Source organism: Myzus persicae, unplaced genomic scaffold, assembly GCF_001856785.1.
Source record: "Myzus persicae strain clone G006 unplaced genomic scaffold, MPER_G0061.0, whole genome shotgun sequence".
Classification (NCBI taxonomy): Eukaryota; Metazoa; Arthropoda; class Insecta; order Hemiptera; family Aphididae; genus Myzus; species Myzus persicae.
The window spans coordinates 1-62,206 of NW_019104397.1; the positions used below are offsets into that span (position 1 = coordinate 1).

Here is a 62,206-nt window from a genome sequence, read left to right on the forward strand (position 1 = left end):
GTTTATAATATTTTCTATATTTTCTTCTATAGCCATAGTGCCATACTCGTAGAAAAATAATACTCAGAGTTGGCTACTCATAAAGTATAAATAGAATTAACAGTTTGTTTATTCGTACTCAGTGGTTTGTATACTTCAATGACGTCAGTGCGTTATCTTCTCCCACTCCCAAAATTTCAAAATTTCTATATGAGGCAACCTGTATTATCTATAAACCTTGACTAAATACGACGTTGACAACAACAATCGATAAATGATAAATGATACAAATAACGGATATGATACATTTGACCTAATACGTCTTGGTCCAATCTGATGGCGGTGTAGTTGTCCCGTGCGACTTGTAAGTCAACACGAATTTTACCCACGCGTTATACGGCAGACGACTTCGACGACATTACCAAAACTCAGAGGAGCCACAACGGGTGTCCAATGACGCGTATGCCAATTCGCCGAGCATATAACAATAATAAGTACAATGCGGCGAAGGTAATATGACGGAGCGCAACAAACGATGGCGACACCACAAGCGTACGGTACCGGTACGCCAAATTTGCCGAGCATGTGAGAATATACAACAATGCGGCGGAAGATGACGCGGACTAATACGCCGATCACGATCACCGGGAGCGAAAAAACATCGAACGACTATGGCAATACATAGGAAGAAAAAACACCCGTGACATTGACACACACACGGTTCTTCCAAGTAAAAACGATATAATGATACGCAGACGGCTCGCCGGTCGGTATCTCACCAAAAGAAAACGACACCGATGGACAGACATGAAAAATGGCCATCGATACAACGCAACGGTGATTTGCTAATAGCACACAACAGCGGCCCATGTGTGTTGTTTCGGATTTAATCCTAGTTAAATTATTTGGCACCCTTTATCTATTATGATTTATGGTTCGAACAATAATCAATCAATAACTTTAGATTTAAAATAAAATGAAAAAGTTACAAAACTTTATTACTAATCACCAATTCCAGTTCCAGGACACATCGTAAAATCAACTGTTTTTAGTATTTTCGTTACATCTTCAATAAATGTAATTAGGGTATATATGGTAAATTGATTAACTTAATTTTAATAAACACCTAAAATAAAATGTAATAAATTATTAATGACATTAATTTTAGTCAAAATGTTAAAAAACCATGCCTTAAGATTTAAACCATTGTTTGATATTATAATTTTTTTATTAATTCATAATTTTATTCTAAATTACCTAATACCAATGACCTTTGCAAACAAGTAAAAATCCATTCATCAGATAACGCCATATTTAAATGACTTAAATGATTAAAATGTTCAGAGGCATTTCTTCATCATTGAGAAATATTTTTTTCTGTAATGGTTTTTTCTACTTAAATACTGTGGCAAATCTGGGAAAATAGGTGGAATCGAATTTTTTTTAAATATAATTCTATTTTTTGCTATTTGATGGTTCCATCAGGCAACTTGGCTTCAAAATATCTATCAAGATAGGTTTCTTCTAAATGTATTTTCCATACACTGTCAATGCTAGGACACAATTCTCTATCAGCTCATTGTATAGATTTGGCCCATTTAGTCCTATATTAAATTGGTACCGACGTACCGTATGAATAGGATTATAGGAATGTCCCCATATGAAACAACTCTACTAGGATGTACACTACTAAATAATAATTGCAAATTGACGTATGTTACCTAACTATCATAAGACAATATTATTATTGGCAAAATTTAGTTGGTTGATCAAATTTATGAGTTTTCAATCAAATACTCATGTATTGTATTTGTAAAAAAAGTATGATTATTTCTAGAAAAAAAAACTGAAAAAAATAAGCATGTCTTATTATTAAATGTAGATAGGTATTTTGTCTAATTAACACTTTTAAAGTTCAATACTATTGTATTTATATAAAAATTAATAGGTACCTAGTAATTTTACAAGTACATTAAAATTATTGTGTATTATAATGAGTTTATAAATAAACCAATATAATACAATTAGATTTAAAATATAAAAACAATATTTTGGTACTTATACTAGCTCATAAAATGTTAGTGTATGTTTGTATACCTACTTTGAATCTGCCCTAAAAATTATATTAATTTTAATCATATTATGAATTTGTTAAAGGAACACTTCCATTAATCACAATGCCCAATGAGAAATTAATTGATCTTGAAAACTCTGTATCTCAGAGACTTCATAGAAAACCAGTTAGTATTGATTTATTAAACCACTTACTATTTACTTTTGTGATATAACGTTTAAATTTCAATTGGTTTTTTGTTATTACAGAGAGTAAAATTAGTACTTGATCCAACTGATGTTATACCAGATAAGAAAAAAAAATATTCACAAACATATGAAAAACCCACAGAAGAAAAAATTATTAAAAAAAAATCTGAGACTGTACAAAGAGTAAATCCGGTATCTAAGATAACTGAACTAATGGACTGTTGGTCAACTGAAAATGTTACTATATCTTCAATGTATTTTCCGGGAACATCAGGAATGTGTTATCTATGTTCAACAGATATAGAAATGGCAGAACTAGTTGATTGTCCAATATGTTATATCAAAGGTATAGTAATAATTGTAATTGATAAATTCCTTTTTTTTTGTTTTTATTACAATTGTTTTATAATTTTTTACAGTTCACAAACAATGTTTAGTAATCAATGAGCCCTTGTGGACTTACAAACTAGATTCAAGTCCTTGGCTCTGTACAAAATGCAGAAAACGAAATTGTGCCAAATGTCTCGAAGATGAATCCCAGTCGGTGAGCTCAGTTAAAAATAATAGTTAAAAATAATAAAATGTATTCATGACTAAATAATTAATTATTAAATGTCATCAGTATATAGCCTTTCGCTGCGTAAGTTGTGAAGTTGGTTTACATACCGATTGTTATGAATCATATGCTACTGAACAAATGCATAAAATAGATGACAATTTGTATGTATGTGTTCCTTGCGCGGATTTGGCTACACAAATACACCCAGTAGAAAAAAGTGATGATGATGATCGTGAAGGTAAAACTGGACAGTTCAAATATATTATACATAATATTACTAACTATAAATATAAATTGTATTAAATATTTATTTAGATGATGTTGAGCCAAAGCCAGGCACCTCGGGAACTGTGCATGCGCGATCTAGCGGGGATGACAGTGGCTCAAAAATTGATAGTTCGTGCTAAATGCTTCATGATGAATTAAGATATCCAAGTAATAATATTCCAAACATAATAAAATGGACTAAAGCTCAAGTGTTGGAATATTTATCAGAGCGATTACCTCGAGAAATAACTGATCAAATAGCTAAACATGTAATATATTATTAATTAATTTATAAAAAATAATAGTTGCATACAGTTGTACTGTGTCTAGTTTATAATTTATAATAAAAAATTGATTCAGTTCAGAATCGAAAATAGGTAACATCGTACAAAGAAATATTCTATAATTTTAGGATCTCGATGGCAGAGCTATACTATTGCTGAACCGATCTGATATCGTATCAACTCTAATGTGTTTGAAACTAGGAAGTTCCTTGAAATTCTACAAAGAAGTGCGGATTTTACAATCACAATCGACACACCACGGAGTATATTGGGAATAATTATCATTACTTCTACTTAATGCCATTAAATTATATAAAATTGTGTTCATGTTTTTTTTTTTTAATGAGTTTTAAACCTGTAATTTAAAAAATGTTTGAAATATTAATGCAATTAGATATTATACAAAATACTCTGCGTTTTTCAATAGGGAAATGATCAACTTGTTTAACAAATTTTATAAAAAAATACATGGTTATCAATATTGTAATTTTGGCTTGATTGCATATAAAGACTTCCAATTAAATGTATATCCTGTGTGATATAATTATTACAGTTGCAAGTAATAAAATCCCTTGAAATATCTGAAATGCATGTATATCATGTCTTGTAACAAAAAAAATTATGAAATAGTTCACAATAATATTTTATAGTTATAAAATGTGTATGTATTTAATATTTATATATCTACATAAACATTTTTTAAATTAACTATCAGTTCAGATCATGTTAGTTCTATATTTAATCAAAAGTATACCAATATTATTGATCAACCAAGATTTATAAAGCCCACAAAAATGTATTTTGCCAGGATCGATTAAAATGTGAACACACATCTATATTGTTTTGTTAAAATTTTTTAAAATGTTTTTGTTTGAATTTTCATTTAAAAAAACGAATAGAAAATTGAAAAATTGAAAACAATTGTAAAAATTGTGTAGTTATTCGATGTATTCACCTACCTACATATAGTTCAATTGGTTTCAATTTTCAATTTTAGTTTAAGGTTCACAATGGGATATCTTATGTTGGAGAAAAAAGATGTATGTAAATCAAAATTCTGACGAGTAGTAAATAAGTTATATAACTTTGTATACTTATAGTGTCTAAGTATAATATCTATGTTGAATAAGTAGATATTATGAAACAAAAACAAATAACAAAAACATATAAGAAATTTAAAAAATATTGTCTCTGGATCCAAACTACAAATATTGTCCCAACTTAAGAGTTTAAATTTTTAAGTAAAATGTTTGTGTTAAAATATTGACAATATTGAAGTGATACCTCTAAGAAATTAGCTTCATTTGAATATCAAGTATTTAGTATATCATTAAATAGGATTATAATAGGTAGTTTAGGGAGTGAAGCAAAACCGAATGCACATTTTTTATAAATAATTATTTTTTACCTAAGTACATAAATAGTAGGAAGATGGCACCTACGTTGGAAAATAACATATATAGTTATCTATTAAGTTATTTCTCTGAATGATATTGCAATGGTGTAGAACACCATTACAGTTTTTATATTCTTATAATTATTATATTACGTATAGTACTATAATATACTATACATATATCATAGACGCACGAGTCATATCTTTCATTCATTCTGTAATATCACGGATTAAAGCTATGTTTATGTATAACTATTTTGTGTAGTAAACAAAATGTATAATAATCGTTCGGCCTGCTAGAAATTCGTCAGCCGAACTAGTCTCGTCTCACCACTTGCTCCGTTTATTGTAGCTGCCAGGTCATTGGTAAAGTAAAATAATTTATATTACATTTTGTTTTAAATTTTAAATAAACGTTAAATTATACTCGATATAACTACTTGTCTTGTCGAACATCCAAATCCTCTCACATTCCCCCGTTTGGTACAGATCTATCACTATACGGATACACAATTACACACCGTATACCAGTTGTAGTGATAGAGAATAATTTAATATAAATCAAATCAAATCAAAACATACCCAGGCAGTCCAAAGTGCCGCAGATGACCGATTCCCACACACCCGCAGCCAATGCTGAACAAGAATTAAAAACTAGTGAAACTATAATGAAATAAAAAACGTAACTGCACAAATAAATCAAAAGTTAAAATTTGAAGAAGAAGTACTACAAAAATTCCGGTAAAAAATAGTAAATTCCAATACAAATTTGATGGACCTCAAAAAATCATAAAAAAAATATCACAAAGCACCTATTCAATACAATTCACAAAAAATAGAAAATAAACAATTGATTTTAAAGGTTTAAACAAATAACCTAAATAAAAAATTCCATCAAAGAACACCAAATATCGACGGTGAAAAGGCATAGAAATTCTTTATTGGTATTGATCCTAACGATCTCCTCAGAAAATGCTTTTTCTTGAGCTCGTTTTATCATTGATAAAGATGCGTTCTTCAATTCTAGGACAGAAAGAAATTTGGAGCTGTCTATTACCTTAGATTCCTTGTACCTTATGAAACGTAAGATCCAGGCAACGGACCTTACTAAGGTGTTCCAGTTGGAATGGGCGTTAAACAGGTTGTTGATAGTGTCACAAGCAACTAATGCAATATTTAACTGTCGTTGCTCTGGTATTTGATCATCTTCAATTAATTGGGCAGTGGGGTGAGACCATTTTTCTTCTTCGATTGACATCCATTTAGGTCCTTGCCACCATTCCTCGGCTACTATCAACTCTGATGAGGTTATTCCTCGTGATATTATGTCCGCTGGGTTTTTATCTGAGCGTACGTGATGCCATTGTGATATATCTGTTAATTCCAGGATTTGACACACACGATTTAGCACGAAGGTTTTTCGGCGCACTCCTTGACTGTTTAGCCAACTCAGCACTATCATAGAATCAGTCCATAAGTGAAAAGTGTGAACACTGACCATCCAAGATTCAGCTACCTTATTTACTAGCTCGGCTAGCAGCAGTGCACCGTTCAATTCCAGTCTTGGAATTCTAGCTCCTTTCAACGGTGCCACCCGAGTTTTAGCACACAGTAGCCTTGAGTGCCATTTTCCATTGGCATCTTTTGAGCGGACATATACGCAGGCGCCATATGCTTGTTCTGACGCATCGCAGAAACCGTGCAGAGTTATAGTAATTAAATTGTAATTAAATATTAAAATATAATATATACTTAAAGATTTGAAATATAAATTAAGGAGATTTTGTAAAACACTTGAATATAACTGTTTTATTACAATATATTCAAGAATGAAATCTATTATCTTTTATTCCTTTTATTTTATTGTCTTTTGTGTTAAGTATAATTAATAAAAAAAATACAAAGTGATTAATTACAAATAATTTATGTTAACATATTAAACTGCATAAAAAATTAAGTGTGGGTGAATTTTTGTTGTTTCCGGATTCAAACACTTTTTAAATTTCTTTTCCAAATCGTTGTGTATTTCCCATATTCCATTGAACCTTCGTATATGAGATACATTGTGTCTAGCGCTATAACCAACGGTCCCAAATAGCTTATATCTGTGAACAATTAGAACATTTTTAAAATTATTCATTTTTATTGTCATTCCTGACTATTCATTTTTTTTATCTTCAAAATTAATATAAATTGAAAGTTACTAAAATCAGGGTTTTCTGTCCTATCAATGCAACAAATTTATGCTTTTGATTATGATTGAAAAATATACATTTTCATATTTTATACCCATCATCATAAAACAGTATTATCAAAGCTTATAATTAAACTATACTCACATATTGCCTTCAACGTTGACTTCAGTGGGAAACTCTGTCAAAATAAATGTTCGATTTTCTGAGTAGGAATCAGTTTCGATGTTGGCCTAATCTCGCTTACTTATTGCCTTAACATCATTGCATTTTAAACACTCTTTAACTTTTTCTTTTGTTTAATTTTTCAAATCATTTTCTAGATCTTTAAATCTATTACTGAACTTTAAAATGATTGTTGGGCATGCATATTTTGTTGATGCACATTTCAGGTTAGGACAATTAATAAATTCAGTAGCCGATTCAGTACTCTTTTAGTAAGGACGAAGAATATTACACTCTGTATTTATCAAAGCAACATCAGTGACTCCTTGGTCTTCTGTTAATAATTCCTTAAGAATATTTATTCTTTCTTTATATATATCAAGACGTGGACCACCTGAAGCCAATTCCTTGCAAAAACGTAAAACTGTATTTGTTTGTTCTTCAACAAATTCCTTGTATACATTTCTGTCTGTGTATGCTATTATTATAACAAATGCAACTGAATCGAACGGACATGTGTTATTAATTAAATTTTGTTTTTTATTCATCCGCAGAGGGGTTTTTAAATTACCATTTAATAAAATAATTTTGATAAATTTTTATGCTTGGACCTTATGTTTCGATCACATAAAACTCGTTTAACCTCAGGTGTTGGTTGCATATACTTTGTGGGTCTGCTTTTTGATTTTAGACTTTTTTTTTAAGAACACCTTGTATGTCGTTGTTAGGGATTTCACTGGTTTTACTTTCATGTATGATCTGGGAATTGGCAAATGTATCAATGAATGTAATTTCTTCATTATCACCTGAAATTGAAGGTGAACTTAAATTATCAAATAGTTGTTTTGCTATGTTTATGTTTGCTTCAGACTCAATTTTTGTAGCAATATTCTTAGAAGTGGTTCATATTTTTTGTCTCTTGTTATTAAATTTCAATGTTAAGCTTGTAATTGGTTCTTCACCTTTACCACGGCAATTTTCTATATCATCATCAGATGATAAAAAAGGATTATTAGACACACAATCACTTTCAACTGACGATATAGTAGTTGTTGGACTCTTATCAATAGCATTATTTCTTAGTTGAGAACTGCGAAATAGTTTTGAGTTACTATCAATTCTTTGGATTTGACGAAGTATGAAACGTTCAGCGGTCATCGGGCGGCTGCATGTCTTAAAATTAGATTTTTTAACTCATTAAAATCGCTTTCAACCGGAGCTGATGTAGTAATTTTAAATGGCGAATTAAATATATGCTGCATAACTGCAGTCCACAATTGAAAATACTTACAAATTCGTAACCTAACGTCTTTTGCTAATTCTGGCAAAAAGTATGCAGACATCCTGTTACCTTTAACACTGCAATTTAATTTACTGCAATTTTCAATATCCTGTATAAAGTGGGTTATTGAATTTGAAGATTCATCTTTATCATCTGCATTTTCAATTTCTATATCTTCATTATCTTGAGTATTACAGTCTGGGTAATTGTTACTAGTTTCATCAGCATGTATGGCTTTCATAAGATTTATCAAATATACTCGATACTTCTCTGATGGATTTTCTTGATCCTCTGTTTCGTCTATCCAACCATCTATTTCACTTAACATTACTGTCATGAATGCTGTTAATATATTTTTAAAAGTGTGAAGGTCAGTTGAAGTTAATAGAAATCTAAAACAACGAACATAAAATTCTTTCAAACACTTTTTCTTGATACCACACAAACACTTAAGTCTACAGAAAGTTTTGATCATATGAGAGACGTCAATTCTAATATAACATGAAGGCAGTTTATCTTTTTCACCAGTAATTACAGAAAAACATTCATCAAGGTATGAATGAAAACTTAAATTACAAAAACTTTTACACATTGCCATAAGAAGTGCTCTGGTGTAATCAGATATGGCTTCACTAGGTTCACTCTAGATGACAGACAGAGAACGACATTTATGATTGAATTTGTTTAAACATTTGTAACGATTTACCTACCTAAGTATTTGTACAATAGGTAGGTTCCGTAAAAAAACTTTTTAAAGTATAGGTATGATTTATAGTAGGTAAATATACAAGGCTATGGGCAAGTTAACTATTTTTTTTAAGTTTGTTAAGTTAAGTTAAAATAGAAACAATGTAAGTTAAGTTTAATGTTAAATTAACTTAGCTAAAAATCAGTTACTTTTTTTCATATAACAATTAATAATCATACCTACCTTTAACGTAAGTATAACATAGTGATTCAATAAACGTCTTACAATTTTTAAATAAATGTAACGATATTACAAAACGTAGGTAATAGCAAATTTTTTATAAATTAGGTATGATCAATAGTAATAAAATTGTAATTAAATATTAAAATATAATATATTGTTACGGAATAAACTAAATATAAAAATATATCAAAGCCAACAAATAATAACCAAATGCACGGACCAATCAGCGACGGACTAAGTTATCGAAAAGGGTATATATACCGGACGATTTCGAAAACTTAGTCAGTCCACTATAGTGATGGGTACTTTCAATTAATTTCAGTGAACTAATTCATGTGATTCAGCTCATTAAAATGAACCAATTCACTGAATCAATTTAATGATTCAGTGATTCAATGAATTATCCGAATTATACCTAACCTCTGAATTATTAATGTGTTAATATTTTATATTTATTTACATTGAATATACAAACTGACACGGCTACGGCGGTTGACGTTGATCGCGGTGAGCCGGTCTTGAGGTGGGTGCAAACCACGGTAACAGACCACAGTAACCAACGAACGACAAAGGAAAAAAAAAAAAGAACGACGGTCACTGGTTCTGGTATAAAAATGTTTATTTAGACGCCAAAAAAAAGAAAAGTACAATTGCGTGCACGTAATGCAAATGTCTATATGTACGGTTTTATGGTGGTGGTAATACGGCGATCGGAGGTGCTGGTGTGTGCGGTCTGACGATCGGCGTAAGAGAGATAAGTCACCGACGGCCGGTACTTGTCCAGGGCGAACTGTCTTCCCGTCCCACCTAGCCTTTGCGGCGTGGAGGGAGAGTCGACGGTGTCGCGCTGTCGTTCCCCGTGGTGGAGGTTGACAAAGTGTAGACTGGGATGTAACGGTGCCTGTACTTTGTACTGGTCGCCGTTACGTACCGTGTCAAAACCATAAAACGTTTGATATGTTGTGGCTTTTTTTCCCTTTGATTATATTTAATAGTTATTATACCAATAATGATTATTTATTTGTTTTTTATTATTTATAAAATCATAAAACCAAACAACAGTATAATTTGTTGAGTACTAAACTGAGATTGAACGTTGAAGACAGAATTTTTTTTTGTAAATTTATTTGGAAAATATATAATACCAGTTTCGCAACAATTGTTTATATTTTTCATTTACTGAATTAGTATAGTTTAGTATATTAGTATAGTCTTATCTTAATAGCATCAATGGCAATAGATGCACCCAAAGACCACAATAGATACCTACAATATATCTCACTGAAACGAAATTATATTATATATTATTATGAGTTCCCAATTTGAAATATAAATTCATTATACAATGTGTTGCACGATAAATATCTCAAAGTTCTACACCTCAACTGGAACATAATATTATGTTCCAATATAATATTATATTATAATATGATATTACAGATATATAACTAATAATATAAAATATTATGCCATGAGAAGGTATTTCCCTGTCCCAGTGTTGAGATAAATTAATGAAAAATGAGCTGTCAACTGGTTTTAATAGTATGAACTATGAAAGTTGCAAAAGTGATCTAAATTGATGAGTTGTGTCTACATTGTCTACAAGTCTACACTGTTTTCTGTTGTTTATTATTTTTTGTACTTAATTTTTAATAATGAGTAATAGATCAAAATATAGTGTAGTATGGGATTATTTTACTCGATTGGATGACAATCAAGCAAAATGTGGTAAATGTCAAACTATATTAAAAGTTAATCGTTCATCTTCTACAAATTTAATTCGACATATAAGAACAAGATATCCGACAATAGATTTAGCTCCTCGTCCTAGAGCAGTTTGTGTTCCTGATCAATTAGTAGACAATCCCGATGATCCTGTACCAGATCCATCACCATCAGTTATTCAGGCAAGTACTTCAGCTCCCCCAGTTCTTCCAGTACGTCCACAGCAATTTCAAATTACTTTTCACGGCCTGTAAGTACAACAAAGAGACAGTTATTAGATGAGCAGTTGATAAAAGTAATTGTTAAAGAATACCAACCATTTTCTTTAGTAAAAGACGTAGAGTTCAAAAAATTTGTTGAATTTGTTGAACCCAAGTTATGCTTTACCTTCAAGAAAAACCGTTTCGTCATTGTTAACTATTAAGTATAATCAGATTTATGATCAAATAAAGGCTAATTTAAATAGGAATGTAGAGTTTGTTTCACTTACGACGGATACATGGACGTCATTAAAGATTGAAAGTTATATGGCCATAACTGTACATTTTATAGATGAAAACTGTGAGTTAAATTCTCATTTACTTTCATGTTCCAAGTTTTCAGAAAAACATACTAGCGAAAATCTCAAATCTTCACTTCTCGAGATCACTGAAAATTGGGGTATTCGTAATAAGATTGTAGCGTGTACATCAGATAATGCAGCCAATATTTCTTTAGCGGTGCGTTTATGTCAGTGGGGGCAGCATTTTTGTTTTGCTCATAATTTAAATTTAATAGTACAATCATCATTAAATGAAATTAATGAAACAAGGGAAAAGGTAAAATCAATAGTCGAATTTTTTAAAAGAAGTAGGAATGCATCTGAGAATTTAAATAAGATTCAAGAGCAATTAGGTTTTACTCCAACGCTGATGCTTATCCAAGACGTCATTACTCGGTGGAACTCTACATTCGATATGTTCCAAAGATTTGTAAACCTAAAGACACCTATAATATCCGCATTGTCCAATTCAAATCGTGACGTAGAATTGACATTGAACGATTGGAATACCCTGACACAGTCTTGTGATATATTGGAACGGTTTAAGGAAATAACCATAGATCTGAGTAGTGAAAAAAGTGTATCAATTTCTAAAGTAATTTTGTACAGTCAAGCATTGATAACATATAGTACACAATTACAAACAATAGATCTAACTCCTCAAGTAGCTAATATGGTCAATAAATTAAAATTGGAAATAAATAAAAGATTTGGAATTTATCTCCAGTACGAGTCGAATCCACTGTTATCTGAGGCTACATTTTTAGACCCACGGTTCAAAAAATATGGCTTTCAGAATGAACAGTCTTTTAAAAAAATTAAGGAGATTATAATAAACAAAGGTAAACGTATAGTCACACAGTCTAGATCTACCATAGACGAAAATGTAAGTGTGCCTGCTGTGGTAAACAATTTTGGAAAAGAAAATTCAATTTGGCAAGAATTTGATGCAGGAGTTGAAAATGCCAGCCTTCACTTTGTAAAATATACATTCTTAAACTTATTCCATTGTAAAGATAGGGTCCGGCGCTGCCCGACCAAATACCCAAGCGCCTTCGATTATGCCGACTCACTTACATAAGTCTGGTGGGCACAAATCGACGCTTTACTCGTCCATAATATTGTAAATATAAACTATACTTCTATATAGCAATAGAGATACTTGATTACTGAACAAACAACCGTTCTTTTTATTTACGACGCGGGTCGTCCAACCGGACACACCGTATCAATATACTTAAAGATTTGAAATATAAATTAAGGAGATTTTGTGAAACACATGAATATAACTGTTTTATTACAATATATTCAAGAATGAAATCTATTATCTTTTATTACTTTTATGTATTCCCACACTTAATTTTTTATATATTATTTATTATCTATATTTATATATTTTTTTTACATGTTAACATGAATTATTTGTAATTAATCACTTTGTATTTTTTTTATTAATTATACTTAACACAAAAGACAATAAAATAAAAGGAATAAAAGATAATAGATTTCATTCTTGAATATATTGTAATAAAACAGTTATATTCAAGTGTTTTACAAAATCTCCTTAATTTATATTTCAAATCTTTAAGTATATATTATATTTTAATATTTAATTACAATTTAATAGGTACTTGAATGATTATTTTTGAATATTATAAATCCTTATAATAATGATTATAAAAATGACAAATAAAATAAAATAATTATTAAAAAATCGAAATTAATCGTAAGAAGCCTTTAAAAAAGAATATCGGTTCCGGTAAAGTTCGGTTTTTAAATTAATTTAAATAAGGGTTCCGGTGGGGTTCCGGTTTTCAAATTAATTTAAATTAGGGTTTCGGTGAGGTTCCGGTTCCCAAAATTCAAAGGTTTCCGGTACCAAACCCGGTTCTTTTCGGTACGGTTCCAGTCCCTGATGTAGTGATGTGGGTAGGTACATAGTACTGTACGATTCGCGGCTCGCTCGACGTCGCTTGACATTTAGCATTGAGCATGTCAAAGTATCACACCTTGTCGGCTCTTTCGTGTGGTAAGTAATAAACTATTGTGCTCTCAGTTATTTTCTTTTGCGTTATGTCGTATTTTTCACGAAAGTTGTTAATTATTTATCTTATTGTGTATCAATTGACATTTCTTACGTAACACCGCAATTGAGCTCAATGTCCGGCACCCCGCCTCCAAATTTTGACTCGAAACCTACACCAATCGTTTTTACCTGTTTATACCCCAAGTAAAATCGTTTGTACCTCAACGGTTTTCCAGTTATGCCTCATTTTTAAGGTGGGGGTATGAGGAAACGCTGGCACCCCCGCCTTTGAATTTCCAGTTTAAACACATACCAATGGTTTGTATCTATTTGTATTTTTAAATATATGGGCTTACAAATCATCCTGCTTTCAAATTAAGTATTATAAAATTAACACAAAGGGTATGTTTTCTTAGCTTCCCCTAAATAACTTAGGAACTGAAATGTTATTAATTGCATTTTGATCAAACTAACATAAACTTTTATTTTAAATTAAGTAATATTAATAAATATATACATTATTACAAATAATCATCCTTGAAAATTTTAATTTTAATGAAAGTAGTACCTAATGTTTTTACATTTATAAAAAAAAAGTTAATTTTGATAAAAATATAACAAAGTGCATTAAAAAACATTTCAATTATTTAAAGAAGCCGTACAGTCAAACAGCTCTATTTAAAAAAAATTATATTGTATAAACTAATATTTGGCAGTTGGTGGTGACAGAAGTTGGTCTAACAATTCTTGGTGAATAGGAAAGATTAGGTAACCACTGTAACCACTTTGTTCGTTTTCAACTACTTCATCTTTTGTATCTATCAAACAATCATTACACTGAATTACAGGTTTTGATGCACCTAATGTATTTCCGATTATATTCATCGAACCGATAATTGAATTAGCGTGAATTTAAAAAAAATTGTCAACGCGTAAAGGTAAACTTTTAGGTGTGAAAACGTTTGTTTTTAAGTCATTGAACAAACTTTCTGAAGTTGTGCTACTTTTAGTTATGTTTCCATACTTAAATATAGGAACCATAAGAGCAGACCATGTAGGCATTAATTTGCAGAAGTTTAATAATTTTTTCGCAATACTTGGATTGAACTGCATATTATCATGGTCCCCTTCATCATCATTCTCTACTTCATATTTAACATTTTCAAAAATCAATTTAAATTTTAAAAATATTGTAGTGTTGGGAGTTTCTTCAATGACATCTGTATAATCATCATTCGGTTATTCTTCTTCAGTTCCTCTTACATTTAAAAATTCAACATTTAATTCTACTATGTGTGTAGCTATTCTATTTTTCAAATACCTTTTGGATATTTCACATTTTGTGGCTTGGTTGTATGAGTTTAATCCATCTGTCTCATACAAACAAACAGTGAAAATATGCTTCAATAATAGTTTTATATCCGTATAATCGGTACTAGCAATTATTAACCCAATAGATCTTAATTAAAAAATTTGTATTCTATTAGTTGAATTCTTTATTTCTGGCCACGAGCTCAAGAGGTGCATTATGTGGTTAAAATCATTTCGTATCATGACTGTTGGAATTTCTACTCCAGGTTCAATCGGAATGAACGAAGAGTAAACACTTATATATTTCGTAAAGTATGAATATTGAGTAAATATTTTCGTTACCGCCATCATTAAGGCCAAAGACTGGTCAGTTATTATTATTTTTGGGGATGGAATTTTATTTCTCAACCATTCAGATAGCCAATATGAAATTGTATTATGACCATGTTTTTCTGATAACATGTGTCCTACTGCAAATTGGCAACTTGTTTTTGGATCTCTTACACCTATTTGGTATAAAAAAATATTAGAAGTTTGTCTCCCAGATATCAATGTTGGTCTTCTCACTACACCTCCCGTAGCATCGATTGATATTCTCTGGACGTCTGTGTTTTTCGCGTTAAGACGATAAGAGTTAATTTCTGTAGGGGCAATAATGTACAAAGAATTTGTCATACGATATATCTTTAATTATAGTGTTATATGGTGAAGCACCTTTTAATATTGACAGTGCAATAACTGGGTCAGAATTCACTTATTCATCCTTCAATGCCTTATACAAGAATCCGAAGAGCATTCGCAGATGGCAAATGACTCGGTGTTTTATCTCCATATTCCATTACGCCCATTGCTTCGACACGTTGTACATAAGCAGCGGATTGATTTTCGTTAGTTGATTTTTTTTTTAATTGTTCCCGTTTGTTTCCAATTAATTTTTTTTTATCAGAACTTTTACAATTCCTAAATCTATCTTGATAGATGGAATCTATTGTAAGTATATCTATAGATAATGGTTGAACAATGACAACTACTTGAAAGTTATTTAAGCATACAGTGCATTTTCCATTTATTTTAAGGAAAATCTCACCATTTGGACGCACCTTTGCATTCTTATAACTTACGCAACATGGAAGTTTAGTTGACACATAAAAATAGCTTTGAATGATCGGAGACCATTCATAAGGTTTCAGAGTTTGATATTCACGAGTCATGTTTTTTCCATCTGATCTTTTATAGACTCGAGAGTTAACTGAATCATAAATTGCCTCCCATTGATCTATAGATAGTGCAATTTTGAAATTTATTTTTGATTCACTATCTCCTGTGGATTTTTCAGAAATTTTCGATTCACCAATATCTTGTAGATAACTTTGTATAATATATACCTACATCGGGAGAGGGATCTAACTTCGTCAAAATATTGTGTCTATTTTCTTTAGGTACAAAAGATTGATATTGGTTTCGAATCAAAATTTGGAGGTGGGGGTGCCACTGTTTCCTCGGCACCCCCAAAATCGAAGTAGGGACAGTTTGAAAACCGTTGAGGTACAAACGATTTTACTTGGGGAACAAACAGGTACACACGAGGTACAAACGATTGGTATAGGTTTCGAGTCAAAATTTGGAGTTGAGAGTACTGGGGTCGTGGAGCTCAATTGCGGTGTTACGTACGAAATATTAATTGATACACACTAAGGTAAATAATTAATAACTTTCCTGAACTCGTGTTGCTGACGGTCCATCTGTCGTCGCATGTTGGACTCCAGTTTTGTTCGGAAACGAGGAGGACGTGGGCTCCCCTTTCGATCGAGGACTGCTGCAGAAGGCTCTGGGCAGTGACACTCCGCTGGAGATTCATCTGGAAGAAGTTAACATTTTCGGATCGTGGAGGCGTGCATCTCGGTATAAAAATATTTTTATTATTTATTAATTGATAGATTGATTCACTTCAACCTGCTAGAGATGGAATAATTTTTGTTCAAAAACATGATATTACAATGGGAGATTTCTTCGGTTGTTAATGGAAAATTATTTCAAAATTAAAAAAAAAACACAGCATTATCTAATTATAGCAAAGTAAATGGAAAAGCGACAAAAAACTTTATTTGAAAATCAAATATTCAGCTCAGGTATAATAATTACTTATTAATTTATTAATTATTATTTCATGTAAACAAAAATAATACATATTGATAAATAATACCTAGGTATATTAATATATTATATACTATGATATTTGTTTATAACTCTATTTATGGATCCAAGGTTTCAGTGTTTGCTAAATGATACAAGTAAAATAGAAGCAATGGATCATTTACAAAAAACTTGGAAAATAATTGAACAGTTGACGGGAAATGAAAATGAAGCAAATATTAATAATGCTCAATATTTTGAAGCACACGAAGAGAATGTTATGGATCCAGATGATGATCTTGAATCATTTCTCCAGTCATCTTCTCAAAACAGTGCTACTAATATGTTGATAAATATGAACTCTAGTCAACCAAAATTATCGGGAGCGGTTTCAAGCCCTGCTATGTAGTATGTACCCACCATGATTTAATTAACATGGTATGACAGCAACAGAGCTCTACGCATGGTGCCTACGTCATTCGGTCCGTCGCCTGTTATAATACGTTGTTATCACTTATTATTTTTTTATTTAAAATATCTAATTGTGGTTTTACCGTTGAATTTTGTATGATTTTTATTTATATTTTTAATTAATTTTGCAATTGTAATTAAAAATGAATGTACTTACCTTGTCTATTTGAAAGTAAAAATGTTGACTTGATTACTTTTAAGTTATAATATTATGTCTGATAATTATTTTCATTTACATATCCCATGAATCATGAATCATGGGCCATGATAAATTAACCAGATGATTACATCCTAAATCTTAATGTACCTATTCATACTAATAACTATTTACTATTTAGTATAATTACAGTAAAATACATTAGAATTGGATAATATTTAGCAATTTGAATGGCAAGCAGTCGAAAAAATAATGCTGTAATTTATATTATATAAAAGTTACTTATTATTATTCATTTTTCTTTAAGTGATACTTACTGTCATAGTGTCATGATATAATTATAACATGGTTACTGGGTTTAATACTTACCTCTTCACTTACCTTTTTGTTTATATTCTATTGCTCTAATTATTTGAAAACCCAATTACCCAATACAAAACAGTAAAAAATTATGCACATGTCACATTTGCAGATTACGCCATACATTTTCTAATTTTATTTTTTTTTTGTTATATTTTTAGGCATGTCATTTTCAATTGTCTTATTCAATGCATTGAAGCGAATAAATGTTCTTGTCCTTACCAAACATTTTATCACTTCATCGGGTAAATTATGTAGTTGTTTAACAGTATTAAATAGTTGTTCCATTATATTAGTGCTTCTATTAATACTGTTACCATGTAGTTTTTTGAACTCATCTTCCATATATTTTGCTGCCAACAGAGGTTCATTTGATGGGGTTATCAAATGGCCGTTACACATTAATTGTATCCAGCTAGTTGCAGCTTCATTGTCATACAACTTTTCAGTTTTATATCCATACTGTCCTGCTAGAAGTTCGAGGGCTTTTCAAACATATTGGCTACAAGGAAGTAAATAAATAATTTTTTTAATCAGTATAAACAAAATATACATCTTGTATTATAATAAATGTGAAATATACCACTTTTATAGATGGTACAGCATCAACTTTCAGTTTTTTTGAAGATTTTGGTGAATATCCGAGCATTTTTTGAATTAGTGGCTTAAAATAGTCACTACTATGAAAATGTCGAGAACATATTCTTTCTGAATAGTTATAGTTACACAAATATAATATAACAAATAAAAGTATAATAAAATATTTGTATATAAAATATTATCTACTCACCAGTATGTACATTTATACTGTCAACTCGTCCACATGATTTAACCCACGTTTTCTGCATACTAACCTCTTTAGGAAATCTATGAAGCAAAATCCTTTTATCTGGGGACTTAGATCCCTTACAAGTTGCTACTGCACATTTAGGCATATTAGGGACGTTGATGGGTTTATAAGTACAATAAATAAAACAAAACAACTTGATAATGGTAATAATGTTATAAAATATATTTTTCAGAAAACAACAGCACAAGTTTATGACATAAATCACATTTTTATACAATGTTAATTAAAAAAACATACATTGTAAAATAATACTAATGAATAATATTGTATTATAAAGAGTGATTTTTATATCACACAATACTTATTACTTCATGATGTATTGCAGAATATTTTTAAGAGTACGTCGATACATACAAATCTAATTTTAAACAAGTAGTTTATGAGTTATAGTTAGTAGTAGTTATAATAAATTATTAGAGTTATACTTTTACTAGTGTTACTTAGTGAAATAATAATTTCGTGACAAAAAGTTCACCCTGTATACGTATACAATATGCATATATATCATTATTTATATTATAGAGAATCATTGGACAATTAATTCTAAGATCCGAAAATAGTCTTATTTTAGTACATTTAAAATTATCATATTGCCACCTTATTTTAATTTTAAATAAAATTGGAACTGGACCAAGTGACGTCAATATTTCATGGCATAGTTGATAAAATAAGGTTTATTCCATTAACACTCAGTAGTATCTCAGTTTCGTTAAAGTTGCTGCCATACCATGTTAATTATATCATGGTACCCACATAGTTACCACGCGCGCGATGACCGCATAATGTCTACCGTGTGTTTCACCTCCAGTCTATGGCGTGAGCATTAGGTTGCCTACCCTTCATGGTACAAGGTGTAGCTACTGAGGCCTTTTTGAGGCAGCAATACAAAATCATTATCCTCGAGCAGGCGATTTCATTTGCAAATTCAATACTATTACATCTTTTCACGGGCAAAATAAAAAATTATATCGAATGTGGGCTTCTTGCATTATGAGTAGAGCTAATTTTTTACTATTCGAACGCAGTCGCATTTTAATTCAAAATTCATCTATTTGTGTGTTTAAATGATTTTAAAGTTTTTTTTTATTTTTTTTTTTTTGAATACACCAACAAAATAACTACTTATTTGAGTTTTGTACATTAAAATACTATAAATAATATATTATATCAATATTCTACTGCAGAATATGAAAAATATCTATAGGTATTGTTGTTCAGATAAATAACAACTTATAAACAATTTCTATCGATTCAATGGTTCAAAAATCATATTAATATAGAGTAATTGAATGGTTTATATATGGTTATACAAGAGAACGTGTAATAAGACTTGTAACAACGTTGCATCTTGATTTTAATGAAACAATGCTGGTTACTTCGTCTGCTTTGATTCAAATCTTAAAGAAGACGTTATAATGGTATAGATTTAATCCCATAAATGTGTATAACACAATCATCACTGACAAACTTAAAATAGATAATTTATTCGTGGTCTTTTGATTTAAATAATGTGTTATTAAGTTTTTGACACAAACTTTTTTGTGCATTAACTGTGATATATTTATAATAATATACACTCTAGTTCCAGTCAGAAAACATATAATTAATATAGTACTTTTACAGTTTTACCATCGGAACTAATTAAACAAATATATTGATAATTTTCAAATTATTCAAGGTAATGTAAATGTTATAAATAAGTATTGTAATTGAATGTTGATACGAATATAAAATGGTTATTAATAAGTCATTCATTGATTTATTATAGTTTCATCAGCGTATATATATTTTACATGTAGGCGTCAAAAGAAAACAGTTTAACCAAACATATAAATAATATACATATAGATAAAATTATAAGAATATTCTGAAATAATAATGATATATAAATAAAAATAAATTATCGATGTGATAAATAAAATAATTAATTAGATTGTCACTCAATTACACCACAAAAACGTTTATTATTATTACATACATTTATTTTTATAAAGTATTTAATTATTATAACAGATTGTTAATTAAAAACTCTCAAAACAAGTTAAACAATGCATATGAATGTGATACCTGCATAATAAAATAACAATTTAATGTTACTAAATGATATATCAACGACTCCCCGACATACCAAACTACAACGGATGTCTCACTATTCTCTGTAGCAATAGTTTGCTTAACCAGTATGGCGCGACCAAACAAATCGTGTTCGATGTAAGTAAAAAGTGTTCAAAGCGAACACCGGATTTTGCCAAACCCACTAAATATATGGCATTATTTTAGCATTATGACGTGATGGTAAAACCACGCAGAAGATAAACTGTTGTGAATATTTTCTAATTCTCAACTTATATAATATACCGATTATAGGCTTATAGTTTATGATATTTCAAAAATCCATTAATTATTTTAAGTGTGTCGAAATTTGTATAGATCTAAATTAAATTGTGGTCGTAAAAAAAGGTTGAGAGGTATGATTAACTAAAAATTGATAACTTATTATTTTCATAATTACATAAACAAAAAAATCATCTTTTCTATAATAATTGTCACTAATTGTTAAGAGTAGGATATTAATTAATTTGATATCAATAAAAGAAATACGAAAAACACAATCGTATACATGAAACAAAACATAATTATAAAACAACTAACGAATGAATTATTAAACAAATTGTTATTGTAAATAAACGGATAATGATAGTTTCAAGAACCGACTCACTTTTGTATGTAATAAATTATATATTATATTAAATATTAGCTGTCAGCAATTTTTTGCAAAAACTTTTTTCAATATACATTTACGTATAAGTACATACCTACATTCAATTCATTACAACATACACATTTCAGATTTCATATTTATTTTTACATTAAACACGACGTTGTGTTCAGTATAGTAAATATATTTTTCCATTTTTAACCTTTCAGTAGGTAAAGTGTTTCTACGTTTCAGGCAACGAGGGGATTTTCGTGTTGATGAGGCGACTTGGTGGCGCCGATCGTGCATTGATCATTCGATAACAGTCGTTTTCTTTTACACCGTTGAAATAAAAACTTGTAGCTAGTAGATATTGTAGTGTAAATTATACAGGGTGTTTTTAAGCTGGCTGACCCATAATTATGCATTATACATAAAATCAAAATCTAATTTTTTATAATTTGTATTTAAAAGAAAAAAATAAAGTACTTATAATTAAAAATGTTATACAACAATTATATGTTTATTAAAAATAACAATATCGAAAATAAAATGGGGTGAGCATGTTTGTAAAATCACCCAGTATATAAATGCACACGATTTATTACCGACCTTCGACTTTATAACCACTTATAAACATTGTATGTATAGCCTCATGAAGGGTCGACGTATTTCGACCCGAATTTCTGTAGCGTATACCGCAGGTGGCAGGTTGAGGTGTATTTCAACTACAATTTATTATCCTTGTGTATAAACGAAAACCATTAAAAACGTGTACAATAATAAAAAAAAACCAGACATTATACATATATATATATAATAAGTATAATGTACAATAAAATAAGTCGTATATCGGTTATCTGTAATGGCTATGCCCACTGAATGAACGAAAATTAGACAAAATTATAGAATAAGGGACATAGTGTATAATATTATACAAAAAAATAATAGTTTAGAAATCTTATAAATTATCACATACATCGTGTACAAACTATTCTGTTTCCAAATCGGGTGCAAAAAAACCTTTAGTAGTTCAATATGAGTGCCTAGTTTTCTTAAGTTGAGTGCGTGGTTTTTTTTTCGAGACAGAACTGATCTCAGTGAATTTCAAGCTATGTTGAATAAAATATAATATATTCATTAACAATTTGTAAATTTGTAAATCCTGAACAATTGCAGCCAAATGTTTACCAGTTTACTCATTTCCAGCTTATAATATTAGATTTTTAATATTGTTGTAAACGTACTATCCGCAGTCCATATGACGATGCTTTTAAGTGAGAAAAGTGTAGACAATTTTCAAGGAAATCGAAAATGCAATGTTTGTTCGCAAAAATTATAGTAATGTACAATAGAGTGTGTGTGGAATGACGAAAAGGTGCTAATAAGGTGCTGAGATCTTGGTGATTAAAATACATCTGATTGCACTGTGATCAGGGCTGCTTTAAACGTGGTGTCGGCTCCTTTGATATGGCCGCTCACGTGTTAGCAGTGAAGAGTTGTTGTTACCAAATTCTAAAAGGATAATTAGTTTCGGGTTTCTACGATTTCTATAGGTGCGCCCGTCTGCCAATTGGTAATTGGGTTTTTACTATTTGGGATTATAGGTTTTATGTTGTGTAAGGTCGACTACTAATCATGAATTCTATATACTTATAAAGCTCGCGTGACCCTCAACAAAAGATTATTATACATTATGTAAGTTATTTATTAATCATAAGTCATGATATTCTATACATTCGTATAGCTCGCAGGTTGCGACAATAGGTTATACATTGTGAGAGGTCGACGTATTCTATATTATATTCGCAGAGCTCGTACTCACATACAAAATATACACTAGCCACGACTTAAATCAAAAATTAAAAACCTGATGCATTTTTTTACAACATCGGTACCCAAGTTATCCTCGTAACAAGCACGTGTACCTAATACTGCCCGGACAACCTGAGCAGATCTGAGGAGAAATATAGATATAATAATTATCATAAATCTATATTTTTGTGTATTATTTAATTATTTGTATCTCATTAAACATAATATTATCATATATAACGAGGGTCACCAAACTGCCACTAGCGTCTTATCCTAGGACACAACAAATTAATTTTATAGACTTAATAATTATATAGGTGGTAATTTAATATAATTTTTCTTTTCAAAATTAAATCATTATTTGGCATTATTTGACCTAATTATATTGTTTCACATTCTACAAAATGTATTATACATTTGATATTTTATTATTTTATTCGCGATATTTGAGAACCTTTTTTTCCTGCCTCGGGTTTAAACCTTTTGTCTGGGTCCCGACTCTAATCGATGACTGACCAGTGACCCTGAATCCTGATGATATACTGGTAGTTGTTTTTCTATACATACATTAATAGTTTTATCGAATTAAAAGCAAGAGTTCTTCTGCTGTAAGATTTTTGTGAAGTATAAATACATTAAATAGTTCTTATAAATTAAATATTTACAATTTGCAATATTTATACATTTCTCACATATCTAACCAAATATTAATAATATAAGTAATATATGTCTGTGGAAAAAGTGACGAGATCCAAATAAAGCAACTTTGCCAGCAACCACTAGATATTAAGTTGGCATAGGAATATTGTATCGACAACATTAATTTCTCTTCCCCAATAATTTGTTAATTTCCGTTCTGACATATATACAATTATTAAGGCGTATAAAATTTAAAATCACTCACTATTTGTAACATAATTTTTTTTTGTATTCATATGTCTTATGAAATGTTCTAAAATTTATTATTACGATTGCTTGAATGTGAAATAATATAGTATATTTGTTATAAAAAAATCGTGCTCGCTACGCATATTTCAAATCGTTCAACTGCTATTGTAACAATATATAATCATTATCATTATCGTATGAAATTATTTTAAAGATTTTTGATACTACTATATTTCATTGGCATTTTTGGAAAAAAAACAAAGAAAAACAAATGAAAATGTACTTAAACATCTCAAAAGGACTAAATTTATTTTAAATTTGTATCAACGACCTATCTTAAAAAATCAAATAAATGTATGGAGGAAATTGTTATTATCTACATTTATTTGTTTTTGAATCACGACGAAATAAGAAAATGAATCCATGAAAAATCAAGTGAATATTCTATATGTTGTAAACATTTGAATTTCAAACGCTCGGAAAGATTTATATTGACTTTCTAGTAGACGTTTTGTTTGAAAATACGATAAATCTTGAATCACATTTTTAAAACCTTAGATATTCATGTACTACTTATAATTTACTTTTATGAATTTTGGCGTTTAAATAATATGAAAATATTCTCAATCGTAACGTATTTTGTCAAAACACGAACTTCGGACGCTCATACAAATTTACTGTGGATTTACGGGTAAATTTTATTTTTGACCAACAACTTATGAAAAATCTTGTGTTACATGTTAAGGTTTTTGATCCGAACGAAAAATATTCTGTCTAAATTCATTAACAAACAAAAAAAATTACAAAAATCGATTATTTCATATGCCTATATTATGATTATAATCATTCATAGTTCTAATTGTACGTCTACTAGATATCAAGAAACGGATGAAATGTCTGTATTAGAAATGTAGAAAAATATTTTTTTCGACAAGTTTTTGGTAAAAAAGCGGACCAGTATTCCATTTTGTACTTTAGGCTCACAATTGAAAAAAAACAATGTCGATGTTTCAAACAAATAAATAGGAAAACTTCAAATCAGTAAATCACTTTATCGATGTAACTATTGTAGTGGTCCATCCCACAGATCGTGGTGTTTAAGACAAGAGATGACGAGGTGTAAATAATTCTAAGTCAATTGTAGAATATTATGAACATAGACTTTATTTTGACATGTAAAACTGATAGACTATTTTTGGTACACTGAAATTTGTCAGAGAGTCGACTGGCGTGAAGGTGCTCGTACTGGCTCTGGTAAATCACGTCTGAATATCGGGTGGATGGGTCCCTGTTTTATAGGCCTACTCTCCACTCTTCTCCTAGCGATGAGATAGCGCTGACCCCATTTACTAATTGCACGTGTGCGTGGGTTTCCAGGAACGGTCGCCCGGTCGTGTCGGTCGATAGATTAGATATTGTAATATTATATTTGATATTATATTTGACATTTTTATAGATGTTAACTCTTTTTATTTATATTTCCGCAACGCACTTTCGGTAGTCGGATTCTCAGAACTACGCACCCGGTTTCTTATCGCGTCGTTGTTCTGAAATCCCCGAGGTCGACAACTTCCTAATGTGAATAATCTCATATTATGTCCCCCTCGCTATTTAAGCCTTTTAACATATGCGTTAGGATTTTTTTTTTTTTCTTTAATTGTTTCTATTTATTTTAAGTCTTATTTCTGTATAATTTTTTCTGCACTATATGTATTAATTGTTGAGCTATTATAGTTTATTACTAAAAGCTAATAATAAAAAAAAAAAAAAACATATGCGTATATGGCGGGACGTCAGTACATAGCACTATGTGTCTATGTAAGCTACACTCCTTTGATTACACTACTTACCTAACCTATATGACTACGTATATTTTATGGTATCAATTTTACAGGTATTGAAATTTGAAGTAGTTTATTTTTTTATTAGTCTCTAGTATTACAGTACTACAATTGGTTGAATTAATTTTTTCCTATTTGTACCTTTATAATTATAAATATATATACTCCATGTTTATATTATTATATAACTAGTCACAAGACACATTTAATAATTACAAAAATAGGTACAACAATAATAATTAACGGTAGTGAATATGTGCTTGAGGTCAATTAATATTCCTATCAATCACTGTAAAAATAATTATTCTTATTTCTTACAACTCGTCGCACATTGGCAACACTTACACCATATTTTATATTAATATTGCTATGCATTTAAATATATTTAAAATCATGATATAGTGATCCGTGAACCTCTACAAGTGTTTCATTCGATTGTCATTTTAAAACAATATGATCTTTGTCGGACGTCGTGATGATAGGCGTAAACGCGTAAACTATCGTTTCAAACACGGAAGACCATCAGCTAAAAGACAAAATTCCTAAGTTTCAGAAATCGTATTTATAAAATCAACATGCTACGAACCGCACTGCAAGATTTTTTTTCTTGTTAGACAGTGTTATATTTTCATATTTGACCTTCTCATAAAAACTGTGGTATTTACAATGTACAGACGATATCCCCCTCGGTTTGGAATTTATTTTGTACACAACGAAAAGGGCACCGCCTATAATATTAATATACATATAATATAAATGTGTGTGTGTGTGTGTCTGTGTTTGTGTGTGTGTGTGTGTCTGTCTGTGTTTGTGTGTGTGTGTGTGTGTGTGTGTGTGTGTGTGTGTGTCTGGGTCTGTGTCTGTGTGGGTGTGTGTGTCTGTGTCTGTGTGGCTGTGTGGTTGGTGTCGGCGAGGGTTGTTGAAATACACATTACAATGTATATATAAGTATATGACTGTTCTGTCTTGAGTGTCCTTGGTATAATATAATGCACGGAAAATATTATTGTACCTATATATAGTATATACTATAAATGTATGTTTATTGTACATATTATATATGTTAGAGTGAAGACCCGAAATTCGTCAAAACTAGTTTTAACTAGTCGACACTAGTTTTCACTACAGTTTTTAACAAGTTTAAACTAAATAAGAAAAATAAATAAGAAATAAGGACCAAACTTAAGTGACCAAGGTTTAAAGATGAAAATATAAATAAATAACTTAATGATATATAAGTGGATATAGATGTATAAGATTTGCTTATACCTACGCATTTAATTTGCGACGATGCGCTGCATAAAACAATAGTGATCCATTCTATGGTGTTATATTAATATTCTGCATCACTGCATGCATTTTGTGATTTTGTAATATCGTTATAATATATCATTTTATTTGTAAATACAACCAGAACAGTGCGTAACAGATGGGCAGATGTGTTAGGGCAGTGTATGGGTGGGCGTGTGTTTTTGAGTCCAGTGTATTTTCGGGCGGTTCCATTTTCCTCCAAAAACGAGATACCGTTTTCCTCCACTGACCATGTTCCTCCAAAAAAATAAAAGGTTGGTTTCCATTTTCCTCCATATTATTTTCGACTAAAGTTATGTCTATTATCCTACAATATTTTAGCAAAAATTTTTGTTGTAGTATTAAGTTCCGTTTTATAAAGATAGAGTAAAGCTAGGATCACATTTTGCGCTTATCGGTTAATGACTACACTTTGGTATCGGCTATCTATATCAGCTATCGATTAAGCCTAATAAAAATCCGAGGGAAGAGAAGAAGTTTCTTCGTGTTTTATTGAAGATTTTATGAGCAATATACCTAACGATACTAGAGTCAATCATTATGCTGACTATTTAACAGACACTTACATTTCAGAAAATGCTACATTTCCACCACTTATTTGGGCAGAATCATCATCTTCGTTATTACGAACTACCAATTCATGTGAGTCATTCCATTCGCATTTTAAAGAAAATTTGTATAAAGAAAAACCAAATATACTTATGTGGCTCAATATCGTGAAACAAATTCGAACTGATATTTATTGTAAAATAAGAAGTATTCATACTCCGAAAAAATCAAAAGACTACCGAGCAAACAAACGTCGTGAAGCAATCGACAATGCAATTATTAAATTGCAAAACGAAGACATTTCTAGGAATGTAATTACAAAAAGTAAAATAATTATTCATATTAATTGAATAAAAATAATTAAACATGTATAATTTTTTTTTTTAAACAGGTATTCATTTGTTGCTGAAATGTCATATAATTATAAAAAAATATAATAATAGGTATATTCAATTTGTTTTTATTTTTATTAACTATTTTATTATTTTATTTTATTATTATTATTTTTTTCTTATTTAGAGCTTTCTGTATTATACAATTATAGCTCAAATTATTTTATTTATATTGAACACAATGACCTGACAAACATTTTTTTTTTGCTGTGCATAAATTATTTATAAAAACTATTTTATTATTTATTGGAGGAAAACGGTATCTCGTTTTTGGAGGAAAATGGATACGGCCGTATTTTCACTATATAATTTTAGTAAGGTATCAATAATTACTATACCTAATAAGAACTTATCAATGAACGACATAAAATTGGTCTTTTAAATGCTAATAACATGATTCATTTGCATTAATTGTAGTTTATACAATAATATCATAATCCGAGATTTCAGTCCAAATTTCGGAAAAGTATATAATATAACCGATATAACTCTATATCTAAAATGTAGCCACTGGTAATATCTCTTTTTTTTCATTAAACCAATGGCTTAAAATTCCTTTATTTGTAATTGTTTTTGTAAAATTAATTAACGGTATAGGGTACCGCGGGTAAACGCGAATACTAACCTACTAAGTGACTACCTACATACCAACAATATTATTCTACAGGACAGGTACTATTCGTTACTTCTCCATGTTCATGTTTATTCGTTTTATTAAATAAAATAAAAAATTAACAGCCTATTTTATGAATATTTTGACTGAATATTCCGATCAATTTTAGTGAAACAAGTTCCAAACCTTCGTTTGACAGGTATTTAAGATTTAGAAACTTTTGAACGATACGATTTATTTTTTGATTACATCGTTTTGGCACTTGGTCTTCCATCGGGTAGTAGCGACGCGACGACCACTATAATATCATTGTCGTGTACTAGTGAGCAACCGGACAAAGGTAATCTCGAGTTAGGTACTCGTCTTCAACGATTATTTAAAAAAAAAAAAACAGGAAGAATATTATAGAACGGATGATTTTGATAAGTTTTCTCCAATCGAAAATTGAAAAATGATTTTGTAGTTAGAAATTTATCAATTGTTCAACTTTTATAGCTACGAACTGAAAATTTAAAACAAGGTTTAATGTAAGTAGTCAATTCTGTAACCAAAAAATCTAAAAATTAAACATAAACACAGCTTTTTTATAGTTATTTTAAGTTCAAATTTAGAAAAAATACGTATTAACGCAAAGAAAAACGATTGTAGTCATTTTGTTGTAATTCGGTTCCGAAACAGCCCAATTTGACATTATTGTACATATTAATTTGTTCAGAATCGCTGATAATTTAAAAATAATATCAATTCAATTTATCGGCTACCGAATTAATAATAAGTAATAACTATATTAAATATCCTAAACTGACACAACGTCTCCGCTCAGAAACGTTTTTCATATACAACGATATTATATCAAGTATTCAAGTGGATATCTCGATTAATATTTTGTGGAACAAAATCTATTGGTACGAATATCCATTGGAACACATGTTTTTCGGAACAATATACAATGTCCCACATTCCACAATGTATTATACATATTGTGGCAACTCACAACATATTTTGTACATTATGACAGCGGTATTAGCGCGTTAGCGTTCGACAGCTGCACGCCCCTCCTGTTTGTATTTTACATCGTTCGAAACTCCGATCGCCGTCGGCCTCTATGACGATACCTTTCTCTTTACCCACTCTCTTTCCAGACGCGCGTCGTCGAATACGCACCGTGTTTCCAACTCTCCTTCGAAGCAGACATCGAACGATCACTAAGCGAGTATTATGTAAGTAGATACAACAATTTCGCTTTCCGTGTTAACTCTTTAATATTTTTCACGTGAATTTTTAATTTGTACAATCTGTATGAAATATTTTTGCAATCAGCACAATAGATGTAGGGATAAATAAGTGGGCTGTTTGGATTAGTTGAAATACAATTTATTACTACTTAAGAGGATGTTACACCCACATGTGTTGTCTCGGTCTTAAAAATGTACAACATAGCAAAAACTGTTTTGCGGGGGATAGAAGCACTCAGTTTGTAGTCTTAGTAGATAATCTAAAAGTGTACACAATATAGAAGATAATATTTTCTGTCATAGCGTGTTTATTTGTTTGATATCATCGATAAGAAAAAAATTATAATACTTTTAAAAATCTGGTATTTTTACGTTTTCCAAGTTAGCCATTGATATATTGGTATTATCGAAAAAAATAAAAACGCTACCTACAACGGCAGTTTGTCTTATATTTTACATTTGTAAGATGGATATGACACATACGGATGTGGTGTCCTCTTAAACATTTAAATTTAAATCATTGTTTTGTTTTAAATACTTTTAAACTTATATATATATATTTCAATAACACCTAAAAAACAAAGTATAAAATATATACAGTCGTCGCCAGACAGATTGACACGGCGGCCGTGACGCTTTTCAGTAAGTGTATCGCAAACTAGTCACGGCGTATTTCAACTCACGGACTTGCTGTTGCCTTACCAAGTTGTTTATCATAAATGTATTAAAATAACAACTTCAGCTGACAATGGCAATATTAGATTAATATGAAATGAAAACTATGGAATATACTAATACAGTGTTGGACAGGGTTTTTTTTAACGATTTTTTCTCACTGCACAAACATATTCCTACTCATTAAATTGTTTGAATAGACCAGACTTACGAACTGTTATAACTTACCCGTTGAACTGCTATACTACTGTCTGCTGTATACTGTACCTACTACCTACATTTTTAATAATATTGTTTGTAAATATATTATGTAGTAATACTTACTAATTAAAATGTACTTGTAATAGGTAATTTGTAATAATAATTGTTTATAAAAATAAAAACAATCAATGAACTAGGTAACTTCTTTTTAATTTTAAACTTTTACATTAAACAATATTAATGATTTTTAATTTTAAAACTTTTTTTTTTTATCAATCCACTGGTTGTATTAGGTTTGGTCTCTACCTCAGTATCACTCTCAGAACTCACTGGATTCGCTTCTTGAAATATACCCTTAAAGTAGTTCTGTGACTTTCCTCTTGGTCTATTAGTGTTCCTTCTTTCCTTCATTTTCATAAAATTTAAAACTGCTTTTCTTACATCCCAATCAATTAATGCTGGCATATTGTAGTGAATATATAAATAATAATTTTCTGTTGAGACTAGCATTCTTGCTCTTTCAGACGTTTTAAGTTTGTTACTAGCACTTATTAACCTTTCCACATCTGCAGATGATGGTTTTGCAGCTATTATTCTTGCTAATGCAATTTTCAAGTTACAATATTCATTAGAAATACATAATAGTTTAAGTAAATCTGATGGATTCATGTTTCTATACTTAATAATATTCTCAGACATTAAAAGCTCTTGGTATTCTTGATTGAAGAGCTGTAAATCTAAATCATAACATAATATGTTATGAACTTGTTCAATGTTTGATTGTTGTGACAGTTCGACAAATGGTTTTAAAATATTTATTGTGTCTATATCTTGTATAAATCTTTGAGATAAAAATTCCATTAGACTTTCTCTTATTTCATTAATAATTGCCTGTTTATCTCTTTTGTCTGTCACATATTTATTGTGTTGTTTAGTGCGCCATTCAGTTGTATGAAGTTTAATACATTTTAAGTATAGTTCTTCTTCTCTATTTTCTATTTTTAGTTCTAAATTATACAACCAACCACCTAATAGATTTTGAGTTTTTAATAAATCTATTTGGTCTAGTACATTTTTAGTTAATTTATCCATATCGGTTATTGTAAGACTATCTGACTGCAATTTTTTTTGGTAATTTGAAAATAAAAACAACAAATCTGCAGTAAATGCGATTATATATATATTATCATAGTTGGTCAAAAAATTTTAAACCCTATGGATGACTTTTCTGTTGATTTCATAAAATATAAAACCAACACATTCCAAGACACTAAAATTGAATTCAAAAGTTCATAAGTGAACTCAATCCACCTTACTTCAAACAATTTAGGTAATCTCATTAGGCTTAATTTTTTTTCTTCGCCTATGCAAATAAGTTCACGTGTACGCAGTCCTGATGTATGGAAAAATGTACTTATTGCAACTAATTCAATAACAATATGTTTTAATTCTCTAACACTTTCTGACACAGACTTCCATGCCAAGTTAGCTTCAAAAAAATTATTTTAAAAACTTCATCTATTGTGACCGATGGAGCCAAATGTAATACAGGGGAAAAAATGGATTATGGGCATTACTAAAACAAATGCGTCATGTGAGTGCTGATGAAAATACTGAGGCAGAGACATCAATACCTCCTTTAATGACCATATGGTGTGCAGCTCATCGGTCACAATAGATGAAGTTTTTAAAATAATTTTTTTGAAGCTACCCTCACCAAATAGTTTGTCACATCCATCTTCAATTGCTCTAATCATGCCTTTAACCCCACGCTCTTTTGGTTCATCTGCACCTAAAAATAGTAATTCTGCACTCCCTTCGTTGTTAATTATTTTTACTAAAACTTAAATTTTATCAATCTGCATCCGATCTACACTTCCGTCACATCTTAAAGAAATAGCCAAAGTTTTATTTAAAATTGTATCGATGACTCTTGATTTATCAGTATTTGCAAAACATTCTAAACAATTATGGTGACCATTCGGGGATAAGTATTGTAAATCTGTATTGTTCATTTGAATTCATTTGAAAATTAGATGCATACCTAGATACCACTACACGCCCGGGAAAGGAATATCCTGACAATGTCAATTTTTTAGCATCGTTATACACATGTATCATACAGCTACCTATTTTGGAAGCAAGATCACTATTTGCTTTTGATACAGCCAAACCAATGGCACTGGATTTGTCTTTAAGGACTTCACTGCTACTTAATGATGACAAACGATGTGCTCTAGTACATAAAATATGACCCTCAGATAACAAATGTTTTTTTTTTACATCTTCTCGATAAATTGTACCACATATTTGGGCAATGGCTGGGACCGTTTTAGAATATATTTTGTTTAAATTTGGATGTTTTGAACAAGGGATACATGTTATATAATGTCTACCATTTCTATGACTATGATCAAAAACATCAGTGTCTCCATAATATACTTTACTTACATTCAACGGTTCAGTCGGTTTAGACGTAGACGTAGATTGAGATGGTTCATCGATATTTAAGTGTGATGAAGTGATTGGGCTATTATTTTCAACAGATGTAGTAGCTGCAGCTGGAGATTTATCTCTTTTTAACCATGACTGGAGCATTTTGAACTCAAACAGATTGACAAAATAACATAGGTCATACAAAAAAAAACCAAGTTTAGAACATAGATATTCACAAATTTCCAATTATATAATAATAAATAATATGTACTCACAAATTCGCGAAACAAATTATCTGTTATCATAGTGTTAAAAATTAATTTTATAATATTAAACAATTTACCAAAACAGAAACTTCTATGTAGAATGAAAACTTTACTATGAACCATGGAGCATTGAAAATATATTGGAGTATAAGAAATAAAAACGTTAGTCAAGCAGTCAACGATACATTTTGATAAGCATGTTATCATGTTATCGCGATTGTTGATAATAATAAATTTGCCTGTTTGCAACCTATATAACTCGATCAGAGAGAAAGATAAAACCATAGACTATTAACGTACTATGATAAAAGATAAAACTAAAACGCAATAATTAATTATCAAAATGTATTTTAAAACATTTTTTTTTTCAACTTTAGACAAATATTATTTCATAATATACAATAAATATCATCATGAAATTCTTATTTTGCACTGCACAAAGTAACAATTTGTACTGCACAATGACTTTTCTCACTGCACAAAATGTGTCTCACTACACACTAAAAAAAACCCTGGTGTTGGATATTTACTAATTTACTACACTATTCGTTATTCGGTACTCACATTCAAATACGGAGAACCCTGGCTTTCATTATCGCGTCGTCGGAGCCTTGTCAATATTATATCTATCTTTCAAAGGCTACTTCACTATCTTATTTTCATTTTATTTTTTTACTAATTTTCATCAATTAAACAATCGCAATTAAAAACAGTACAATTAAGTAAACAATAACCAAGGTAAAAAGACGCATTTTCTCTTTTTTTTTTTATAACAAAATAACAGAGTACCTACCTCAATATCATTAAAACTCGATTTTCTTGGTAATTTTTTATACATTTTAATGTATTGCATTAAATTTAAATACCTTCATAATATTAAGTAGCTTTCATTTCAGGTCATTGTACGTACCATTTACATTATTAACTTCAAATTGTACTTGTATTTATAGTATGTATTAATAATTCAATGAGCAAAATTAATAATTTATTTTCGAATTATTTTATTTTATTAAATGATTTCATCATTGTAGCTAATATTAACTTCATAAAATATATTTGAAATAAGTTCTGTAGGTTTTAAGGTACAGTTTATGAAGTCTGAACGATTATAGATTTATTCATTATTGCCTAATTATGTTTTTATTTAATATTTTAAACTGTGAACCTATCATAATGTAATATATATATTATAGATTCCGACATACGGTTAAGTTTTTGGTGATAGTTGTGGCGAAGACCCAGGCTATATCAGAAGGGATATCACTGAAGGTTGCAGAAGTGGTGGTGGTGGTACCAGAAGTCTTGGAAAAAGACTGACAAGACTCTGTAAGTACCCTAAACAGCGATTTTATATTTTAGGACAGGTTAACCGCTACATTATGTTAAGGTACATTGCCTGGAGAGCTGTGTGTACCATTTTAGGTAAACTTATTGCTTTGCCAATACATTTTTGTGGTCCATTGTTGGTACACTGGAGTAATTGTCAAAAAGTGTTATGCGTACCTACTATGGTACATGTAAATACAATTTAAACACAGGAAAATATTTCGTAGCCCACCAGGCAAATAAATTTCTATTAGGTTTTGATAACTTTTAAACTCAATATTGTATGTAAAAAAAAATGTTTTAAAAAAAATAATAATAATTTTGCCATGTAATTTAAACAATGTACCAAAAATGGTACACATACCGGTTGACCTGTTAAGAACTTAAAATAATATTTGAAAATTAAAAAATAATGTTATCAGAACTTTTGAAATAATTTATTTCATATAATTTGAATATTATATTAATTTTCTATCTTAATTAATTTTTGTAACGTTATATCATTAGTATTTCAAAAACATCAAAAGTAATAATTATTATTTAATATTCAAACAATTTTAAAGATACATTTCTAGAATTTTATCCAAATATTCTTAGGCTATTCAATTAGATGTTTGTAATAAGATTAAAAGAGTCCAAGGACATTTTTCAAGAACTAAATTATTGTGTTTATTTTCTGAGAATATTAAATGCAGTTTCAATAATATTATTTTAATCTTATTATATATATATATTTTATTTTCACATTTATATATCAAGAATATAACTGTAATCACTATGCTATTTATATCAATATTGAATATTGTATATATTTAATTTAATTTATAATTATATTTTATTTTATACTATATGGCAATATATACGTAACAATACATGCCAAAATGATATGTTAAAATTGTTTAAGAGTCTACTATTTAATTAAACATTGTAGTGATCCAATATTTACTACATTACTCAAAAAGTCATAATTATATTTCACTAATATTATTTGCTAGACAAACAAAACTTAGTGTGGGCTAACTATACTACCAACGGTCCATGAAATTCCTTTTAAATTTTCTATTTGCACCTAGGATGAATTCTTAAAGAATCTGTAAAAAAAATAAATATTCTATACTAATGTAAAATACAATCAATTTTTCACAAACCAAATAGGTATTATTATTTTTAAATACACATACAAATGAATAAAACTAGCTAAATACTAAATAGTTTTGCTTATTTATTTTACAAAGTACCTACTCACAAATTAAGATTCTATAACACCCTAGCATTTAAAGATTCATTTTCTTTTTTAAACCTTGTAACTAATACAAACACAGAAAATCATCAGTAAAAATCGTTGTCACTATGCATCTTCTACTGTCTCCTTAATCATTGGCGTCCCTGGACAGTTTTCAAGGGGGGGGGGTGAACCTATTTTTAAAATCTATATATTATAAGTATTAATAATAATAATAATAAAGAATATGTATTAAAAAAAAATAATAATAATAATAATAATAATAAATAAGTACAGTTATACAATAAAATCTATTTTTCGTTTGTTTTTTTGCAAACCGCTCAATTATATTATTTATGTCTATATCTACATTTCTATGCACATGCATTAATGCCAGTCCAATTAATCTAGTTTGTCCCATTTGGCTCCTTAACCAAGTTTTTAATCTAAAAATCATGAATTGAATAGCAAGAAATTAGGTGAAAGCAAGCTAACTAAGCAAACCATTATAGCATTATTCAAATATATTTATAATGTAAGCAAATGCAAAGTAAGCAAAATTAAAGCTTAAAATATAACATAAGCATAAGCATTGTTTTTAAAACAAAATAACAATGGTATTGCTGTGAAGTAAAATGTTATGAAAATTGTAATACTAATTTATAATAAGCAACCTGCGAAGTGTTGAAAAGCTCCTCTCTGCAGAAGTGACACTTACAGGAAGTGTTCTTAATATTAATAAAAGCTTTCTTATAAGTGGAAAAATTAACGTAAGACATTGTTCAATAGATTGAAAAACATCTCTCGGAGAATTTTCACCTACAGAAATAAAATTGTGATTTAAGTAACTAGTTCATTTTACAATTAAAAAAAATTGTTGACTATAGTACTTGAAACCCATTTTGATTTCCACAGCTCTAACTCTCATTTGAAGGCGATTTGATTTATTTCCAAAAATGAAGTTTTCAGTTATTGAATTTATTAATTTATCACACATCCCTGGAGACATGTTGATTATCGAAACTGGTACTAATTGCATGAGCAAAAATACTGTACTATTTTTTTTGCTGCAGAATTTCATGCCAAGATCTTCCAGGACATTGTCAAGGATAGGTATATACTATATACACAAAACTCTTCTATAGTACTCCTCAAGATTACTAGCTGGAGTGTTGGATCAATGAGTTTGACGTTTAGCTGTGCGTGGTACTGCTGTATTCATTTCCAATTTTGTCATAATTATCTTACATTTTTCAAATAATCCTTTAAAATTTGATTCACTATTTAACCGTTTGTCTTCTAATTTTTTTATGATTAATATCTATGCAGTGTTCAGCACTACAAATATCTTGTGTTGTTCCTTGTAATATTTTGCTTGCTGCTGCTGTTACAATTAGTATTTCTGTCATTGTATACAAAGTTAATACAAAGTCACAGGTACAAATTGATGAGAGTAGTGTTTTTGCTTTTGATGATGACAACACATCATTTCATTCAGAATACATACTAAACTATCAATTATTTCAACCAGATTTAGTTGAAATTCACAAATACTTTCATGTCGCTCAATCCACCTAGTGTCACATAATCCAGCTTAAGAGTGCTTACATCCTTTAAGATTATTTTTTAAAATAAAATTTCTTTTTCATGACATATTAAAAAATGACAATATTTCTCTTATTATACTCATATTGTTTCGGACTAACTGGACATTTAATGATTTAGAAATACTCAAATTTAAGGTGTGGTTGGAACATGGACTAAAAATTGCATTTTCACAACTAGTTTGGGCGCATTGGACAGCTCCATGAACAACTGATGTCATAACTGAACACCCATCTGTTCCAATGCCAACACATTTACTTAAATCTAGTGGCATACTTTGCATAGCAGATAAAACAATGTTTCCTAAGACCCTCACCTGTTAATTTTGGCTCTATGTATGGTTTTTCATGTTCTTTCTTATATATTAATTTTTATTAACCTTTGCATTCAAAAAGTGTGATAATTTAATTTTTATAACTCTATAATTTTTTATTTTAAACATTATTAAACAACTCACCATGTAATATATGTATACCTTTTAATTTCTCTGATTTTATAGGTTATAATAATTGCATGACAATTTGCTTACGTCAAAAGTTTGCAGTATGCGGCCGACACCTGAAACAGGAGCAAAGCGAAAGATTGATCCAGAGGCTGCCCAAAGTAATAGGAGCATTAAGACAAGTAGGAGCACCATCAGTAGTGGTAGCAAAAGTAGCAGTAGCAACAACAGGAGTCATAGGAGCACGAGCTTAATAGCACCAGCTGCTGTAGTGGTAGCACCAGCAGTAGTATCCGCAACATCAGCAGTAGAAGCATCAACAGTGGTAGCAGCACCAGCAGTAGTTGCAGTGCCAGCAGCAGGAGTACCAGCTTTCGTAGTCTGTGGTGGCAAGTCGCTGAAAAAACCTCACGGTATGTATATTATTTAATATTCTAAATATTGCATTATAGTTAAATTTACAAAGTATTTTGTAATTTTAAGAAATTAAAGTGTATAGACTTCAATAGATACCTAAGAATGCTCACCCATATTTTTTCTTACATTGATAAATTAATTTAAATTCTGACTGTTAGAATTTTTAAGTTGACCTATTACCGTATTTTCAAATTTCTAATATTTTTTGTACTACTTGAGGAGTATCCTATGGCAAAACAAACTTCTATTTTTCAAAGACTCAACATTTTTTAGTTTATGATTTTTTTTGAAAATGTTGAGTTATCTAAATCAAAATTCTAATGAGTAGTTTCTGCGTTATTAAAATGCGTATACTGAGGGTAATAATAATAATCCTTAAAAATGGTTTTATATAAATAAAAACTATGTAATGTTAGATGTAATATTTATTATACTTGGCAAATTTTTACAAATTATTTATATTTATAAATTAATAGTAATTGTTAACTTTTCAAATTATCCAAACCCCACATTTACTTAACCCATTACCATAGACATATTATCCTTAAAACGGGAGCATGTAAACTCCGCCACAAGTACCTTTTTTTAGTGTACAGTCGGCCAGGAAAAAAAACAGGTAAAATTGGATTCATGTAAACTCCACCACTGAAAAAAATCAAGTAAAATTTCTCACTTAAGAAAATCAAGTCACAGTATAAAATTAACGGTAGCCGGATAACAAAGCCATGGATAAAAAAGACCCACATGTATTTTTTTACCCAAACAATTTACTACTATGTACAATTTAAAAATATAATATTTAAAAAAATAAATTAAAATTTCCTTATTGTGTAAGCAATAGCCGTCAAATATTCATCTATGTATCGGTGTAGTATACTTGTCTATGGACCGGTGTGTTAAGCCATCACCATCACTACCTATATATTTTACATTTTTTTTTTTTGTCATTTAAATTGCCTATTGCAATATCTACATAAAATGAACACCAAAACACCAATAAGTAGGTATATAGATAATACAATTAATATACGGCGATAAGATTAGTCCAATTATTAGTGAAAAATGGTCAGACAAAATAGTTTATTGTATAGCCTACTAATAATAGTATAATATTAGAGAGACTTAAAATGTGTCACTTAAAAAAAGACACGTATTCTGGTATTTTCTTCATATTTTCTTTATATAGTTTAATTTTCAAAATATTTCGCTTATTTTTAGCTATAATTGTCTTAAATTATATTAATTTTATTACATTTTAAAATAAATAATAGTACATTGTAGTATGACATTTGTAGTAAATTGCTTTTGTACAAAAATAAATCCTTGTCTTTTTATCGGTGGATTTTTTATCCGTGGCTTTTTTATCTTAGATCCAAAATTAATACACAGGACTGGTATGTACATTATTATAATATCCCAAAAAATAGATAATAATTAATAAAAATAATAATTGCCAGAACAAATCATCCAAATTGTCACGTGTATTAATGTATTATCATAATAAATAATTGTAATAATCATAAAATATGTATTTAGCAACCTAGGTATGTTATGTTATGTTATAATATGTGGAAATGTAAACTAAAATAATGAGATACAAATTGTAGTTATTCTGACATATCCATTATAGGTAAGAAAATAAAAATGGCGTTTCATTTCCTTTTTAACTAACAGGTATTCTGACGGAGTTTACAATCGCCCCTTAAAACGCAAAGTTACAGTTTTGATCTAGGTCAAAATTTAGATACATCAAAATTCTCAAAATAAATATCTGCTTGATAATTAAAAATGGAAAAAAGAAGATTCCAGTTTGAAAAACTGAAGTTTGTATTGTCACAGGATCATTCTCAAGTGGTACAACAAATATCAATGATTTGAAAAAATAGTCTTCAAGTGTATTAAAAATTCCAAAAATCTGAATTTTAATACATACATAATTTAAGCATAAAAATAAAATAAGAATGCTTAAAATATCACCCTGTATTCATAAAATACCATAGAATATATAATATTTAAAAAAAAGCTTGTCCTGGTGGAGTTCTTAATTTCTTATCATTATCACCTTAAGAATACAAATAAATTAAAAAACAATCTGTTGTTTATACAAATACTTTAGATCAGTAAAACCATTTCATGTAATAATCAAATTATAATTCTATTATCGTTGACAAATACTTAAGATAAGTTTTGAATGACTTAAATTATCAAACTGAGTTATATTAATATTTAACAGGCGAAATTAATTAATACCAGTATACATGACACTTTTTTGTCTAAAAACTGTTTGACACTTCAATAAACGTATGTTAACATTTTACTTATATCTAATAATATATGTTCATGATCTAATGCAGGTATTAAATGTTTATGTTTATGCAAGTCTATTAATACAGATTGGTTTTAAATAATCTTCAATATTTTTACATTGAGTTTTTCATAAAGTGGAATAGTATTAGTATAGATTGATTCAGCAAATATTTAAAAAAAAACAATATATTTTAACTGCTGGTAGCAGTGTAACTCCTACGAGGATGGTGGCTACTTACGACGGACTCGTGCCGGAACCGAAGTAGGATGATATAAATTTTAAAAAACAACAACGCCAATATATAACAGCACAAAGCGTTATGAGATATATAACTCATAACTAGTCAATAATAATAATAACAGTTTCAGTTTCTCCACACAAAAAGATACAAATAAGCATTAAGAGGACGTAACACTGGCATTTTTTGTCTCAATCTTACTTAGCAAATGTACGTAAGCTCAGCAGCTCACGAGTAGCTTCAATAATTCTAAAATCTAAAATAAGCCTGGTTTCATTAAATACATACAACTATTTTCATAAAACACCATTAATATAATTTACATGTCTATCCCATCAAAGTCTATACTCTATAATTAGGCTTAAGCTAATATATTTTAATTCATTGACTTTATCAAGTTGTATACATTTCAGGTCGAAATTGGTATTTGAATTAGGATTACATTTTAGAGAATGGACAGTCGAATTATGTTCATGCAAAACATTATTAACAAGTGAAATAAAATAGATAAATTTAGGTTTTAGTAAATTTAACTCTCAGATATTCTTAGAATACAAAAGATACACGTTTTTTAAAATCGCATTTGCTTCATGGTTCAAACTATCAACTCTAGGTTCAAATATTAGTAGAACCATATCATCAGCAACTACTAAGTAATTCCATACTACTATTTATATTTATATTCAATATATCATTAATGTAAAAAGGTAAATAATAGGGGGCCTAAGACTGTTGCCACAAGCTATGTCTCTAGCTATACAATAACAATCATTTACTTAAATAATTGAAATTATTAACAGATATTATGAAAGGTTATAACTTTATAAACAACTCCAAGGACATTTGACTAAAAATTCTAGCATTTTTAGCAATGACTCATGATTTACACAATCAAAAGTGCTTACATTTCAGAAAAATACCCATAACTTAATAATTCACATCAATATATTTACAAACAAAATTATCCAGTTTCCAAAGCTTATCGATTATTGACAAACCAGTTACAAAACCAAAAAGTAAAATTAAAAAAATTGACTTAAAAAAAAATTAATAGACTACTTTTGATACACTTTGAAAATTTTTGATTAAATTAATGATAGTGAGATAGGTCTATAATTTCCACTTGATAATATATTACCTGATTTAAATAATGAAGTAACAATACATTAATTAACTCAAAAGGAAAATGATTCATACAGGTTTAATAATAATTAACTATAATGGTCTACAAATAAAATTAAAAATTTTCTTTAGAACTTTTCTTTATCTTATCAATAAACTCAGTTATCGTTTCACAAATAATTAGATAAAGAATAATGATATACTTTCTCATAATAATTCAATTATTAAAATGGACAAAATTAGAATTCATATGTTCTATTTCGTTTACAAAAAAGTGTACAAGTACATTACAAAATGTCACTTGAAGATTCCATGACAATGCCATTTGGTGAAAATTATGAAAACATTAATTTTTAAATCATATTATAATTCAGAAACTTTTATTCTCAACATTATTCAACAACTGACCGAGTGATATATGTACACCTTCCTGTAAAATCACCAAATATTATGATTTTGCAGTTAAGATTGAAGCTGATGCAGAAACTATCATCAGTAGTAGGAGCACTAACAGTGTGGCACCAGCTGCTGTTATAGGATCGCCAAGAGTAATAGGAGCACCACCTTTAGTGAGCAGTGCTGGTGGTGTCAATCGTCACAGCAATTCGCTGACAGGCCTTCTTAGTAAGTAAATTATTCATTATTGTAATTATTGCATTACAGTTAAATTCATGAAGTACCTCTAAACAATTATAAGCAACAAGTGAATACACTTCAGTATATATCTTTACATACATGGAATAAATGTGATAATTGTATTTTGAATTTAAATTATAACTCAATAACATTTATTTTTGACATTATTCAACAACTGACCAAGTGATTTATGTATACCTTGATGCAGAAGCTGAAATAAAAGAAGAAAGTCCGAATGAGATAGATTACCTGAAACTAGTGGACCAGCTGTACACAGGGAGGCAGAGGACGGAAAAAAATAATCGTATGCGGCCGACCGATCGAGGAGCTGTACCAGAGAATATCATGGAACCGTATAATTTATCATTCTGGCTTGGTAGTGATGCAGAAGTTGCCAGCAGTAGTAGGAGCGCCAACAGTGTGGTACCATCTGCTGTTGTAGGATTGCCAAGAGTAAAAGGAGCCCCACCTTTAGTAAGCAGTGCTGCTGGTATCAATCGTCACAGAAATTCACTGACAGGCCCTTTTAGTAAGTAAATTAGTCATTGTTGTAATTATTGCATTACAGTTAAATTCATGAAGTACCTCTTAACAATTATAAGCAACAAGTGAATACACTTCAGTATATATCTTTACATACATGGAATAAATGTGATAATTGTATTTTGAATTTAAATTATAACTCTATAACTTTAATTTTCAACATTATTCAACAACTGACCAAGTGATATAGTATACCTTCCTGTAAAATCACCAAATATTATGATTTTACAGTTAAGATTGAAGCTGATGCAGAAACTATCATCAGTAGTAGGAGCGCCAACAGTGTGGCACCAGCTGCTGTTATAGGATCGCCAAGAGTAATAGAAGCACCGCCTTTAGTGAGCAGTGCTGGTGGTGATAATCGTCACAGCAATTCGCTGACAGGCCCTCTTAGTAAGTAAATTATTCATTATTATAATTATTGCATTACAGTTATATTCATGAAGTACCTCTTAATAATTATAAGTAGCAAGTGAATACACTTCAGTATATATCTTTACGTACATGGAATAAATTTGATAATTCTATTATGAATTCATATTATAACTCAATAACTTTTATTTTTGACATTATTCAACAAGTGACCAAGTGATTTATGTATACCTTGATGCAGAAGCTGAAATAAAAGAAGAAAGTCCGTATGAGATAGATTACCTGAAACTAGTGGACCAGCTGTACATAGGGATGATGATGACGGAAAAAAATAATCGTATGCGGCCGACCGATCGAGGAGCTGTACCAGAGAATATCCTGGAACCGTATAATTCATCATTCTGGCTTGGTAGTGATGCAGAAGTTGCCAGCAGTAGTAGGAGCGCCAACAGTGTGGCACCATCTGCTGTTATAGGATCGCCAAGAGTAATAGGAGCACCACCTTTAGTGAGCAGTGCTGGTGGTGTCAATCGTCACAGCAATTTGTTGACAGGCCCTTTTAGTAAGTAAATTATTCATTGTTGTAATTATTGCATTACAGTGAAATCATGAAGTACCTCTTAATAATTATAAGCAACAAGTGAATACACTTCAGTATATATCTTTACGTACATGGAATAAATTTGATAATTCTATTATGAATTCATATTATAACTCAATAACTTTTATTTTTGACATTATTCAACAAGTGACCAAGTGATTTATGTATACCTTGATGCAGAAGCTGAAATAAAAGAAGAAAGTCCGTATGAGATAGATTACCTGAAACTAGTGGACCAGCTGTACATAGGGATGATGATGACGGAAAAAAATAATCGTATGCGGCCGACCGATAGAGGAGCTGTACCAGAGAATATCATGGAACCGTATCATTTATCATTTCAGCTTGGGGGTGATGCAGAAGCTGCCAGCAGTAGTAGGAGCACTGTAAGAAATAGGAGCACCAGCAGTAGTAGCAGTTCCAGCGATGATGGCACTTACTTGTTTAAGTGATTTTTAAATGGTTTGAAGTAAAATATAGCATGTTTTCATCAGGTTTTTTCAGCTTAAAAATTCTTATTAGAATAATTTAACCTAATTGTGTCTATTGGGGTGGTTTATGAGGAATGAGGTTTGCCCCAAAAGTTTTGTAATCATATTACAGCGTTATGCATTATTTATTAGGTTTTTTTAAAAATTTTATTGAATAATAGCAAAATATTTATGTATCATTGACAATGTTGTTGCCAATTTATAATTTATATTTTCTGATAAAAGTTTAATTATTGAAAATTCAGTAGGCTCATTTTGTCAAGTATACTACCTACAGCAATTCATTGCATTTTATCTAGAATTTTAAGTTTTCTATGATAATCTTAGTTATAACCATTAATATATTCTTACACTCCAATCTATTTTTTTTTGATATTTTTATATGTATTAAATTAGTTATTAGTTGTAACTTGTAAGACTCAGGCACGCCCGGAGGGGGTGGCCAGGTGGTGCAAATGCACCACCTGAGAATTTTAATAATTTGGATTTTTCAAATAAATAATAAAATATAAAAATTCCTTCTCTGTAAATTTTTAATTTATGCCCATGATTATTCCCAATATAGTAAATATTAAATACTTATTAGCTATTCTGGCATCTGGCTATTCTGAGATACTACCGTCTGCCGCATTTTAGTACTGTGTACAGTCACGTCTAACCACGCGTCTATTATTAATACATTTATTTTGGTCATTAATAATATTTTATGAATTTCGTTATCTGACATCTATTCTGTGGTACACTATTATTTATATATATATATATATATATGTATGTGTGTGTTATACATCTAAAATTTTATCTAATTTTTATATTTTATAAGAAGTAATAAATAAAATGAGTTGTTTTAAATATATTTTGTTATACCCATTATTGATGATAAATAATATATGTCATGTAATAAGTGTTAGGGGGTGTGGGGGGCAAAGCCCCCCACATCATATATTGATATTAAAAATATTTTGCACCTAGTGAGCTACATCTCTGTGGGCGTGCCTGGTAAGACTTATTATTAATTATAATTATTCTTATTTTATTTATTTAAGACATTATGAACATTTCAACAGATAGTGTAAGATATAAGATAACATTTGCATACAATTGTTTAAAATTAATTAAAAGTGATTTTGATTTTATTGTTTTTAATAATGTATGTTGTTAAAAAACATAGGTTTCTGTCAAATTTAAATACAATGTTACACATTTCTGTAAGAAATCAAATTATTTCACCTACATGTGAATTTTTTTTTCATCAATTAAACAAACCAAAAATTGGTTAAGAGAGGTTTAATTATTAGTCTTAAAAAACGTCATATGTATTAATGGAATTTATTAATAAATAAAATATTCTTTTATTATTTAATTATTATTTATTTGTAATTGTTATTTAAATTATTTAATTCACTATAGATTATGGCGGCTCCAAGCGGTTAGATTTTCCAGGTAATTTAGACCTAACAAATTCAAATCACTTTGCAAAATGTAAATTAAATTACTAGAAGTATGTTAATTTCCGCTAGTTTATTTAATAATTTATTTAACTGTGTCAAGTGCTTGTACATACCTACGTGAGCTATAGAACAACGGGTTTTAACCATATTCTTATCAAGTCTAACCAATTTTTATATCATTTTTTTTTATTTCGTCCCCTTCAATTAATATATAATAGAACATAAATAATTGTTGAATACTAATACTTAGATAAATAATACAACTAAAAAGAAAAAAGAAAATGTTTATTAATAATTTGTTCATTTTAGTGGGAAATTTGTGATTGAATTTTCGAAATTATAGTTGCCATATTAATTTTTATATTAGATACTGCTACCCTTAGTCTGGTTATACGTTTAATTTTGTCCGATATTCATTTTACCGTGAGGACTAAAAATTCTATTTTCAAGTAGAAGAAAATGGTAGGAATGTTAATAAATCTATTTTTAACAATTCTTATACAAATTGTTGAATACATTTTGATTTGAATAACCATTTGTTCATTATTTTTTGGGACTTCCAAACTATCTTTCGCGACTCGCTTGGAGGTCACATTAATAATCATTTATAACTATAAATGAAAGGTGATATTATGATTTTTTGGCAAGCTAAAATTACTTTTCAGATCACTCAGTACAGTCTCCAAAAAAATTTGATGTGGGGTGTCATACAAAATTGCTGACTCCAAATACCATATTTACCGACTAGAAAAAAAATTAATAATCAGATCAATAATGACGAGTTGTAAAATAATTTTTTACCGTAATTTAAATACATTTTATACATATGTTAATTTAGTTAAAAACAATTGTATTATAAATCCGTGTGTAAATAATCATATTTATCAATTAGGTAGGTATAGGATATTTGTTTAAGTGGCTGTAAAGGTAGAAAGTAAGTAATGCTATGTACTGACGTCCCGTCATATACGTATATACTTAAGATAGCAAGGGGAACGCATGAGATTGTGACTCGCCGGGATGTGATTGACCTCGAGAAAGCGCTTTGAAAGATTTAGGAATGACAACTAAAATAATTGTGTGCGTAGTTCTGAAAATTCGACAACCGAAATTGCGTTGCGAAAGATATAATATGGAGATGATTGAAAGCATAGATATCAATGGGCATATAATATGAATATAATAAATATTATGTTACTATAACTAAATAGCCGTCAGATAAAATATCGACAGCGACAACCGCATATGAGGAGATCGTTTCCTGGAACTCGTACGCACACGTGCAATAGTAAACGGGGTTAGCGCTATCTCATCGTTAATAGAGGAGTGGAGATTAGGCCTATAAAACAGGGACCCAGTCACTCGATATTTAGACGTGATTTACCAGATCCAGTACTAGCACCTCACGCCAGTCGACTCTTTGATTAATTTCAGTGTTATAAAAAATATTCTATCAGTTTTACATGTCAAATAAAGTCTATGTTCATAATAATCAAAATTGACTTAGAAATTATTTACACCTTGTCATCTTTCATCTTGTACACCACAATCTGTGGGCTGGACCACTACAAGAATATAAATTAATAATTTCAATCTAATTCCACCATGTTCTAATTTTCTATAAATTATAATAATAATAAAAAGTTGGGCAAAATAGTGTGAAAGGTGGTCGGTGGGTAAGTGTACCTAATGGATGTGTTAGTTTTGAATTCCATGATATTAAATCATTTTCTTCAAATACGTTTTTTAAGACAGTTTGTCAAACTTTATTACAATATAAATTAACTGCATCATTAGTTCCGATCCAAAACCCTTCGTGCTATAATTAAACACCCTTCTGCGTATCCAATCAGTTCTTACATAATAATCTTGCCATCTCGTCCGTCTACTATGTAACTAGTACTATTTTTACTGGTGGGTTACCCTGGCACCCCAATGACTAAATTCTTATTTTTTTTTTATGACCATTAATTGTACTATAATTTGTACCAATTTGTACCGTATCAAAATGATAATTAATAATTATATTATAATACATTTTGTGGTTTTGTTATAGTTATATATATTTAAGAGAGATCAGAGATCTGGGCGGGAAAATATGTGTATAATTGATTGTCTTGTGGAATTACTTTTTAGAGACTTTATACAAATTCTTAAGTTGGTGTAGGTGGTACAAATCAGTACAAATTATAGTATAATTAATATTTAAAACATTTTTTTACAATTTGTTGTGCTAAATCGGTAAGTTAGATTAGGTTCGTTAAACTATTTATATTCTAAATGATAATAATAATTTCAAATTTGTGTACGTAAAAAAATATTTTTAATTTTATACCATATGAAATGTATATAATAATACATTGTATTAGAAATTTTTTTAAATATTTTTTTTATGACTACACAAACTTATTCTCACTTCTGGATTGTAGTAGGAAATTCAATTAGGTACAAAATACAAATATTGTCCATGATACAGTACCATGCTTATAAATACTCAGCCCGACAGATAAAAGGCACAAATCCATCTGTATAAGTAAACAAAAATTGTTAAAAGTCAAATTAGCAACTGGGATGCTGGTGTAACGTTTAGTGCTCCGACGGAAATTTAAATAATAAATCTGAAAAGTTTTAACAATAATTTTGTAGTTTTGTTATTGTTATGATTAGAACGAGAAAATATGTGTAAAATTGAATTTTATTATGGAATTATTACAAAGTAAAAGTATTCCTATAAGTCGGTGGTACAAATGGTAAAAAATATAGTAAAATTAATGGTAAAAAAAATTGTTAAAATTCCATTTTTCAGTAATTGGATTGCTGGTGTAACGTTACCCTGGCACCCCGGCGGAAAATCGATTTTTCCGGAGGAAATACTTTGGTACAAATTCTGAAACTTACTGTACAAATCGGTACAAATTATAGTACAATTAATGGTCATAAAAAAAAATAAGAATTTAGTCATTGGGGTGCCAGGGTAACCCACCTTATTTTTACAGCCGATTCAACTTAAATGTTTGAAACCACACTAATCCCTTAATCAAAGGCTTGAATCAGCAAATATATTCCGTAACCCCAGGAAAAGATTAAAAAGGCAGTGGTAATCCACTAAGTTTTCAAGTTGTAATTCTATTTTACAAGAATATGCCTATGTGGCTATGTACATAATATATGAGTAACTGACCAAGTGCCTCTATTGGGAGGCTTTTTTCCGTCCCTTTTCAAGCCATAAATTCATCCATCTTTTTTACTTAATGTTCTAGTTTAGAACTGTAAAATATATTGCAAATTTTTTTTAAAAAATGTTTATTAGGCCGCGATTGAAATAGCTCATTTCCCGCCGTTGCTGCACAATTTACTATTATACACGATAACGATAAAAAGTATAGAAGAATATGTAAACTTATTTCAAAATATTATGTTTCATTGACTTAAAATCATGTGAAAAAAAAATTATAGTGAAAGAAAATACTTTTAATATCTTTAACCAAATTATTGTTGTTACCTTACTTTAATTAATTTAAAGCATAATTGGTTATTTAAACAAAACAAAAAACAAGTTTTTCCAATTATCTGAGCTTAACGTTTCAATACTTAGATTAAAGTCTATAGATATGATTAGGATTATCTATACAATAGAAATACTTTTATTAGCATCTAGTAATAACTATGACAGCTCAACAATTATATAATATAAATATTAAAGATGTTTAAACTATAATACCTGTACATAAATGCTAAAGTCATAGTCACATTTATGAGTGTGTTAAGAAAGTATCGCTTTATCTGAAAGTTTAGGTAGGCTAACCGGTAAAATGTTATGATATTGTAAATGTCTTATACTTTCCAGTTTGTTTTTATTGCAAACAATAACCATGGGAATCGTTTAACATATTATAAATAATACATATAACATCTTAAACATTTGCCATTAAATGAAACATTTATGTAAATCTTATTGATAAAAGTATACAAATATTTACTCCGGATAAATCGCTATAATTTTGAGATTAACAATAAATATTGTTTTTAATTATGGCTGGAGATGATTCTAATGACCTGCATGTATGTATGTATTACCTAACTTGTTTACAAAATAAAATAATCCAACAAAAGTCATTCACCTGGATGGATCAAAAGGGCAATACTTTCGGTTCCTGAAAACAAAAATCAGGATTACAGAATTAAAACATTACTAATTCTATTAGGTTTATACATTTTCCTAACCCTGAATTTGATTAACAAATTGAAGTTTTTTTCTTTTATACTTTTAACAATATTTATGAAATATCATCTGCATATTCTTTAAATATAGAATCAAGTTAGTAAAATATTGTAATATGTTAAGTATATTTACAAGAATAAATAATAATAATAATAATAATAATAATTATTATTATTATTATTATTATTGTTATTATTGAATTGTCTATTCTTTAAAAAGTTCTGAACTTGTTAAAATGTATTTGATTTAATTATGACTTTATACTTTTGAAAATTTTCATATTGTACTCTACATTTGACGAAACAAAAAACATTAGATAATAATAACAAACATTTTCAACTTTAAAATATCCCTGATGGGATTTAAAGTAGTTTATACCTACAACAAATTGACCGATATTTCATTTTTTCCTTAAGTCTCAGATACAAAAAAACTGCTACCCAATTAATAGAATGACTGAAGAAATAACAAATTATTTTGAAAAAACTGGTGTTATTGCTAAAGTAACTGATGTTTTAAAGCTGTTATACGAAATGAATGAAAAACCAGATGATCCTTTGGAGTATGTATAGCAAATTTTCCTGTTAATATATTTTAACTATATGTTTATTGGTAGTAAATTAAACATACTTCCTGGAGGTAGATTGTAATTTCGAAAAAAAATTCAATTTATAAGCTAGACTATGCTCCTTAGAATCACGTTTCGATTTAAAATTAAATGTGTCCAATTTAAAATATAAATGTAATTTCATTATTTAGTGTGGTTTTTGAAAAAAAATATATTAATTTTAAGGTTCTTTAAGATTGAAAATTGAAAATCGACTTCCTAAATATCCTAGATTATTTGCCAAAAATCCATACATATTATACAAAAAATTAATATTTGACATTCCGAAGTATGTGTAATTTACCACCGCTTAGTCTAAAACGTATAAAAAAAATTATACTTCAATCCACAAAATTATAAATTATAAAAAGCGGGTAAGTGAAGGTCACCTTGCTGTACAGTAGGTTACAAGTGAATTACTGGAGTGGATGGTGTTAATTTGAATTCAATGATATAAAATCGTTGTATACCTACGAAAAACTATTCTGAAGACAGACCGTCTGTTAGCCTATAATATTACTTAGTAAGTAATTTAGTATATTTGATGATAAGTATAGGTAACCTACCCTAGTATCCTCGTACGTGTAACCTTTGAAGTACCCGTTTGCCAAAATATTGAATTTACTCGCCACACAAACACCAAATCCAAACTCGTTTCACATATTACTCAATACCCATGTGTAAAGGTAAATTCAAAATTACATGTAAGTACGTTGCACACATACACGGAAACACGGAATATCGTCTTCTTGCTCACATTTCAACACAAAAACTCGTAGGTATTCACGAAATTGTGCTAATGGTTAGGTAAATAATACCTGAATAAAATAATCCAGTGCTAACGCTAGGGTCGAAGTATCAAACCACGCATATACTCACGAAAAAAACAAAATACACACACACACACAATTGTCGTAGAGTAATGAGCCACTTGTCGTGTACACCGATTATTTCGACGTACACAAAAAACGAACAAGTATAATAATTATCAGAACATTTAATTAACACTGGTGTCTGGTGGTAATCGACTCGCACGATCACCATCATTGACTCCTCATTTGTCTAGTACTATGACTTGAATGAATCACTGAACCTAGTTTCTGTTTTGCTACATGTGCTACAACTTACTGACTAATACTTAATACTAAATATTGTTACATACATGTTTACTTAACCCAGTTACTATTTTTAGTATTAATCGTTTTTATATTTATAAATTACTAGCTGACCCGGAAATTCTTCGCTATTGCAAGATTTCTTAGATATTAAATTGCTATTTATTTTCTGGATGTTAAATAATTATTTTTATTTTAGACCACTTTTAGTCACGCCTTCGTGGTAATGTAGCCATATAAATTTAGCGTCGCCACCGCGGATTCTTCATAATGTTAAAAAAAAATTATTTTGTATGTAGTGGTAAATGTATATGTATACTGTATGTAAATTGTATATGTACATTTTGTAGGTATAACTATGGATGAAACAAATTATGCCAGTATTTTGATAATTCAAAGACTTAAAAAATTTCTTTGTAAACAACGTTATCAAATTTTTCTGGATCGGGGGCAAAAATATAAAAATTAAATTTGGATGTCACACGTGACAAGGCGACGTATAGTTGACCGTGAGAAAAACATTGAATGCTCAGGTCAATTCCAGCAACGTTAAGTGTTTGTCCCTGTGCTTTATTTATAGTCATTGCAAATGCTAATTTAACGGGAAATTGAATACGTTTAAACTTAAAAGGTAAATCTGAGGGTATAATTGGTATTCTTGGCATTAAAACAATTTTTCCATTAGGCTGTTAATATTATGCACTCAAGTAATCAACTTCTCAATCTTTTGATTTGTTATCTTGTACCATTGAAAAGTGTGGGTGGGCTCAAATTTCTCATTAAAATAATAGGTGCCCCTATTTTTAAAATCAGTGTAGGTGGTGGGACTCCAGAAGGCGTTAAAGAGTTAAGAAATTCAGTTGTTAAATGGACTGCATCCTCTTTTTCTAAAACTGTATCAACTGAATAGTACATTTGTGATTGAGCGTCAAACCTAGATAGAATCAAATCATTTAATTTGTCGACTTGCTCATTTGTTGGTGACAAAATAACCCTTTCTTGAAACCATTTCAATGATTTAGAAGATATATTTTGAATGTTCGGGTACACGTTTTGAATCAATTTTGTTATAGTGGGTACTGAATTACAGAAACTTTTAATATTTATTTTATCATTCGTTGCTTGAAATTTGCCTTTGCCTATTAAAAGTAAATCATTGACAACATTTATATTATCTTGATCTGTATATAGCACTCTCATATTAGTTTTAAGTTCTAATATTTTTATATAAGGCCATAAGTAGGATCTTTTCTAAGACGCGTTGACTTCATCAGCTAGTTAATAAAATAACAATCAAAGTCGAGAAAAGACGTGTTCTACCGAAAACAATAGAAAAGTATTACACAGTCCATACAACGAAAATAATATCAGTGTACGTCGATGTTAAAATATAAATATGGAAATTTATACCTATATCTGTGGTTGTCCAGTTTGATTGTTATTTTTATTCAGCCAGCGACTATTCTTACTAAAAAAGGTATAGGTATACAATTTACACATTTATTTTAATTAATAATAACTAATGATTTATTAACTTTATCGGACTAAATTTTTGCTTCAAACCTTCTCTGTGATGTCCTCTTTGATTAAAAAAAAAAATTGCTCGACGATTGAATAAGTAGTTTCGGAGTTTATCCCGAACAAAAAAAAGCGACTTCATTTTATGTAGTAGTATAGATACAACAATATATTATGTTGTTGTCTGCCTTACATACTACGACATATTTTTCGAACATTTTTTTTATCGACATTAAGTAATTTAAAAAAAAAACTGATAATAATCGTACATTTCATATGCTCTAAAATAGTTCAACGTGAGTCAAACTAATTTGATAATTAAAAAAAGTGAATAGAAAATGCTAATATAAACATTCAGTAAACATTTTGTAAAAAACCGATTATAAGTAAAATTTCAGGCTTTTTCTTAATTGTTCGTTTGTTTTTCATAGCGCTTTTGAAATTACTGAGAATTTTTATGTGCACCTCCCAAAACCACTAACTATATTCATTTTACCGCCGGAAGAGATTCTGAAGTTTAAAATCGAATCTTTATTCGACTAAGCATTTATAGCGTACACAAACACAAATAAAAATAAATAAATCACTCATACATTTCTGCTCCTCTCAGAATTTAAAATATGAGTATGTACCTACTGTACCTAATACCTATATATATTTAATAGATTATTTAAAAATTATATTTTTCAGTTTCTCAGTGATTTTATTTCACTAAAATTAATATTATTGTTTTAATTTATTTGTGTGGGTTAAAAACTAAAGGTAAATAATATCTGCCCGTGGTTTCAAAATGTAAACATTTTCGTTAATTCTAAATAACTTTTACCCGACAATGATTTAAACTTAAAATCCTGAAAACTGATGATTTGAACTTATTTAATAGTTGTTACACCTTTTGAATTATGTAAGGTAAGCTTGAGTAAGTAAAATCGTACAACCTGCTATAACCTGGCCATTGGAACAATAAGTCAAGTACAATTATATATGTTACGGACAAAGTGGGAAATTCGGGCAATGTATACAATGCCCGGGCATTGTACACAGTGACCGGGCATTGTATACAATGTCCGAGGTATATTGGGCAATGTAAATTGTGAAGTATTTATACAAATAATCTGCATAATATTATTTTACCTAATCAATGATATTATATACTAATAATTATTATACTCGTTTATATGGTTATTTATATAAGAGTATTAGAATTTTTTTTTAATTAATTAAATTTTAAATGTATTTAAAGGTAATGCAATAAAATATTATGTGTATAATGTTCAGTTATATGATATTATACATGAAGTTCATTTGTCAATTGGACATGGAGGTAGAAATAGAATGGAACACGAGATTAATAAAAAGTACAAAAATATAACTAGAGATGTAATAATTTTATACTTAAATAATTGCGAATCGTGTAAAAAGAAGGGAAGTACAGCTAAAAAAGGGTTGGTTGTAAAACCAATCATATCTTCTGAAATGAATTATCGCTGACAAATTAACTTGATCGACATGCAAGCACAATCAGATGTCGATTATAAATTCATATTAGTTTATCATTATCATCTAACAAAATATATTATGCAGATTATTTGTATAAATACTTCACAATTTACATTAACCAATATACCTCGGACATTGTATACAATGCACGGACACTGTGTACAATGCCCGGGCATTGTATACATTGCCCAAATTTTCCACTTTGCCCGTAACATATATACTACATAGGTAGGTGCTATAAAAAATTGTTATGTTTTACTCATTAAACATTTTATTATTAATAACATTTTAAAATTTCCACATTTGATGTTGAAAACCAATTAATATGATTGTATGGCTTGTGGTCGCAATATTGGGAAAACAAGTACCAACTGTATTATAATAACATAATTGTTTTAGGCAATACAATTTTTCAGGTTATCTCGTTTTCTATTTTTAAAAATATGGAGATGTTCAAGCAACATTTTAGATTCCGAGTGGAACGATGAATGTATTGATTTTACAATGATGTGTGTTTTTTTATTTTTTTTTTGTGTCTGTCATCACCTTTTAGGACAGTAAAACTGCTTCGATTTTCTTCAACAGCAACTTTTCTAATTGGAAAGTGAATCTAGTTGGTGCTTTGGGGGGTCAAAAGTAAAAATTTCCCAGTAGTTTTCAAAAGCGACGTGAAAAACAAAAGAAAAATTAAGGAAAAACGGGAATTTTTACGCAAAATCGATTTTGGTTTTTGATGTAACTCTAAAAAAAATGGCCGCAGATATATGAAATTTTCACAGGTTGTTTATATTTGCATTTTCTATGCACGGTAAAATTTTGAAAATAATTTGACTCTTTTTGAACTGTTTACGGACATTGTCAGTTTTCAATTTTTTCAATTTTTTTTTTCTATAAATATCAATAAAATTTTATTTGTTGGTTAAAAAAACTTAAAAATTTAATACAAAGCTCCTAGTATATTGTTTCAAAGGCAGATGAAAAAAATTAAAAATCCTTAGTCACAGTTTTTTTTTATAAACATTTAAAGTTCAAATATTGACAAAATACGTAAAAAAGACGAAATTTTGGAAATTATTTTAAGTTAGAAATTCATAAAAAATTTAAAACTAAGATTTTAAAATTTAATACAAGATTCCTCATGAGTTTGTCTACCTTTATCAAAAAAAAAAAAATGTTTAGAAGAAAGTCAAATTAAATTTTTATGAGCGTTTGAAATTCATATTTTTACAACATTTGATATTCACTCGATTTCTCATGTAACGATTTTCAGTTTTTGTTGTAATTAAAAAACGAATGGCTGTAGATACTTGAAAATTTCACTGAATGTTGATAATAGCATTTTCTAAACACAATAAAATTTTGAAAATAATTTGACTCTTTTTGAGATGTTTAAGGACATTGTCAATTTTCAATTTTTTTAGTTTTTTTTTCTATAAATACCAATAAAATTTTATTTGTTAGGCGAAAAAGCTTGAAAATTTAATACAAGGGTCCTGATATATTTTTACAGTAGCAATTGTAAAATATTTAAAATACATTGGCACAATTTTTTTTTATAAGCATTTAAAATTCGAATTTTGACTTAGATATATTGGTATTAATATGTCTTAAACCAAGACTGACATACCGTCTCCACTCAGAATCGTTTTTCTTATACAATGATATTGTATCATTGAATTCAAATTTAATTCCATCCATTATACAGTGACCCACTTGTAACCTACTGTACAGCAGAGCGACATCCACTTACCCGCTTTTTTAAAAACTGAACTTAAATTTGCCTACTCAAATTAAATATTTTGTTTTTAGTTTTCCAGTTAAGATTGTAAAAAAAAAAACAACTAAACATAATATTGATGATTTTGAAATACACCCTATACTAAACCCACTTTAAAGTCTAGATACCTACATTAAAGTCTTAGTTTTAATTGAAATTCTTATTACTTGATACTACTTTATTATGATATGCAGTGTAGGTTGAAACAAAAACAAATTATTAACGAGTATTTTTAGGACTCTTTAGATCCCAGGCCAACATTGTCGATAGGTTAAAAGCAAAAGTATTCCCCACTAAAGCTATTCTATGTGACTATATTTCTATATAAATGATTATAATATGTATAATATGCGTAATATGTATTTTAGCGGTTTAGTTCATATAGAGAGCTTAACACACACACAAACGTCATTCAAGATAATATATTCTGAGGTTCTTAATTTATCCCATAACCTACCTACCTACAATAAAATATTAACATTATCTACAGTTTAGAATAATTGATGTACCCATAGTTGAAAATTAAATTTCACAACTCAAAATACGGTGTTGTTAATGACATTAAACACATAAAAATGTAAAAAAAAATAGATTTATGCGTACTAATATGGCTGAAGTTATCCCAGAAAAGATGGAGTTAACAAAGTTAGAAGAAGAGTATGATGCCGTGATGCAAGAGATTGCCATACTTCAACAAGAGAACACGAGTATGACCAACAGACTCAAGGAATTAGAAACAAATGAAAGTGATAATAATAATATCGAAGAAAATACTATTATTGGTTTTAGCGATAATGATTAAAAATACATGAAAATACTGAACAAAATAATAAAAAATAAACTTTAATTTTTATTATTTGTGTATATTTTGTGATTAGGTACCTTAATTCTACCAAATAATTTTTTAAACAAGAAATACAATAAAATATACATTCATACAAATAATTAAAAGATTATAATATACGTAATATACTTTGGAAATTATATGGTGTATAGAAAATGGTAGTATAAACATTCAACGAAAATATCATGTATTTGAGGTAGAAAACCAAAATCGATTTTTCGAAAATTAAGGTTTTTGTTTTTCTCGTCACCTTTGAAAACAACTGGGAATTTCAATTTCGTCCTTAAATTTCAATTACACTGTAAATAGATTAACCTTCAAACCGGTAAAGATATCCAAGTTGAAAATCAAAGTATTATTTCTAGTATTTTAGAATACTTATAGTGTAAACAGACTCAAAAAAAAAATTTGGAAAGATGATGTTGCTCTAGTGCATATTAGGAGGTCTAAGACATCGCTGTAATGGATGGTATTAGAATTCAATATCAAATCATTGTATAATATGAAAAACGATTCTGAGCGGAGACGGTATGTCACTTTCGGATATTTTATATTGTTATTACTTATTATTTATATGGTAGCCGGTAAATTGAATAAACATAATTCTTAAATTATCAGTGCTGCTTTAAATATATTAAATGTCCCTATGTAAAATTGGGCTGTTTTGGAACCGAATTTCAACAAAACGTTATTCTTTTTGTTAACAAGCAATTTTGTAACAATTTGAACTTAATATATATGCAAAAATAACTGTACTTATTCATGTATTTGTTAGATTTCTTAGTTATGAAAAAAAACTGATTAAGAGGAACCTCGATTTAAATTTTCAATCCTTAGTTGTAAAAATTAAAGTTTTATAAATTTTTAACTAAAAATCATTTTCAATTTTCAATTTGATAAATATTTTCAAAATTTGAACTTAAAGCGCTTATAATATTTTTCAACTGCTATTGTAATAATATATTATCAAAAGTCTTGCATTCAATTTTTCTGCTTTTTGAATCAACCAATATAATTTTAATGATATTTATAGAAGGAAAAAAATGAAATTGAAAATGTCCGTCAACAGCTTAAAACGATTGAAAATATTTTGAAAATGTATTCAAGTATATGGATTAATGAAAAAAACATTTAATGTAAATGTCAAAGTGTGTGCAGTAATTCCTTTTTGAATTACAACAAAATAAGAAAATCGCTACAAGAAAAATTGAGTGGATATCCAATGTTGTAAACATTAGAACTTCAAACGACGTACGTGAAGTTGGCACCCCGACTTTGTCGTATCGTCCCCAAACCAATATTATATTTTTGCAAATTTATTGCAACAATTCGCAACATCAATTAAAAATTTGAAACAATTTTTTTTTGCTAGGATGTGTTCTTACTATATTTTGGTTAATTTTTGTTTTTTTCTAATTGAAATGTCTTTTGTAGAGGTTTGAAAGTTAGTAATTACTAGTATAATTCATTTCTTTTTTACGATTTGTTCCACTTCTGTAAAATATAGATGCATATGGCTTGTACTAATCTATAAATATAATAGTCTAAGTATATGGGTTACACACAATAATCTTAATTTCAATTTTAAAATTTATTTGATTTAAACCAGGGCTTGCATTTGAAAAATAAATTTTGTTTTACGTTATTTACAATCAAAATGTTATACAATTTTTGCGTTTATCGTTATTCATAATTAAAACGTTATACAATTTTTGCGTTTATCGTTATTTAAAATTTAAAAGTAGGTATTTAGATACCTGTTTTAAAAGTACACAGGCCGCAATTTAAAAGTATACGACTATGATCTTTTTTTGGGGACATAATTTCCCTATTCTGAGTTTTAAGTAGGTATTGTTTAATTTAATTTATTTAAATAAATGGGTTAAACTAATATAAAGAAAACGTATGCACGTTAAAACTATAAGTATATTAGTATAAAATATAAATATTAAACATTTGACAACAATTAGACAAACACTGACGAGTGAATAAATCTGAGCAAACTGAACACCGAACATAATAGTTGAATAACTTGAGCGGTATAAATTTCGACCGTAGTACAGATCAGTGGCGTAGCGTGCGTTTCAGCTTAGTGTATGCATTGAAGTTGTAAGTTGATAAAATCGTGGGGGGCATAGCCCCCCACACCCCCTACACTTATCTTAAAATATTCCTTGAAACATACCAAGTTTTAGGTAATTTTTAATATATATTACCTTAGTACATAGCACAATATTATATTTAATAAACAAAAAATAAATCACTTTTTAAAAATAATAAACTTATTAACTACAAAATTACTTATATATTAAATCAATTCTTCTATTTTTAGTAAGGAAAGCTTTGATTACTTCATCATGAAACGTAGATTTTTTTTTCAACTCTACCAATAATTTTTTTTCTATTGACAGCATTGATAATGATGAAAGACGATTTTGTTCTTGGGAATTTCTTGATGAATTCTTAATCCTTTTAAGGGCCGAGAATGAACGTTCTGCTGATGCACTAGTAGCTGGAATAGTTAGTATCAATGAAATCAATTTTGTTGCTTGTGGTAAGTTTTCGTCTAAATTTGTGGTTTTTAAATAAATTAAAAGATCGTGAACATTAGGTTTTTGAAATTCTTCGGTTGAGTAGACAACCGAAAGTTCACTTCTCAATTTGGGTAAATCAAAATATTTACCGTATAATTGTTTCAACTAATTGAATAAGTTTATAGGAAAATCATTAGCATATAGACTAAATTTTTTAAAGTCTAATAATACGAAAAATTGTAATTGATTAAGATTTGAAAACCGTTCTTTTGTCTTATTTATTATAACGTCAATTATTTCAAAAAATAGTCGTCTGTAATTAGTTTTTGGATCTCCAGAAACTTCATTAAATCTTTGCCTTTTTGAACGGTGAATTTGAGGCTGTATTTCATTGTTTATAATTTCTAACTGTGACCAAATATCATCAAAACTTGACCTGACAGTATTTAAATAAACAATGAAATCGTCAATCTTTTTTGAGCAATAAGAAATATCAAAAAATTTTTTTTGTAAAATTTCAAAAATAATTGTTGCTTGTGGTAAAATGATTGAAAATAATTTAAGAAAAAAATTGAAATCAAAACTTTGAAGAATTTCCACATACCCTTTGGCAGAAGACAATGTTTCCGAATCCCAATTTTGGGCATTCTCTATGATTGATTCCATTAGATTTATAACATCTAGTTTATGTTCAACCATCACTTCAATAAGACGACTATTGTAATTCCATCTTGTTGGAGCTACTGATGGAAAACGTTTTTTAACTACATTATCAAGTGCATGTACTCGTTTGGTAGATTTTGAAAAAAAAGACGATAAACCAGAAAGGGTTGAAAAAAATATTTTACAATCTTTAATATACTCAACTGACTGTTTTAAGACAAGATTTAATTTATGTGCATAGCAATGTACAAAAATAGCATTTTCATACTTCGAACGCACTAGCGATTGTAAACCATTATGTTGCCCGGACATGACAGCTGCCCCATCATACGTTTGGGCTATTAATTTTTCTTCACATGCATACTTTGAAATAAAACTAAATACATGCTCTGATAATGCTTTCGCTGATCGATCTTCACTAACATCAGTAAATCCCAAAAATCTTTCGACAACTTCGTATCCATCTATGGTATTAACATAACGCAACACTGTTGATAACTGTGACTTTGAAACAATATCAGTTGTCTCGTCCATAATTATTGCAATAAACGGAGTATCACGTATTTCATTTTCAATTTGTTTAAGAAGAACATTTGAAATTGATTGAATCAAGTCATTTTGAATGTCCCCAGATAAACCAGTAAATATAGTGGACGTTGCAAGATGTGTTTTTAACAACTCAACACGCTGGGCCATTAAGTAAATAAGTTCAACATAATTACCTCTATTAACAGATGAATCTGACTCGTCGTGGCCTCTAAATGCCAATTCCTGCTGAGCTAAAAAACACGTTGAATCTATCATACTGCTTAATATGTATCTATTATTTTTAACTGTAAAT

At 29.2% G+C, this 62,206-nt stretch overlaps 4 protein-coding genes and 1 pseudogene across 5 annotated transcripts; 3 read left to right on the forward strand and 2 right to left on the reverse strand.

The window, feature by feature from the left end:
* Positions 1-749: 749 nt before the first annotated feature.
* LOC111041851 lies at positions 750-1,711 on the reverse strand (annotated as a pseudogene).
* A 15,448-nt stretch (positions 1,712-17,159) lies between these two features.
* On the forward strand, positions 17,160-17,462 carry LOC111041853 (the record flags this gene model as incomplete). The annotated part of the gene is made up of 1 exon (XM_022326290.1): positions 17,160-17,462. A coding segment is annotated over one exon (303 nt), but the record flags the coding sequence as incomplete, so codon positions are not given.
* Positions 17,463-30,131: 12,669 nt separating this feature from the next.
* LOC111041855 lies at positions 30,132-45,795 on the forward strand. 2 transcript variants are annotated; one of them, XM_022326293.1, is made up of 8 exons: positions 30,132-30,218; positions 35,005-35,137; positions 38,464-38,819; positions 42,954-43,115; positions 43,336-43,656; positions 43,902-44,063; positions 44,284-44,604; positions 44,824-45,795. In XM_022326293.1, exons 3-8 carry the CDS (start codon positions 38,510-38,512, stop codon positions 45,093-45,095), a joined length of 1,548 nt encoding a protein of 515 aa, XP_022181985.1. In that variant the 5' UTR covers positions 30,132-30,218; positions 35,005-35,137; positions 38,464-38,509; the 3' UTR covers positions 45,096-45,795. The 2 variants fall into 2 exon arrangements, with proteins under 2 accessions (XP_022181985.1, XP_022181984.1); XM_022326292.1 differs by lacking the exon at positions 30,132-30,218 and having other exon boundaries at positions 34,767-35,137.
* Positions 45,796-50,617: 4,822 nt separating this feature from the next.
* LOC111041852 (C-Myc-binding protein homolog) lies at positions 50,618-58,126 on the forward strand. Its single transcript, XM_022326289.1, has 3 exons — positions 50,618-50,647; positions 51,224-51,369; positions 57,916-58,126. The coding sequence occupies exons 1-3, from the start codon at positions 50,618-50,620 to the stop codon at positions 58,124-58,126; spliced, it is 387 nt and encodes a 128-aa protein (XP_022181981.1).
* A 2,339-nt stretch (positions 58,127-60,465) lies between these two features.
* On the reverse strand, positions 60,466-62,169 carry LOC111041854 (zinc finger MYM-type protein 1-like). The gene is made up of 3 exons (XM_022326291.1): positions 61,307-62,169; positions 60,934-61,138; positions 60,466-60,867 (listed from the first exon to the last, which is right to left on the reverse strand). The coding sequence occupies exons 1-3, from the start codon at positions 62,167-62,169 to the stop codon at positions 60,466-60,468; spliced, it is 1,470 nt and encodes a 489-aa protein (XP_022181983.1).
* Positions 62,170-62,206: the final 37 nt, after the last annotated feature.

What these genes read in the sequence shown, in the direction of transcription:
- LOC111041854 (XM_022326291.1), bottom strand. Translation starts at nt 62,169, where the DNA reads ATGATAGATTCAACGTGTTTTTTAGCTCAGCAGGAATTGGCATTTAGA. An exon ending in ACATTGTCTTCTGCCAAAGG is followed by an intron (nt 61,139 to 61,306) that starts GTATGTGGAAAT and finishes AAATACTGTCAG; the next exon opens with GTCAAGTTTTGATGATATTT. An exon ending in TTAATCAATTACAATTTTTC is followed by an intron (nt 60,868 to 60,933) that starts GTATTATTAGAC and finishes TTATTCAATTAG; the next exon opens with TTGAAACAATTATACGGTAA.
- LOC111041852 (XM_022326289.1), top strand. Translation starts at nt 50,618, where the DNA reads ATGGCTGGAGATGATTCTAATGACCTGCAT. An exon ending in ATGATTCTAATGACCTGCAT is followed by an intron (nt 50,648 to 51,223) that starts GTATGTATGTAT and finishes TTTTTCCTTAAG; the next exon opens with TCTCAGATACAAAAAAACTG. An exon ending in AAACCAGATGATCCTTTGGA is followed by an intron (nt 51,370 to 57,915) that starts GTATGTATAGCA and finishes AAAAAAAAATAG; the next exon opens with ATTTATGCGTACTAATATGG.
- LOC111041855 (XM_022326293.1), top strand. Translation starts at nt 38,510, where the DNA reads ATGCGGCCGACACCTGAAACAGGAGCAAAGCGAAAGATTGATCCAGAG. An exon ending in GTCGCTGAAAAAACCTCACG is followed by an intron (nt 38,820 to 42,953) that starts GTATGTATATTA and finishes ATGATTTTGCAG; the next exon opens with TTAAGATTGAAGCTGATGCA. An exon ending in TTCACTGACAGGCCCTTTTA is followed by an intron (nt 43,657 to 43,901) that starts GTAAGTAAATTA and finishes ATGATTTTACAG; the next exon opens with TTAAGATTGAAGCTGATGCA.